We start from the raw sequence: 68,219 nt of genomic DNA on the forward strand, positions 1-68,219 counted from the left end.
TTTTATTGGTTACAAACTCAGTGGGAATAAAATTAATGTATTATTGAGCCTTTAACTGGCTGGCATGCTTTCCTGTCTATTCCCAGCGAAGTATAGTTTAGAACTATTTGTCCAAAATAACCTAATGCAGCAGAAATGTAGCACAGTTGTTAGTACTACTTTCGCTCAGAGCGCTCAATTGGAATTTAAGTCTTGAGTTCCCAAATACACTGTTACATCCTGTGTTCATTTCAACCTAAGTAATGTTGGTGTTAGATTGTTTGCAAGACTCGGTTGAGAAGAGTTTTAGATACTAAGATACATATATACAAACCAGTATATACTGCTCCGCACCAGCTAGGGTTTACGGTTTCATTCAATCCCTCACTATGTGCCCTGCTGTCACTCCTTTGGCAGTTGAATGTTGAATCCAAGATTTTTGTTTTAAGAAGTACTAAGCAAAAAAAAAAAAAAAGCAATAAAAGGGGATGGGGTGTGCTGGTGTTTGAATATGCTCTCTAATTCTGTACCTCTGTGCATTACTATCTGGATGCATGCAATACCAGCATGGAAATCGGTCTTCACAGATAATGCAGTTTTCCAGAAACACACACAAACCAATGAATGTAATACAACATTCCATGTGTTAATGGACATATGTGAATGAGCAGTGGAGAAAAATAAGGGTAATATTAGAAAATGGTTAAATTCTTGGTAACTTCAAGTATGCTTATATAAATGGACACTGTCAATGTTCATCAGCTTGGGTACCTGGTCAAAATAATGCTTGGGAAACACCTTATTAAAAATCAAGCTAAATCGTCTCAGGTTCTTTATTCATATAATAAAGGTTAAAAAAAAAGATATAGCCATTTTTTATTGGAAAGTCAGATTTACAGAGAGAAGGAGAGACAGAGAAAGATCTTCCATCTGCTGGTTCACACCCCAAGTGGCTGCAATGGCTGGAGCTGAGCTGGTGCAAAGCCAGCAGCCAGGAGCCTCTTCTGGGTCTCCCACATGGGTACTGGGTCCTAAGGCTTTGGGCTGTCCTCAACTGCCACAAGTAGAGAACCAGAAAGCAAGTAGAGCAGCCAGGATACAACTGGCGCCCATATGGCATCCCAGCACATGCAGGGCGAGGACTTTTGCCACTAGGGTACTGTGCTGGGCCATGGGCCAATTCCAATAACAGACTTGTGGTAGTGCGTTCAAAGCCATGGAAATGAGGAACCTCAGCTTTAGTGTCAAACCAGATGCAAACCTGGCCACTTAACTAGCTGTAGGCACCTGAGTGTGCTCTTGGCTTCCTTGGTATCCTTCTCTGGGAGGCAGAGAAGTGCTGTCTGTTCATGGCATTGGTACAAGGGTGAAATCAAGTAGCACATCGTGTGCCCAGTCCGGCGCTCAATGTGAACCAGGCTCTGAGGTGGGCGTTGTGGTGTGGCACATTAAGTCACCGCTCAGGACACCATGTCCCATCTCAGAGTGCTGGTTTGAGTTCTGGCTGCTCCCCTAACGATCCAGCTTCCTAATACTGTGTTGTGGGAGGCAGACAATCATGTTCAAAGTGCTTGGGCCTCTGCCACCCACAGAGGAGAACTGGATGAAGTTCCTGGCTGCTGGCTTCCGCCTGGTCCAGCCTTGGCTGTTGTATGTATATTTGGTGGTGGTGGAGGGGGAACCAGCAGGTCAATCTCTGTGTGTCTGTCTCTCCCTCCCTCTCTCTGCTCTACCTTTCAAGTAGATGGACACATAGACAAGCATTTGTTTAATGGTAGTTAATATTCCTGGGGTGAGAGGGCAGACACAGGTGGTGGGGGTCAGGCACAGGGGCCAGCAGGATAGGCTCAGGGACAAAATGAGCTTTCTTTTTGGGAGTTGCCTGCAGCTTCCTGTGCACTACTGAGCCCTGAGGATGCTGGGAAAGCTGAATCCCTGTTCCCGCAAGAGGCCTTGCTGGACCCTAACCCCTGGTGATGGTGTGGCCAGATGGGACTAACTGCCCAGGATGCTGAATGCGTCAGGTTGTTATAGATTGTCTGGGCCCTATACCTGTTCCCTAACTAAGGCTCCCCCTGAGCCACACAGGAAGACCTGCTATCAACTGGGGGTCCCAAGAGAGGACACAGATCGGATCTTCGTCCCAACACACACAGCCCCCTCTCAGGGCTTGTGGTCAGGCACTGAAACACCACGGGGTGCCAGCGGAGTTACTAAAGTTACATCTCATCATTCTCCAATTGAATGCTGTGTGCCTCAAGCACATTTGGGGTGCCCTTAGCTGCCAGGGTCTCCCTGGGGGTCTCTCTGGCATCTCCATCGTTCCTGGCTTCTACCTGGCCTCTGGCTTCCCCTGAGGGAGGACTCGGGGCCTCTCCTTCAGCCCTTGCCACAACCTTGGCCTCTGGCACTGGCTCCAATGGCTCCCTTTCGCCTTCTGCTTGGCCTGCGGCTACTTCTTGGGGACCCCCAGCTCCCTGTGTTTCTTGTCTCGAGGGGCCCTTAGCCAGCAGTGGTTCCTGGGGAGATGGAGCCAGGGGCTCTCTGGGCTCCGTGTGGCTGGGGGCCTCCCGTGGGAAGTTGATAAGCTCTGCGGGGGTCATGAGCCCATCTCCATCCAGGTCCTGGGTCTCAAGCACCTTGTCCACAACGAGGATCACCTGAAGAAGCACAGAATCATCATGGGGACATGCTCCCCAATGATCAGGGGCGTTCCCGGAGCTGCGAACCTCCCTGACCCCACTCCAGCATTGAGGCCCCCCCCCCCCCTCCGTCTCTCTCATGGGAAAGCTACTGAGAGTTGGGTAGCAAAAACTGAGGGGACTGGGTGTGTTTTACAGGGAGCAGGGAACAGTGGGGGAACCTCTATCCCACAGAGCTTACCGGGTTGGTGTTGGGTGAGTCAGCAGCCTGAGGGGCAAGAGCCGCTGTCAGCATGGACAAGAGCTCCAGGCCATCCAGCTGGCCACTCTGGTCATAGTCGTGAAGGGCAAAGAGGTAGAGGAGAACTGGGGAAGGGGAGGGCGGGTTAGAAGAGTCACTATCATGGCCTGGGATGGTCTGAGTGGCCCTGAAAGGCTCCTGAGCTGGCAGCTTGGTCCTTAGTGTGGCTGCTGATGAGTGGAGGCTCCCTACATCACTAGGGGGCACATCCTTGGGCAGCAGTGTGGACCCTCAATGTCCCCTTGGCTTCCTGTCTGGCTGGAAAGCTGCCCTCTCACTTCCACAGGGGCTCCTATGATGGCTGTTGGTAGGAGGGGATGCAGCCAGTGGCCCTCACCAGAGCCTGCAGCACACTGGACTTGCAGTGTCCCAACTGTGAGCTCCTTACCCCGTTAGCCTGCCATAAGGATTTTGCTGCCATATCAGACAAATTATTACATGGGCATTCATAGAGTGGAGAAGATGAGAGTCTAAATGGAATCCAGGGCCTGGCCTTGTGGTACAGTGTGTTAAACCACTGCCTATGGAGCCAGTATTCCATATGGGTACTGGTTCAAGTCCCAGCTGCTCCACTTTGGATCCAACTCCCTATAATAGCTTGTGAAATCAGTGGAGGATGGCACAAGTACTTGGGCCCATGGGGAGACTTGGAGGAAGATCCTGGCTCCTGGCAATGCACCAACCTGGGTCTGGCCATTGCAGCCATTTGGAGAGTGAACCAGTGGATGAAAATGCTCTCTCTCTCTGTAACTCTGCCCTCTGCCTTTCAGATAAAAATAAATGATTAAGGCCTTGAGCAGTAGCCTAGTGGCTGGAGTCCTCGCCTTACACGTGCCAGGATCCCATGTGGGTGCCAGTTTGTATCCCGGCTGCTCTACCTCTCTTCCAGCTCTTTGACTGTGGCCTGGGAAAGCAGTGGAACATGGCCTGAGGTCTTGCTACCCTGCACCCACATGGGAGACCAGAGGAGGTTCCTGGCTTACGGCTTCAGATCGGCTTAGCTCCGGCCATTGTGGCCACTTGGGGAGTAAGCCAGCAGACACAGGACCTTTCTTTCTGTCTTTCCTTCTCTCTGTAAATGTGCCTTTTCGATTAAAATAAGTAAATAAACTTATGTAAATAAACTCACATGAATAATAAACTTATATAAATAATGAAGAAATAAATGATGAATACTTCATGATGAGCAATAAATAACTAAGTAAACTTAACTAAATAAATAAGAGACAAAAAAGACATGGAGTGCAGGGGCCAGTCCCAGCTCGGGCTGCCTCCCACCCCAGCCGCCAGCCCAGCTGCTCACCCTGCTCCCGGCTCATGTGCCCCGGCTCCTCCTCCATCCTCTCCAGGCCCTTCAGGTAGCTCCTCAGCAGTCTGATGGGAAAGAGGGAAAATAAAAGTCAGCTTCAGCAGCCAGGCTGCATCCCTGAGCCCAACTCCTCACTGAGGCCCATCACGCATGCCCACGCAGCCTACTCACCGTAGCTGCTCCTGGCCGGGCTGGAAGGGGTTGGGCAAGGGCTGTACTTCTGGGTCTGGCCTGGAGGAGGAAGAGGAGCATGGGCTTTGCAGAGTCCCCCACAAAGTCCCACCCCCAAAGCCAGCCTCCCACCTCCTGGCACGATTGTCTCCCCAGACTCAAAGGGAGTTGCTCCCCTCACTGCATGATTTCAGGGACGGGGAAGCAGACCTTTTCTCTCAATGTCTCCAGGCAGCTGCGTAAACTAGACTGTAGCTCAGAAAACGGAAGCCTGAGAAAGCAAGCAGCCCACTTAGTAGCAGAGTCACGTGGGTCGCAGTATCCTTCCCCTGTGGCACTGGGAGACAGGTGCACAGCTAAGCACTCAAGTTTGCATAGACCCATGATCCATGAAATAAACCCAGCATTGTGGTGTAGCAGGTGGCTCAAGCTACTGCTGCAATGCCAGTATCCCAAATGGGGACCAGTTCAAGTCCTGGCTGCTCCACTTCCCATTTCTGCCAATGGCAAAGCAGCAGAGAATGGTCCAAGTGCTTGGGCCCCTGCTCCATGTGGGAGACCCGGATGGAGCTCCTGGCTTTTGGCTTTTCCCTGACTCAGCTCTGGCCATTTGAGGAGTGAACCAGCAATGGAAGAGCTTTAGTTTGTCTCTGTCTCTCCTGCCTTCTCTATAATTCTGCCTTTCAAATAAAAACCAAAAACTGACTCTTTATGTTTCAAGCACGGGGCATAGGACTTCTGAGTTTCCATCAGGCTCAGAAGCTCAGCTGTGTCCATGCTTTTGGACAAGGTTGCCTGTGTGTGCAGATCCATGCAGGTCCCGATGCTAGGGAGCTCCCAGCTGCTCTGGTCATTGCTGTTCCTGTCTAGTCTCCCTTCCTACCAGCAACTGCCTCACACGGCAGCAGTGATTGGGACCTCCAGGGAGGTATTTGATGCCATTCAGGAGGCCCCCTGGTACCATCTTGAAAGGAACCTGCAACCCTTTCCAGTTCATGGCCTCTGCATTGGAACTCAGCGCTCTGTTCCAAGAGGGTTCAGCAGGCAATGAATGCCACTTAGTGAACTCTAACAGGCACAACGTAGATTACAGGGGGTAGGGGGATAAAGATCACGGGTCTCCCAATCTCCCCCTGCCATGTCTCCTGCCTCCTAGAGGGGCCCACCACACTCTCAGATTCTCCAGAGTCTCCCTGCTCTCCACCCATGACCCTGGCCTCCTTGTCCCCTTACCTGGTGGCTCCATCCTTGGGAGCAGCGTGACCCAGTGGCAGCAGCAGCAACAGCCATAGGAACACCCCCATTGGCAGTGGGGCCATCTCTCCAGGAGCTGAAAGAGGAGAGCAGGGGGAAGGGGTGAGCACCGTAATGGAGCATTTTGGCTGTCCCTGGGGACTCTTGATGCGGGCTACATGAAGTGAGGAGGGGGAGGGGACTAGCAAAGAGACACCTGTGTGTGTGGAACTTGGCTGAGCATGGCTCTAGCTCAGGTCTTCCGCCCCATGAAGCTGTCCTGGTCCCTGCCAGGCCCCTACTTGGGCTGTACCTGCTCACTCACCTCACAGAGGCACAGGTGCCTCCCAGAGAGCTGGATGGAAACGCCAGGTCAGATGTACACAGAGAGATCAAGATGGGGAGGGCTGGACGGTTCGCACAGATTGAACCCACACTGAGGAACAAATGGAAGGGGGCTCAGACTCCCCCAAAATCCAGGGCTGAGGGACAGACAGAAAACACAGCAAGTCCTGAGTGCAGTTAAGAAACTCAAGTCTAAGCACAAAGGGAAAACACGAACCTTCCCCTCACAATTACCTTGCAGTGTCCCACGGGCACCAGCCATCACCAGACTGGCATCCCATATGGGTGCTGGTTCAAGTCCACACTGCGTCACTTCCACTGTAGCTTCCTGCTAATGCATGCGGAAAAGCAACAGAGGGAGGTCCAAGTGTATGGGTCCCCACACTCACATGAGAGACCTAGAAGAAGCTCCTGGCTTCAGACTGGCCCAGCTTTGGCTGTTGTGGCCATTTGGAGATTGAATCAGCGGATAAAGACTTCTCTCTTCGTCTCTCCTTCTTTCTGTAACTCTGTCTTTCAAATAAAAGTAAACAAAATAAATCTTAAAAACACCAACCAACCAACCAACAAAAATAATTCTTGGAGACTACTGAAAGCTGTGAGCTTTCCCTTAAGAAAACACAGCAGCAGCCAGGGTAGGAGCAGCAGCATCCAAGTGTCCTGAGGCTTGACTTGGGACACAGGATATTGGATGAGTTTGCTATTCGAGATGGGTTTGGGGCTTCGCTGGACTTCTGCCTCCACAGCAGCTCCCATTAGCGGTGGTGCAGCCGCTGAGAGGTCCCTTGGTGCGCCTGCATCCCAGAAGGGAGTGCCCCGGTTTGGGTCCCAGCTCTGCTCTCAGCTCCAGCTTCCTGTTGTGCACGCTTCAGTGGAGCAGGGAGAAGTGCACTGACTTCTCGGCTTTCACCAGTCTCAGCCCCAGCGACTATGGCAACCGGGTGCAGCGAGCAAATGAGTGCAAGATCTATCTCACTGCTTCCAAATAAGAAAAACAAAGAAACAAATAAGAAAACTTGTAACCCCTCACATAATATGATCAGAAACTTGATGCTCCTTGTTTGGGTTGATCGAACCTACTTATAATTTTTTTTTCAAATTTATTTTTATTGGAAAGGCAGATTTATAAAAAGGAGAGACACCCTCAAACATGACCGCAATGGCCAGAGCTGAGCTGATCCGAAGCCAGGGACTTCTTCTGGATCTCCCATGCATTTGCAGGGGCCCAAGACTTTGGACCATCCCCTACTGCTTTCCCAGGCACAAGCAGGGAGCTGCGTAGGAAGTGGAGCAGCTGGGATGTGAACTGATGCTCCCATAGGGATGCCATTGCCACAGGTGAAGGCTTAGCCTTCAACATTACAGCGTCAGTTCTCTGAGAATTCTAGAAGACTAATCAGGCCCAGAACCACCACCAGGGCAGATATCCATTTCCTAAGAGACAAGAGCTAGGCTGGGAAGACGGACAGTCCGCCTTTCCAAGCTGCCTTGAGGAAGTAGCTGGAAACTGTGGGTGTTCAGGAAAGGGTGGGAGAGACCGAGATGCAGAGACCTCCTCTCTCTCTCTCTCTCTCTCTCTCTCATGCCCTACTGGCCCCCATAGGTTCATGAGTCCACATTGTCTGTCGTGTCTACAAACCTCATGACTAAACCCACAGAGCTTCCCATGTGGAGCCCCCAGAGGGACATAGCCCAGTGTGGCCCAGGACACATCCTGATCCCATGTCTCATGGGCTGCTGGTAGATGTCCCAGTGAGAGCTGTTCCAAGGTTGGTCAGCACAGGAAAGTGCAAGAGCATTGAGCTTAGAGTACGTAACGACTATGCAAACAGTAATCTGGGCAAAAGATGAACTTGACATTGACTTTCGCTGTGGGAGTAGCTGCCAGGCCACCCTCAGGTAAACTTGAGCTAGCAAAGTATTGCGTGGAATAGAGGGTGCCATAGGGAAGACCCAGGTCCCCCCAGTGGGAAGAGGGGGACCAATAAGCAGTCCACACAAGAGGGTGAACAAAAATGTGGCCACAGAGAAAGACGGCAAAGAATCTTGCCTTATCTTGACTTTGCTACTGGATCGGAGGGAGACAAAAAACTTCCCCAGAATTGTAACAAGCTTGCTCTGCTGTGAGGGGTTGGGGGGCAGAGGAGTGAGGCCTGAGTTTGGGTCACCCTGTGGTTTACAGAAATAACAGCAGACAATTTATATAAAGGGATACTTAGTTGGTGGTGACCCCGGGTGACAGGGACAAACCTAACACATCTTCTCTAGAAGAACCCAACTCCAATCCACAGAAGTCCCGCTGGCGAAGTGTGAACACCCAGCTGAGGAGTCCCAGGTGCACACGGAAGCAAGCAGAAATACCATAGCAGCCGGCAAAACCAGACTTGCAAAAGCTAAAGTACCAGAATTAGCACACACAAGATAGAAAACACATATGTTTAATATGGTTTGTAAAGTTACAGGTAAGCTTGAAACTCTGAGAAAGAAATAACTTCCAAAATGTCCAAGTGTAGGGCCCGGCACAGTAGCCTAGCATCTGAAGCCCTTGGTTTGAATGTGCCGGGATCCCATATGGGCACCAGTTCTAATCCCGGCAGCCCGCTTCCCATCCAGCTCCCTACTTGTTGCCTGGGAAAGCAGTCGAGAATAGCCCAAAGCCTTGGTATCCTGCACCCAGATGGAAGACCCGGAAGAAGCTCTTTCCTGGCTTCAGACTGGCTCAGCTCCAGCCATTGCAGTTGGAAGATCTTCCTTCTCTGTTTCTCCTCCTGTCTGTATATCTAACTTTTCAATAAAAATAAATCTTTAAAAATATGTCCAAGTGAAGCTGAAGACCCAGATATACTTTATAGAAAGAGAAAATTGGTTTTAAAAGTGCAAGGGCTGGAAACAGCACCATGATGTAGCACGCTAAACCTCGGCCTGCAGCATCAGCATTCCCTTTGGTGCCAGTTTGAGTTGCAGCCGCTCTACTTCCAATCCAGTTCTCTGCTGATGGCCTGGAAAAGCACTGGAGTGCGGCCCAAGTCCCTGGGTCTCTATGCCCACTTGGAGACCCAAAACAGGCTACTAGCTCCTGGCTTCTGACCAGCCCAGCTCTGCCTGTTATGGTCATTTGGGATTGAACTAGCAGATGGAAAATCTCTCTGTATCTCTACTCCCTTTAACTCTGCTTTTCAAATAAAAATACATTTTTATTTTATTAATTTATTTTTTTAAAGATTTATTTTCATTATTTTTTTATTGGAAAGGCGCATATACAGAGAGGAGAGACAGAGAGGAAGATCTTCCGTCCCATGATTCACTCCCCAAGTGAGCGCAATGGCCAGTGCTGTGCGATCCGAAGCCAGGAGACTCTTCCGGGTCTCCCACACGGGTGCAGGGTCCCAAGGCTTTGGGCCGTCCTTGACTGCTTTCCCAGGCCACAGGCAGGGAGCTGGAAGGGAAGTGGAGCTGCCGGGATAGAACTGGCACCCATATGGGATCCGGGGCATGCAAGGCAAGGACCTTAACCACTTGCGCCACCGCGCTGGGCCCAAAATACATTTTTAAAAAAGGGATAGTTCAGGCCTGGTGCCGTGGCGCAGTGGTTAAGGTCCTCGCCTTGCACACCTGGGATCCCATATGGGCGCCGGTTCTAATCCCAGCAGCCCTGCTTCCCTTCTAGCTCCCTTCTTCTTTTCTTTTCTTTCTAAGATGTATTTATTTTTATCAGAAAGGCAGATTTACAGAGAGGAGAGACAGAGAGAAAAGCACTTCTGTCCACAGGTTCACTCCCCAAGTGGCGCATTGAGCCAAGATGATCCGAAGCCAGGAGCCAGGAGCCTCTTCCAGGTCTCCCACCCACGTGGGTGCAGGGTCCCAAGGCTTTGGGCCGTTCTTGACTGCTTTCTCAGGCCACAAGCAGGGAGCTGGATGGGAAGTGGGGCTGCCAGAACATGAACTAGTGCCCAAATGGGATCCTGGTACACACAGGGTAAGAATTTAACCATTAGGCTATCAGGCCAGGCTCTGGATAAACCTTTCTTAAGATTATATTAGGCACTCACTTTGGCAGCGCGTATACTAAGACATTTACATTAGAAAATGTCTAGGAGTTAAGGAGGTACACTTCCAGCTCAACAAACTAGTAAAACAGAGATTTGAGAAATGGATTAAAAATCGAAGAAATTATACAATCACCATTGAGTTTATTATTTTATAAAGACCAGTAACACAGACAAATCTGACCCTTTTGCTTCTAGTTTTCTACCTACGCACACCCTGGAAGCAGTTGGTGGTTCAGTTATTTAGGCCCCTGCGCCCACATGGGAGACCCGAATGGAGTTCCAGTCTCCTGACTTCGGTCTGGCTGTTGCAGGCATCTGGGGATAAAGATATCTCTTCTTCACTTGCTTTTGCTCTCCAGCTACCTATTTCCCCTGTCTCTCTGCTTTTCAAAAAAAAGAAACAGCAGAGATCTGAAAACTTAGAAGAGATGGCCAATTTTTAGAAAAACATAAAGGCAAAACAAATGCAAGAAGAACTCGCAAACTTGGGCCGTGCTGTAACCCCTGCAGACATCAAGTCAGCGTTAACCTCTCTTGCCTGCAGAACAATGAGCCTGCACTGATCTGCAGATGTGCATCCATTGCTGTAAAACTGACCCAACAATGTCAGCTTGGGAATTGGCCCAAGGACACAAACGGAAATGAAATTATACAGATACGTACAGCTGTGCTATGAATATTAGTCAAAGAAACACAGCTCCGGATCTAATCTTTGCTATCTGCAGAGTTCCTAAAAATAATAAATATTCCAAACTCCCATATTTTAAAGAAGAAAGCGGGTGGGTTTGAGTAGGTCAAAAATTCAGATGCCTGTATCAGGAGACCTCCTAAATCAAGTTCAAGGAGACAAATGAGAGGACAGAGAGGAATGCAACAGCTGTGTGGCTCTGCAGCTGGGGGTAGGGGGCGGGGTGGCGAGCTCATCCCCACCTGGGCCTCTCTGAGGCCGTGAAGGAAGAAATCCCATTAGAAGCCCCATGGGCACCAGATGGAAAGTTGAGACTTGCAAAGACTCCCATGGCTCCTCTCCAGGACGGTTCGAGAGTAGGGGGTGGGGTGGGGAGGGCCCAGTCAGCGGGGAGCCTGGCCAGGAAGCCAGGGATTGCCCCAGGGCAGGCTCAACCTATTTGTCTTGCAGAGTTTACTGGTACAAAAAAGAAGGAAAAAAAATATTTGAGTGGAGTTGGGAGAGTGGCCAGCTGAGATTTCAGTCTCTAAGGTGAAAGAAGGAGTGCAGAATGGCTGAGGCCCAGCTGGCTACGAGACTCAATTGAGAATTCCAGAAGGTTGTAGACCCTGGGCTGGACACCCTGATACAAAATGGCACACATGCATGTGAAAAGCAAGTGTAAATTAAGTCCATATTGTAAGGAGTTATTCCAATATCCCACCCTGGACCTGGCGCCATTTCTTCTTCCTCACGGCTCACGAAATTCCTGCCCGTCTAGCCATCCACCAATCAGATGTAATCTGGCACTCCACCTGAGAATCCCACCCCCAATCTTCCAGCCCCTTCCCCAACCCCACCCATCACCAATCATCCTTAAGCATTCACCTGCAGGCACCAATCCCCTGGGGCCTGCCCTCAATCCCTCCCAGCCCCCACCCCCCACACCTGGCAGACAAAAAGGCCCCCAGGTGTGGCTCTCTTTCTCTTCTTTGCTCTTCCCCTCTCTCCTCCTTCTGGCCTCCGTTCCCCTCTTCCCCTTCCCCTTTCTCTGCCCCGCTGGAATACACCTCCTAAGATACCTCATTGCGGCTGGTGGGTAAAGAACCAGGTTGTGGGAATTAGCTGTGTGTAAAATATCGTAATATCCTATGAACTAGAACTCTAAACCGTTTTAAATAACTAACACACATTCTACTCATTGTTGAAATATTCACTGAGCACCACTCTGTACAAGGCACAGCCTTACCTGTAAGTAGTGAGATTAAGTTGGAATTACATGCTGTCTTTCCCCCATAAAGCCTGCAGACATTTAAGTAGGGGAAAGATGCTCATGTTGAGATGATTAAGAGCAGGACAGAGTTGCTAAGAAATAGCTGAGGGCGCCTTACATTTCAGGGCGGGGCCCTGACCTCAGGCCCACCCTCGAACCCTCCTGGTGACTTTTCTGTTTCTGGGTCATCCCCTGAGCCAGGGAAGTGTGGGGGAGGCATGAGAGACTGGGGGAGGGCATGCCTGTGAGACACAAGCAGGCACTTTCCCTTCTGCAACTTCATCGGCTGCTCCGCAGCAGCTTTGCGCTCATCCACCTGCTGGCCTGCCCACCTGGCTCTGCTCAACCTGCTTTCTCCTCCATCTGTTTCCTACCAAGATCTAGGCCTGCAGGAGCCACTGGAGTAGCTGCAATCCCTCAGAGCTGTCATAGTATATTACCCAGGCTTAGGGGCTTATCACCCACCCGCAGGTGGATGAAGAAACAGATGTCTTTTACAACAGGACGCCTGTGAACTCCGGAGAAGGCATCCCTGGTGGCGGCAGCTCCGGCGTGAAGGGGAGGCACACCCAGGCTCCTGCTCACTCACTGGCCAACTGTAGCTCTATGCGACCATTGACATTTCTTCCCACAAAGCCTGGAGTCTAATCAGCTTTCCCTAGTGCATGATGTGGACTTCGTGATGTGTCTCTTGTGACACTGCTGGAATGATGCAATGTGACTCCCAGGTACAGGTCAAAAATGACAGAGCTGCACTTGCTCTGTCTCTTGCTCCATGTCCCTCTCCCCAGCTTCCTCTCTGGGCATGCACACGTGTGTGTTTGGAATCCTGAACCACCAAAGAAGAAGACTGGAGCAGAAATACGCTTGCGTGTATAACCCTTGCCAGAAGACACTCACGAGCTAAGTCAAGGTTAATCTCAGCAAGCCACTATGTGGTTGAGGTGGTTTGGTAGGTTGCCCAAGCAACTGAACACAGACCCCTGGAAGGGCTGGGCTCTCTGTGAGTGTGTGAGCAGCGCAGGCACACAGGGACCCTTCTCTCTTTGTCCAGTGCTCTGCAGGCACTGACTTGAAGCTCGAAGTCACTGAAGTCAAGGCTGTATCAGGCTCTGTGTACTCTGCCCAGCCTGCCCTGTCCTCTGTCCACGTGCCTTACCCCACATCTCCTCCTGCTGTGCCCAGGATCCCTCCTCCGGGTGACTTGGCATAGAGGACTTGGAACAGAGCTTTGGAACCAGCCCGACCGACTTTCAAACCCCAGCTCCACCATGGACTGTCCCTGTGACCTTGGCTAAGTTAATTATCCCTGCCTTATCTGCACAGTAAGATAATAATAATAGTCATCTCACAGAATAACTGTGAAAACTGCTTGGCTAATGAAATAGTTTTTGTGCAAACTAACATCGTAGCCTTTTTCTTAAAAAAAAAAAATCAATTTATGTATTTGAGTGACAATGGGAGAGAAAGAAAAAGATCCTCCATCTTCTGGCTCATTCCCCGATTGGCTGCAACAGCCAGGGTTGGGCCAGGTTCAAACCAGGAGACAGGAACTCCATTAAGTCACGTGGGTGGCAGGAACCCAAGGACTTGGTCATTCTTACTTGTTTTCCCCAGTGCACCAGTAGGAAGCTGGGTTGGAAGCAGAGGAGCAAGAACTCAAAGCAGCACTCTGAGATGGGATGCTGGCACCACAAGCTGAGGCTTAACTTGCTGTGCCAAAATGGTGCCCCCCGTAGCAGCATCTCCACACCCACATCAGAGAAACCTTTCTTCATCAGAACATCACTACTTCAAAACCATCCACAGCTCCCTTATTGTCACAGTCCAGTGTCCTCACGTGGGCCCTCCTCCCTTATTTCACTGCACTGACTCACTGCATCAAACACAGATGCTGCTGGAGTCCCCTACAATACTTGTCACTTGGTCCATCACCAACCTGGAGTATCATGGGTCTCCTGGCTACCGTGGCATTCAGTTGTAGTTGATTTCACAACTTTACATTGGGGCAGGCATTTAGTATAGCGGTTGGGACACTGTGTGGTATGCCCACATCCCATTTCAACTCCCAACACACATACGTGTGCACGGGCACACACATATACTTGTGATGCCCCTTCAGCCTCTGATTTCTCCCAGCTCCACAGCAGCACACTGGGAGTGGGGCACTCGGACACTGCCGCGTGACCTAGGAAGGTGACTTAACCTCCCTGAACACGGGTATGAGCCCTGGGTCCGTTTCCAATCCCAGCTTGCTGCTCACGCACAGGTGGTTGGGTTCCTGACACCCACAGAGAGGCCCAGGTTGAGTTCCTGGCTCCCAGCTTTGGTGTGGACTAGCCTTGGCTAGCAGGGCCATTTGGAGCATGAACCAGAGAATGGGAGATTGTTCTCTCAAAAAAAAAAACCCATTTTTTAAATTTAAATAATGGCATGCATCATGTTTACTTAAGGAATGTTTCCAACTGCAACACTTACCCACCTCCCCTGCCTAAAGCACCTCATACAAGATGGGATCAGGTTGGCTCAGGGTGGCTTGTTCACACATCTTTCTAGGCCTTTACAAAAGCTGTTGCTGCATCAAATAAATAAATAAATAAAGCAATCATTGAACCCATGCTTGGCTGTCAAATAAACATGTCCAAATGATTTCCTATAATTAAATGTGCGTAGACATAATGACCCTAATAAACACACGAAAACCACTGTAACGGTAACTGTTGTGACTCATCCAACTGAGTTATTCATTACGCACACTCAGGCCTTTGCCACGTCCCTTCAGCCGATTCCTCTAAGCCCTACGGTAGCACCTGGGAGATCAACCAGCCTCAGGATGAGCCCTCTGAGGAAATCCTGCCTCCAACAGCGCTGGGTGAGCTGGGTGAAGTGTTTCAACCTCTCTGAGCTCTGGGACCTTCCTTTTCAAAATAAGAATCTCAGAAGCTATCTATCTGAAAGGGGCTGGGGAGCAAGTGCAGTGAGGTGACAGGCAGCTGATGGCTTACAGACTCCTGGAGTGATTCAGACACCAGGGATATGGCAGGTACCCGTTTGAATTTGAATTTCTCCTGCACAGGAACCCCACATGGCACTCGGCATCTAGTCCCCTCCCCGAAGTCTGGCTGGTGGCAAGTCCCCAGGGACCGAATCCTCTGCTTTGATTTCCCCCTCTTGTGCCGCCCCCATCCCCGCAGCCCTCACATCCCCCCAGTGGAGACCCACGGCTCTCCAGGCCAGCGCTTCCAGGCCCTCCTCACCATCCTTACACTTTTCCACTTTTACCGACCGCCCCCCAGGGTCACTCCGAAAAGGGCATCTGCGCGCGGGGGGGGGGGTGCGGGGGGGTCCCATCATCCAATCCGGGAGCCCCAGAGCTCGCCTCCCAGCCCGACCTCCTACCTACCTGCAGGTATAAGGTAGTGCCCAGGGTGCCCAGAGGGCCTTCTCCAGCTGCAGGGATGCAGAGGGACTGCGCTCTGGATCCCCGCCAGAAACAACCAGGTCGGCCGTGATTGCTAGGGGCTCGGGGACCACCGCATCCGCTCCCTATCTTGAGCTGGGTCCCGGGGCGGGGTCCAACCCACCTGCTGAGGTGGCGCCTGTGCCTGTCTGGGGCTACAGCTTCGTGGCCGCTCTGGGGCTGCAGCGCCGCGGGCGCTGTGGCCGCCCGCCCTCCCCTCGGCGGCTCCACGTGGCCGCTCCACGTCGCCCGCCGCAGGAGCCGCCGCCCTGGCCCGGGCAGAGTCGGAGCCAGCGCCAGTCAGTTCGGGCAGGGCACCGCCCCGCCATCCCAGGTCGCCTGGAGGGAGGGATGTGTGTATCTGCGTGTAGCTGGGTAGCTCCATGGATGTGTGTGTGTGTGTGCGCGCGGGTGCGCTCCCTGTGTGTCTGTTGCTCAGGGTATCTGAGTGTGTGTCCCTGATTTTATTGTCATGCATGTCTGTAACCCTGTATGTCTCTGCTGTGTTTCTCTGGGTATTTGTGCCTTGTTTGCGTGTGTGTGCATGTCCGGTTATCTCTGTGCATATATATTCCTGATTCTTACTGTGTGTGTCTTACAGGGGTCTCTGGATTTCCATGCCTACGTGTGCCCCTGTCTGTCTCTGTGTTTTTTCTGGGTATCTGTGTGCATGTCTATTTATTTCCGTGTGTGTTTGTGTGTGTCCCTGATTGTGTGTGTGTATGTCTGGGTATCTCCATGTGTTCCCCTCTGTATCTGCGTGAGTGTGTCCTTGTATGTTTCTGTGTCTCTCTGTGTGTGTGGTCAGCTCCATGTATGTGGAGTGCCTGTCTGTCTCTGTGTTTTTCTGGATACCTGTGTGTATGTTTATTCCCATGTGTGTGTATGCATGTGAGTGTGTCCGTGTATATCCATGTATGTGCGTGTGCCCTTGTAGCCTCTTGTTCTTTTTCTGGGTATCTATGTGTGTCTGGATATTGTCGCTCTGTATATATGTGTGCATCTCTCCATATGTGTGTCTGTCTGGGTATCTGTGTATGTATATGTATGTGTATCCGGGCATCTCCATATATGTGCATATATGTGTCTTCATGTATGTATATATCTGAGTATTTCTGTATATGTATGTGTGTATCTCCATGTATGCATATACATGTGTGTCTGGGTATCTCCGTGGATATATATGTGCGTCTAGGCAGCTCTTTCTATGTGTGTGTGTTTTTCTCCATGTATATACGCATACATGTATCTCCATATATATGTGTGTGTCTGGATATCTCTATGTGTATGTGTGTCTGTCTGAGTATCTCTGTGTGTATATGTGTGTCTAGGTGTGTGTGTCTGGGTATCTCCCGACATGTATATGTGGGGGATATCTCCATGTATGTATGTGGCTGTGTGCTCTGCACATCTTTGTGTCTTTCTCTGGGTATCTATGTGTCTTAGGGGCAACGGGCAGATGGAGGGACTGAAGTGCATGGATGAGGAGCACGTTGAACTCTGCTGTGGGGGTCCAGATGTGGCTGCCAGACAGAATGGAGCTCACTGTTGGTCTGGGCCAGTGCAGTTGTGTGTGTGTGTGGAATTGTGGCATAGGTGGCACAGGGTGTTTTGTGTGGCAGAGTCCTGTGGGACAGTGTGGGCTTGTGAGGGCATGGCCCGTGTGTGGCAGCTGCCCTCACAAGCCCACCCCGGTTCTGTCAAGTCATCAGGGATGCCCAGTGACTGAGCTGTCACTGCTGGTTGCCAGGGAGAGATACATGGAGGGCCATGACTGAGCCCAGCACTACACACTGGCTCTGTGGGAGGGGATGGTGAGGCAGGATGGCTCAGGAGGAGCCATTGCCTCGAGGGCCTTGGTGCCAGCTCTCCATTGGCATTCTGTGTAGCACCTGTGTGGCTACAGCTTGGTAGCCCAAGCAGGGTGACACTTGCCTTTATCTCCATGGCCAGGCCTTCCACCAGGGGATACTCACTGCTCTTTGAATGCCTTCCCCACTACAGCTCTGCCCTCTGCCTCTCTGCTTGCACAGGCACCCAGCCCTGTGGCCACAAGCCCATCTCTACCCTATCCCCCTGAGGACAACATCGATGGCCTGGCATCCTCGGGACCCTCCCTCACTGCCCACTCAGGGTCCCACAGCTCCCACCACTATCAGTTGTGGGGTGACTTTTTTTTTCTTTTATAAGATTTATTTATTTTATTGGAAAGGCAAATATACAGAGAGGAGGAGAGACAGAGAGGAAGATCTTCCATCCGATGATTCATTCCCCAAGTGGCCACAGCAGCAGGTGCTGCGCCGATCCGAAGCCAGAAGCCAGGAACTTCTTTCTGGGTCTCCCACACGGGTGCAGGTTCCCAAAGCTTTGGGCCATCCTCGACTGCCCTCCCAGGCCACAGGCAGGGAGCTGGATGGGAAGTGGAGCTACCAGAATTAGAATCGGCGCCCATATGGGATCCTGGCGCATTCAAGGCGAGGATCTTAACCGTTATGCTATTGCGTCAGGTCCATGTGATCACTTTTGTCCTCCACAGATTCACATCTACAAGTCCTTTTTTTTTTTCCTTTTTAAGCTCCTGCAGCCCAACCCTCAGGCCACACCGGGCTGATTCTTGTCTCTTCTGTCTACATCCAGCACAATGGCATGTGCCAGCTCCTCCACTGTTGATGCAGGGGTGAGGGGCTGGCCTGGGGCCAGGCTGGGCAATAGATGCCTTCCAAGACCCTCCACACCCACATCTGCAAGTCCTAACCCCTGCACTGCACAGCAGAGTTTATTTGGCAAGAACAGGGGCTCTGAAGACACAATTAAGACGAAGTTGGGGTTAGTGCCATGAAGTGACATGGTAGGTTGGGCCTCCACCTGTGGCACCAGCATCCCACATGGGCACCGGTTCAAGTCCTAGCTGCTCCACTTCCAGTCTGGCTCCCTGTTAATGTGCCTTGGAAAGCAATGAAAAATGGCTTAAGTCGTCAGGTCCCTGCACCCAAGTGGGAGACCCAGGAGAAGAGCCAGGGAGACCCTGGCTTCAGATTGACTCAGTTCTGGCAACTGTGGCCATCTGGGGAGTGAACCAGGGGTGGAAGATCTCTATTTCTCTGTTCTTCTCTCTGTGTAACTCTGCCTTCTAAATAAAAAGAAGCATTTTTAAAATTTTATTTATTTTTATTGGAAAGACAAAGTTAGAGAGGAGAGACAAACAGGGAGTTCTTCCATTTGGTTGTTCACTCCCCAAGTGGCTACAACAGCCAGAGTTGAGCTGATATGAAGCTAGGAGCCAGGAGCCTTCTTCAGGTCTCTCATGTGGGGGCAGGGTCCCAAGACTCTGGGCCATCCTCAACTGCTTTCCCAGGCCACAAGTAGGGAGCCAGATGGGAAGTGGAGCAGCCGGGACATGAGCCGGTGCCTGTATGAGATCCTGACATGTGCAAGATGAAGATTTAGCCACTGGGTTACCATGCCATGCACCCCCCCCCAATAAATAAATAAATAAATATATATATATATTTAAAGAGAGAGATGAAGTGAAAATGGAGTCTAGTGGCTTCAACTCAGAGCGTGTCTGCCCCCTGGCCCTCTTTCCTCTCCATCTCTCCCTCCATGTGAGTATGTGAGTGCACCTGTATCCCAGACCTCCTGGTATCTGGGTCTGGGAATTCCCAGGCTCTACAACTGTGACTACAAAATCACACAGGGTGGGACATTTTGTGGCACTGGGTCCAAACACACCACGCTGGTAGCAGGCTGTTGGGCAGGACTGGCCTCAGCAGGAGTTTGAGGAAGATGGCAGCGGGGTCAGAGGTCCTGTTAGACTGACCCTGACTCCTTTCTTCGTGTCTCCTTGACTTTCTTTCTACAATTCTAAGACTCTCAGGCTGTACAGTTTAATCTCCAGACCTTATAAAGGAAACGACTAACTTATAAGACTAAGGAGCCTAACCATCTTTTCATGGCCATCACCTTATCTTACTGTAAAAAAACCTCTCAGAATGTACCTGTGACTACAAATTGCTAACTCAGTCCATTAAGGATTTAAAGATAAAATAAAACATCCCTTTGACTAACATCCCAAAGGCTGCTTCTGTGGTCTGCTTTACCAGCTGCCCAGAGGAAGAGGGGTGAACTAGGCAGCAGGAGACCCATTCATGTGGCTTTATGCAGTAACTTGCTCTCAAGGAGACCCAACAAGGCCAGTTCACCCTCAGGTAGCACCTGGTTGTAATGTGGGAAGCCGGAAGATGAGGCAAACATCTGCCCATGATAGAAGCAGCTTTCAAAGAACCCTGTCAGCTCTGCCAAGAGCCAGGTCACCAGAAATGGAACTGCTCTGGGGGTCAGAGGACTCCTAGGTTGGGACCATGGTAGGCCACAAGCTAGAGATCCCTTCACTCTGCCCAGCTTCCAAAGCAACCATAAAGGGGATGGCCTAGGGTCAACAATCTCACAGGTGAAGCTGTGTGTTTCCATCTAGAAACACCATCTGCTCTGTACTAGCCTCCTATTTAGGCCATCTCTTTTACGATGTCTCTTCTAGTACCTCCACATAAAGAGATAAAAGGTCCTGGGCCATACATACACCTGGCCAGGTCTTAACACCCATCTAATTATCACATCCCTCCTGTCAACTTCTGTTCACTTCTCCATAGAAACTTCTGGATTTCGGCAGCAGCAGAGCTTTCCTGGGTAGCCTATTGCCTCTGTCCTCTGGGACCTCGTGTATTTAAGCTGTGTTAGATAGGTCTCCTCCAGACCTAAAGCTCGAGTACCCATACATGTAAAACCTCAAAAGCAGTTTCTGCTAGCTGTCACTGTAGCCCTCAAGGCCACCTTCTACTGGAGCCCTGGCTTACTGCAGGCCCCTGCTTCGCCATAAGTGGAGGGAGGGATTGAGGGCGCACAGGACTAGAGGGAGGCCAGACTGTCTTCATCCCTTACTAGAATGTACACACAATATGAGCACGAGCATTTTTCTTGGCCATAACCACACGTACTATTTTGTTTCTTCTGCTTATATCCTGTTTCTCAAGGCCTCACTAGAAAATCTTTTCACCAACTCTTCCTGGGCCAATACAAACCTCTACTCATTAACGTTCTAGCCTAACCCTTCTCATGACAGTTCCCCTCTGACCAATACCATACAACAAAAGGCAGGAATGTTAGGCTGAAAAGATGATTCCTGAAGGAGCTCACTGCACCAAAGCACAAGGAAACTTATCACGAGCCAGGAACACCTGGTAACCCTGGACCACCAAGCAGCCCCCTGAATCCTGGTGCTGTCGCTCCTTCCTGCCTCCCTCTGGCCGCAAACAACAGAGGAGAGCTTCGCTAGCCTGCATGCCATCTTCGCTGAGGTCAAGCAGACACTCTCATGCAGAATTGTTTCCAAGGCTGAGTCAGTGCAGAAGATCAACACCCACCATGGTGACATGTCATTGCCACAAGCATGCGCAAACTGAGGAGCTGCTGCCTCCCTCATCCTCCACACCTAAATTGCATAAAAGCCACTGCTGTGTACCCTGGGCAGCCATTTCCCTCATATGGGTCACCCTGCCATGTGGAAGTGGTTCCAGGCTATCTCCCGTTAGGGAGCAGCCTGTCAGACTCTCTTCTCGTGCTTTCTGTCTCTCTCTGCTCTCCTCATCCTCTGCTGTGCTATGCTCTGCTCCTCTCTTTCTCTCCTCTTCTCTCTGCTCTCTTTCCTCTGCTCTTCTCTCTGTGTGTGTGTCTCTCTCTGCTCCAGCTTTCTCCCTGCCTCACAGCTACCTCCCCTGCCTAAATAAAGATCTCTTGTGTGGCTCACTTACTGTGACTGGTGTTTTGGGTTTGTGACAAAAAAGCTATCAGGCTCCTTGGCTTTTAATCACGGAGGGGAGGCAGTGGGCGAGGAGCAGCATGAATAGCTCTGCCAAGACATCCCGTCCCAGCAGGCCACTGCTTCTACAACCCCCAGGGCTACAGAGGCAGCAGAGGTGGGCAGTTCCCCAGGCCAGAAACTGCTGAAGTGCGCAGGCCTGTGGGCCTAGGGGTCAGGGTTCCCAGGTGACTGCAGCCTGCCCAGAGCCTGGCAGCTGGGATCTCCTTTCTGGACCTCCAGCACACTTGGATGGAGCCCAATCTGCCCTTGGCTCTGCCCGCTCCTTAGGCTAATACTGGTGCTCTGTGCTGCAGGTGGATGCAGGTGAAGGCTCTGCTAGGTTTGGGTGCAGGAAGCACCTTCCAAGCCCTGCTCCAGTGAGTTCCCTGCTCCAGGGGCACTTGGCTATTAGCACCTAATCGCCCACTCCCTTCACCGCCTCCCTACAGCCTCTACATCCTGCCTGCTTCCCCCAGGGCAGTTGGGCCTTGGGAGCTCTTGGTCTCTAAGTGACCTCCCTGACAGCCACACTGTCCACTTGGCATCCCTAGAGGAGCATGTTGCCCAGGGCCCATGTAAGAATAGGAGCTGCAGAAGAGACAGGAGTCAGGCATCGCCACCTACGGAAAGGTAAGTTCTAGGGCTCCGCTGGAGGTCTCCAGTCTCATATGGTATCCTCTTCTTTCATCCTTTTCCTGCTGTCAGCCCAGAAGAAGCGGGCAGAATAAGTGGAAAGTTGGGTCTCAGTGCCCATTAACCTGGGGGAGAATGCACTTGACAGCTACTCATGAAAACCATTATCCAATCCTGGGGCCAAAGGACCTGGACCCCATCCCCTGGAGATAACATCTTCTGGGTGGACAGCGGTTCACGTCAAGCCACGAAGGATGTGCAGGAACTTGACTCTGATCTCCACCATGGTCACCTGGGGGAGCTGTGAGGACTTGTCCAATGACTCCCCTGGCCTCTGGGTGAGCACCACTGCTGTGTTGGCCTGAGGCTCAGCTTCAAGGGCACACCACACTCCTGCATCACTGCTTCAGCCTTGCCCTGGCTTCTGCATGGCTGGAGCACGTGTCGCCAGCTGGTGTGCACTGTATGGGAAGACATGTGTGTGAGTGTCAGAGGACAGAGGCAGTTGGTGGGGCTGGGGTAAGGTGTATGTGTGTGTGAGAGAGAGAGAGAGAAGAAGGAGCAGGAGGAGGAGAGAGGCTGGAGGGTGCAGTAGGCAGAACCAGAGATCTCTCAGTTAAAGCAAGGCAGGGCAGGGAAAGTTTAGATCTGATTACTTGGACTGCTGGGTTAGACTTAGGTGTGCTGTCCCTGGTTGCCTGTACCTACCTGGCCCTAGGTGGATTGTCGGGGGCAGGTGTGTGTGTGTAGGGAGGGAAAGGAATGTGGGCTTGGCAAGTGAGAGTTCAGGGAATGGGCTCAGAGTCTCAGCTCTGGGTGGTGGGCAGAGGTAAACAGTTTTGGCCATTCATGTGGCCCTGTGCTAAGGAGGTGCCAAACATAACTGCAGGTGCTGGGAAAACCCAGAATCTCTCTGAAGGCGCCATTCTCGGATCTCCTCTCCCTGGGACATCTATGTAATCAGAAACCTGGAGTCCTCCATGCTCTTCCACACCCTCCCCCAACCTCCAACCAATAGTACCAAGTCCCCTGAGTTCTGCCTCCTGCCTTGGAGACCGTCACACCTTGTGGGGCTGTCCTCCAATTTAGGTGGTCATCTGCCCTGCCCGGGGTCTGCCAGCAGCTTCCTAGCCTACCACCCTGCTTCCATCTGCCACCCTCCCAAGCCCATTCTGTCCACAGCCGGAAGGATTCTCCTACACTACCTCACAGCCCCATTCCTGCAGCAGCCAACCCTTGGAGGCCTTCCTGTGCCCTAGGGACCAACTCAGTACCACCGGGCCCTGACCGTTCAGCATCCAGCTGCACCACATGTCCTCCGCCCCTCTTTTGGACCTGTGGGCTTCTGCTTATCGTGCCTTCCTGCCTGCTGCTGGCCTGGGAGATTCCCATCAGTGCTTCTGCCCTTTCTCTACCCGGATTTGTGCGAGGTTCCTCCAGCAGCTGCTTCATCCCTCGTCTACCGCCACATCCAGGGAAGGGTTCTGGCCAAGGTACCCTTGGATCCCTGACAGCCTTCTTCATTACATTGATATCACGGCTCTCAGCTAGACTCCCTAGAGGGAGGTGGGCCTGGGCACTGTGTGACAGCTCTCACACCACTGTTTCCATTTCCCAGGGAAGGCAGAGACAGGGTCCCTAGGGGTTGTCTCTATCAAGCACTGGGGCAAGTGGGTGCGTACTGAGGAAACTGCCTTAGATAACTCGGGGGCCGGGGGGACAGGGGTGGTGGTGGCGGGAGGTGGTGTTGCTGCCTACAAGGCAGCTGAATGCAGGGTGTGTGTGACAGCTTGAGGTACACCATTGGACAGTAAGGGTCCCAGTGAGTGGCCATTGCATAGACCAGAGTAGAAACTCAGCACAGTTGTGGCTGGGACCTGTGACGGCCTGAGTGACTAGAGGATTCTGACCAGGCTACTTGCCCAGGGCATGGCAGGTGGAGAGTTTGTGGAACGAGGCGCTGGGCAAGCTCCGCCCCGCGGTTTGGCAGCAGGGCCACCAGTTCAGGGCTGCAGCGCTGGTAACTGCCAAAGGGAAAGTGGGGTGGCGCGGGGAAGCGGTGGGAAGCCATTGCCGGTCATGGGGCTCACTTACGGGCCCAGATCTGACCACATCTCCGGGGGTCCTAGATCTCCCCGCGCCGCTTCCAGTCGCCCCAGCGGCAAGGCAAGGGCGGTGGGCGGGGCTCGCAACCGCCGGCGGCGGAGGCGGGACCTGCGGGAGACCCAATGGCGGTAACGGGAGGGGCCTCTGCGCACCTGCCGGCCCAGTAGTCAAAGTCATCTGGCTGGAGCTGCCGCACACCGGGCAGCCGGAACCCCAAGATGCTGAGCACCCTCCTGAGCCTAAACAGCGGCACCTGGATAGACACTTTCGTTCTACTCTTGGCTCTTGGCGTTGCCCTCTACTTGGGCTACTACTGGGCATGTGTGCAGCAGGTGGGTGCGAGTCCAGGTTTCTGGCCAGCGGGGTTGGCATACTCTGATGCAATGGGGCATCTTCCAGACCCCGGCTCGAGCCATTTGGGGCAGTTGGCATGAGTGAGTGTCCCGCCCCAGGGGTACTTGGCTATTTATTCCCCGATACCCACTCGTCTCATTGCCTCCCTACAACTTCTGCATGCTGCCTGCTCCCCAGGGCAGCAGGGTCTTGGTGGGGAGGGGCACAAGGGTGCAGCCCCCCTCCACAGTGTGGAAAGGCAGCGGGGGAGAGGCAGTTTGGAGGTGTCCCGAAGGTTGTGCACTTCACTCTCCTTTCCTGTGAGAAGCTAAGTTTCTCTGTCACTGCAGGGAATCGACCCTGTAGGGTCATGGCAAACCGCCACCACCACCCGCATCGCATCACTTAGTAGGCATTGGCTTCCCTGTGGGCCCCCAAGTTGTCAGGATTGCTGGGTAACCCCCCTTACTCACTGAACCAGGGTTCTAGGTGGCCCAGGCTTACTGTGACCAGGGGACCTGCAGAAGTTGTGATGAACTTGATTTTCCTTACAACTTGGATGCAATATCTCATTAAGATATTGAGGAAAAGGCAGGTTTTCTTGTGTTCATTCAACTCAGATCTGGGCAGCTCTGTTCAACAATAATCCTGATGGTGCTGGTCCTTGCATGGGGACTCTAGGAGGGCTTAGTGTTGTTTCCTCGCCCGGATTCCAGAGCTTTCTGCATGAGCCTGCATCATATGTCAAGAAAGTCTCGCTTAATGTGTTGTAAAGTGGAGACCTCACTGGACTCTGCCTCACCTTCCACATGAGTTTGGGCAAGTGGTCTCTGCAGCTTTGTCCGTCACTGGAGTTCTTCTGTGGTTGTGAATAGTCACAGTAGCAGTCAGGGCCCCAAGCCCTTCCACGGCATGCAAACACTGGTGAGGCCCTGAGTGTGGACCATCTCGTGTGGGAATGGACTCTTATCAACTACTCCAGGACAACTGGGACATGTACTTGTTAGCTCTCAGGTGTCAGTCTAGAAACATGATTTCTTTAAATTGAAGCACCCGAACAGCAGCCTTGTTCTCTGCTGAGCTGTTTGAAGGAGGCTGTGATAAGGTGACAGCAACTAAAATGTGAGAAGAAAGGTAGCAGTGAGTGAACTCATTGGCGCTAGAGGCAGACAGACCAAGTTTACACCTGCAGCTCTACACTAACTACCTGAGGCAAGTTCATGACCTCCAGCAAGCTACTCAGCACACAAACCTGTTTGCTCGGGGGAATGGGAAGTGGTGGTCACAGTATCTCAGAATATTAGGAACATCAGAAGGCAGTCATGGACAATGCCTGGCAGGAAGCCTAGGATGGAGGGAGCCCTTCACAAAGGCCAGCAAGTACTCCTGATGATGGACCTTTTTTTTTTTTTTTTTTTTTAATTTGAAAGAGTTATAAAGGGGGAGAAAAACCTTTCATCTGCTGGTTCACTTCCCAAATGACTGCAATGGCTCGAACTGTACCAGCCTGAAGCCAGAAGCTAGGAACTTCTCCCAGGTCTCCCACATGAGTGCAAAGGCCCAAGCACTTAGGCCATCTTCTATTGCTTTCCAAGGTGCATTAGCTGGGAGCTGGCTCAGAAGTAGAACAATCAGCACTCGAACCAGTGTCCAAATGGGACATGACACTGCAGAGGGTGGATAACTGCTGTGCCACAGTGCCAGCTATGTATTGTGAATTTTACTTTGCCTCTTGCTTGCTGTGTGACTTGCAGCATTCCACTCCACTGCCTCATGTCTTTATTTATATCCTACAAGGTAGCCTAAGCTCAGTTCCCACATGCAGCACAGTGACAACAGCAGTTATTTGCAGGCTTACAGTCCAGGCTCTTAGTGACAGTCCTCTGTAGTCATTTTCCAGGGCCCATTTGAGTGCCGGGCCTGCCAAAGAGAAGTCTTGTGTGGAACTTCCTTGGGGTTAGCTATAGAAAAGCAAGTTCTAGGACTCAGCCTGAAGTCCCTGACCCCATATGGCACCATCGTCCTTCACCGCCTTCTCTCGGGCTAGGCCCCCTCTTTCATCTGCTCTTTGTCTAGAGGAAGCGAGCAAAGTGTAAAGTCAGAGCTTGGTGCCCACTGATCTCATCTGTCTCTGTAATCCAGTCCATTACCTTTCCCTCAGTTGGCATTAACACCAGCAAAAAAAAAAAAAAAAAAAAAATTCCTCCATGTGTGCATGGACAGCAGCAGGTGCCTGCAATAAAAAGCCCTTGAGCTGCTAGCACATTAGGGAACAAGAGGGACACACAGACCCAGGGAGCTCAGTCAGGAGGAGCTGGAGTGGTCACAGCCAGTGTTGCGAAGAGCATGTGCCACCCAGCTGCAAGGCCGAGGCTGCAGTTTGAATGGTGCTGCATTCATTCAGTTCCATCTCCAACAGCTCCCACCCCTTGGACAGGAGCCCCACTAGACAATATGGTTCACTACCCACTTTCTCCCAAATGGCTATGTGGTACAGACAGCCAGCAGGGGCCTAGGAGGCAGCTTCCAGCTCGGGTCGGTTCTTGAGGGGTGACACTGCAGGGCTAAGGTTCATGGCTATGGCTGGTCTGCAATACCAGAGGTAAGTTGGCCTTTCCTGGCAGGGCCATACTAGGTCTCTTCCCCAACACACAACCACAAAGCAGAATCCTCCAGGATCCCACCAGTCACTGCACCCTCTGGGACCAGGGGCCTTGCTGGTTTGGTGAGCAGGCTGTCTTGTGTGGTTACAGCGGCCTCAGCTGGTGGCTGGGCCCCAGTTCCTGGCCTTCCTGGAGCAACACTGTCCAGTGATCCTGGAAACCTTCTTCCCCACCCTCTGGTGCTTTGAGGGACGGCTGCAATCCATCCTGCGGATCTTCCTGCAGACTTGGCCCCCGGTCCCTTACTGGAGGTAAGCACAGAACAAAGCAGGGTGCAGCTAGGACTTGGGGCCCACACACGGCTGGGAAAGCCTGTTTATGTGAGAGACAGTACCAGAACTGCCACCTGCTGCTCCACTCAGTCTAGGTCTTCCATGCCAATGGCAGAGACTGAACTACCTTGGTCTTCATGGTTGTCTCCCAAGGTCTGGCTTACCTGCCATCTGGAACCAGGAACTGGAGCAGGAATCAAATCCACAGATCCTGACACAGGATGGGGCAGGGGCCCACCTAATCCATGCTGTCAGCCCTAGGCCAGATGCCCACTCCTCTTCCATCTCATCCCTCCCCACTCAGCATGCTGATGGCACCACAGGAGTGGACATGTGAAGGGGCATGTCCTCGCCCACCCTGGAAAATATTCCATCCTCTCTGTCTCCAGCCCACCCTGGCCAACCTTACTGTGAGGTCGTGACAGTCCTAAGTGGGTAGAGTAGGGAGGAACCTTTGTAGTAGCTCATGGAAGCCCTGACAGTGTTTCTGTGTCCCGCTCCTCGCCATCCCAAACTCCAGTGAAGTCCTTCCAACTCCAGACGGTGGCCAGCTACTGCTGGACTGGGCTGAGCCCGACAGCAACCAGCACCCCAAGCCCAGCACACGGCCCATCGTGCTGTTGCTTCCTGGCATCACTGGCAGCAGCCAGGAGAACTACATCCTGCACCTGGTCAGCCAGGCTTTGGCAGATGGCTATAGGTATGGGGGAGGCACAGCCCAGAGGCAACGGGTGGTGTCTGGTCCCAGGGCATTCATCCTGACCCTGGCGGGGAGAGTGCTCTAGCCTTTGGCAGGGCTGTTGGGCCCTGGATCTCAAGCCAGGCCTGACCAAGCCACGCCCTTGTGTGCTTCAGGGCCGTTGTCTTCAATAACAGGGGCTGCCGTGGGGAAGAACTACTGGTGAGTGCCCACCTCCAACTCCCTTTAGAGATCTCGGCTCTGGGTGCCCCTGCCTCACTGCCCTCTAATCTACTTGCTCTCAGACCCCCAGGTCTTACTGTGCCAGCAACACTGAGGACCTGGAGACAGTTGTGAAGCACATCAAGCACTACCACCCCCAGGCCCCACTGCTGGCTGTGGGCATCTCTTTCGGAGGGTAAAGGTTGCCTGGGTCCACCCAGAGGCCTTGTCTTCCTTTGTTTCTCTCCTCCTGTCCCAGCTTCCTCTTGCATTCCCGCCCTTGGTGGCCTCGGGTCTAATCCTGTAGGGTACTGGTGTTGAACTACCTGGCACGGACTGGACTGGATGCTGGCTTGGTGGCAGGACTGACTCTGTCTGCATGCTGGGATTCCTTTGAGACCACTCGCTCCCTGGAGATGCCACTCAATTTACTGCTCTTCAATCAGCCGCTCACTGCTGGGCTCTGCCAATCTGTGGAAAGGTAGCAGTTTGGCAAGGGGCTAGGGCAGCCGTAAGGATTAGGAATGTAGTCATGGCAGTATCCCAGCCCTTGGGTCACATGTGATCTCATGGTCACACATGAGATGAGACAGAAGCTGGAGAGCCTTGGGTCAGTCAGAGCTTGAGCCAATGATTATGTACTCCTTTCCAGAAATAGAAGCGTGATGGAGAAGGAAGTGGATGTAGATTTTGTGCTAAAGGTATAAGCTTTCAAACACATACCTTGTCCCATGCCTGCAAAACTAGTCTCCCGCTGTCTTCCTAGTCTCCTGCTAGCCTAGCCTGTTTCCCCTCCGCTACTGCAGGCCCGCACAATCCGCCAGTTTGATGAACGCTACACATCCGTGGCCTTCGGCTACGAAGACTGTGTTGCCTACTACCAAGCAGCAAGTCCAAGAAACAAGGTAGATGCCATCCAGACCCCTGTGCTCTGCCTCAACGCAGCTGACGACCCCTTCTCCCCGGTCCAGGGTAAGACCCTAGAATCAGATCTACCTGGGGACAGTGGGTCAAGAGATGCATATCAGGAATGCGTGGACTCCTGTGAAAGGCCAGCCGACCTCCTTCTGTGGCCCCCAGCTCTCCCCATGCAGGCAGCCCGGCTCTCCCCGCACCTTGCACTGCTTGTCACGGCCCGGGGCGGTCACATCGGCTTCCTGGAAGGGCTGCTGCCCTGGAGGCACTGCTACATGAGGCGCTTGCTGCACCAGTACGCCAGGGCTGTCTTCCAGCACCCATCTGAGCTGCTGGACCTCGGGGTGCTCACACCTTCTGAGGGCACAGGGAGTTGACACAGGGTTCCATTTGGGGCTGGTTCAGCCTTCCCTTTTAATTAAACACCAACTTTCCGGCTCAGCGATCCAGGTTCATTTTCCCTTCCTTCAAGCCTAGGGTAGACCATGCAGGAACTTGTTGGCACATCTAGCCTGGCTGGCTGGCGCTGCCCACCTGAACCACAGAGCATTACCTAGACTTTGCTTTTACTCCTTCGTGCTCCAACAATAAGTACCAGGCTAGTCCCTGCCCCAGCAAAAGCCAGGGAGCTCTATGAGAACATCTGGCCCCAAGACCAACAGCAGAGGTGGAGAAACAGTTGTGGTGGGAAGGACGGCAGCGACTCCGGGTCTTGGGCATCTTCACGTGTTCCTGGAGCAAAGACAAGCTCAACTCTGGAGCTTCTGGCACGCTGACGAGGGCCAGGAGGCCCACAGTGTGGCCTAAGCCTCAAACATCACCATCCTGGGGTGGAGCCATAGGTGGCCAAGGCACTGCTTCCAGGATCTAGAGTGGCACAGCGTCACAGCCAAGCCTACTGGGACAGGTAGGCAATGCTCCAGTCTCATTAGAGGCACCTCAGCTGTCGACCCAATGGGGCAAGCAGCGGGCGCCCAGACCACCCACTCAGCTCAGGAAGGTGCCAGTGTCCAGACCCCTGATCCCTCGGGGGCAGGGAGGCTAAAGAAAACCCGGAAAGGCACTCTGGAGCAGCAGGATGGTCACAATGATGAGTCCGACACACAGCAGGAGCAGCAGCCACACAGGAACGCTCCCTGTGGGCAGCAAGGGGAGAGGTCAGGGGCAAAGGGGCCTGGGGGGCCTGAAGAAGCCTCCCCACCCTACCCAAGCAGAGCATACAGAGCTACAGCCATAGCATCTGTGGCCCCTGCCCCAGTGACTCACGCCGTGAGGGCAGCAGGTGCAGCTGGCAACGACTGTCCACAGCCACAGAGAACAGCGCAGTTTCATGAGACCCTAGGAGCTCTGGACCACGACCCTTCTCAGGCAGAAAGGCCACATCTGTCACCACAATGCCATGAGCCTCCCTCACGTAGTAGAGGCGCTGTGGGTGGGAAGACAAGGTGGTAAGGGAAGACCCCTTGAAAGGCTTCCTGCTGGAAAACAAGTTCCCTACCCACCCTGTTCCCCACCCCTAGAGTTCCCTCCACAGGCTGGGCCTGCCTCTCCTTGCATACTCAGGGAACAGGGAGGCCTCAGTCCTCCCATAGGCCTAGGCCCTCCTCTACCCATTACCTGGAGGGAGAAAGCTATGTAGATGGCCACAGAGCCAGTGACCGTGCCCAGGCCCAGGAAGGTGCCCGATTCACTGCAACACAGAAGAAAGTGCTCACTATCCTGGAGGCTGGGGAAGACCATGCCACCCTCATCACCCACACCAGCCCTCACCCAGGCAGGACTTGTCTCCCCAGCTCCCTCTCACACCCCCAACCTGGCCCGGTCCTGCTGTCTCACACCTGACACTGAGGCAGGAGACGACTTCCTGGCCACAGGACCTGGTGCGAAGGGGCAGGAAGGTGGAGCCATCCCAGGCTGTGAGGTAGCAGGGCGGAGGCTGGCGCAGGCGCTTGTGGGGAATCTGCACGGTGAAGAGCCGCAGCCCAGCAGGCTGGTCTGGGACCCGCCCAAACCTGGGGGCCGAGTGAGGGGCTATTCAGCTCCTTGGGCCCTGCCCAACCATCCCCCCTGCCAGGCCAGGCCACGTTCCTCCCCACTTGCATTCTCCCATCCCCTGCCAGTGCAGGTGGGCTGTGCCCCTTGCAGCCTTCCCCTGGGAGTGCACATACCTGCAGGCCTGATAGCGGTAAGGTGTGGTAGCCAAGGTGGGTCCATTCTCTTGCCAGTGCAGCTGGGCCACCAGCTTATTTTTCTGCCACACACAGCCCTTGAAGTCCCAGCCCACAGTCACCAGCTGGTCAGGAACGAAGGGGCCAGCACGGGTGGTTAGAGCATCTACTTAAGCAGCTTCAGCCTTACCACCACCTTTCTCCCTTCTACCCTACAGGCCCCACATACACTCTTTCTCACCTTGCCATCCGGCCCCAGAGTCAGGTCTTCGATCTCTCCCTCATGGGCTTTGAACTCCTCTGCTTTCTCCAAGCTGGGGACCTGCAGCCACCAGCAGGGTTAGCTCAGGTTCCCAGCCTAAGCACCCTGCCCCCCCTGCATGTCTCCTCATGGCTGCTCGGCCCACTTCCCTTCTAAGCTCCCAGGACGCCACAAGTAGCCCTTGATGGTGCTTTTCACTTGGCTATGAGTGACCCGCATCCTCCCTCACCACCACCCCCCACACCCACACCTTCCAGATCCGAACATAGCCATCCGTCCCTCCAGTGGCAAGCAGCGTATTATCATGGTTGAAGCACACGACTTTTTGCAGTGGATCAGGGCTGAAGTCTGTCTGGACCGCCTGCAAATTCTCTACCCGGAGTTCCACCCCCTCACGCTGGGTTTCACTTTTCGGTTTCTTCTCTGTCGGGGAAGCTCCCTTCCTTTGTCGAGTGCCCTGCTCCTTGGAACCTGCAAAACAGTTTACCAGGTTCCAAGCTCCTATTGCAAGTCGTGTTGGCCCCTGTTTCCAGGTCAGGGATACCCACAGCTTCCGGCAGGCAATCCAAGCCCCACTTCTTCCCAGCCCCTTGAGGACAGGGATCTTACTAATTTTCAGGACTTTTTTGCACAGGGAAGGCGGATGCCTCACCTGCCTTCTCCGCCTTGTTGTTGCTCTTCTGCTGATGGACCTGGAAGCGCAGGAGCTGGCAGCGGGCATCCTGCCCTGCTGCCAGGATGTTACCTGCCAGGGCCAAGTTCATGGTGGCTCTTGTCTCTGTGTCATGGGAGTGCAGCAGAGAGGCACTCAGCTGCCCGTTAATCCGTTCCAGCTGCAGAAAGTGCTGTGGGGGGAAGCAACCCCACGGAGGAGGGAGGAACAAGGTTCAGGGGTGTGCACGAGGGCATCCAGGTTGGTGAACAGCATATAACCCACAGCGTAAGGACTTCTCCTCCTGCCTACCGCACTTCCTGGTTCGAAGCGCTCGGCCTCAAGGCCCCTTTCTCCCCTTCATTGAATGCTCGCAAAGACCCTCCGGCTAATACAACAGACCCACGCACTCTCACAGGAGTGCAGGAACCTAGCACAAAAGGTCCAAAGCCGCGCTTGCACTACTGCTAAAAGAACGACACGTGGGCTATCTGGATTGCCAGACAAGGCCAGGGTCAGCCCGTCGAGTAGTTCCCATCTGGACCCAACCAAAGCTCCTCCTGCGTCGCGCAGTGCTGGGGGCAGCTTTCACTCTGCCAGAGCAGTCTTCTAACCGCCCTCCAAGAACGTTTAGCGGATGGATGCAGCGTCTGGGCGTTCATTACGCGGCGGCTCCCGCCCCGACTCCCCCGTGACCCCCGGACATCCCGCAGTTTCCCTAGCCCCAGGGGTCCTGCGCTCTCACCACGCCATTCTTAATGCCTGTCTTGGCAGCACCTCCTCCGCCGGCAGCGATGAGCAGCCCGGTGCTGGCGTCCACCTGAAGCGCATAAAGCGGGAACGGGGCCCGGTACAGTTCTGGGGCCCGGCGCCGGCCCATCCCGCCGGCAGTGCGGCACTCAGGGCATGCCGCGTCGGGCCTTGGGCCACTGTCCTGGTCGCTGTTGAAGTCACCACCGCCCGGACAGCCTAGACTCCGCTCTCACGCTCTCGGGGTTACCAGCTCCTACCCCGCCCTTAGGTACCGGTATCTCCGTTCGGCTCCGGCAAACTCGGTTCCGCAGACGCGCACTGCGCACGCGCACCTGTCCTGTAGCGCTCTCCGCGCAAGCGCAGCCCGGCGCTACGCGTCAGCACTAACGCGGCGCACGGCTCTGCTTCGCCGCGGCTGTTCTGCCAGCGCCTCCGCCATTTTTGTGCCTGGCAAGAGGGGCGGGTGGAGGAGTTGGGGTTTAGGGAGGACATCGCGGGTCCGCAGTTTCCCGAAGTGAGGGCCACTGTCACTTCAAGAGCGGCAGGCCAACTCCCGCAAGCCCACACTTTCCATTTGCCTGAGTGAGGAGGTGATGTGTGGAAGTGCGCATGCCAGAGACCACCGAACCTTTCTTCAGCACAGTCCTGGATTCACTCCCCAAGCCCACTGCTTGCTGGAATGAGGAAGCCACTGTTAGCCTTGACTGGGCGGAGGTGACAGTCACCGCCACTCCCAGAAGAGCAGGCCCTGGGCCCTTCTTTTGTCATGGCTCTCCTGGCAGGTGTTTTCCATCGCTGACCCCTCCTGCTCCCCCTCCCGTGGGGGCCTGCAGCCGTCTGGGCTTATGTGGGGACCTCCCTGCTTCCCCGGAAATGAGCTTATGGCATGCCAGAGGAAGTCCCGGGTCGGGGGGAGGACAATTCAGTGGCTTCATGGAAGGGCCACCACAGTGTTGAATGCAGTGTGTAAGTGGAGTTTGTGGGTTCCTTGTCTTCCTCTGATATGTGGTACCTGCTTGGCCCATTTTTTATTTTTTGATCTTGGGGTCCCAGAAGGCTTTGTTGAGACTGGCATCCCCTCCCCCAACAATAGCAGCCATACACATACACACACACACACACACACACACACACACACACACACACACACATGCTCGTGTGCGCTCCCCCCACACCCACTCCTATGAAGAAACAAGTGTTCCACGGGGGCAGGTTTTTATTGAATGCACTGAAGGCTGAGTGGGGTCACTTCAGCCAGGAGACAGCAAACTCCACAGGGGGCTTCCAGGATTCAGGACAGGACCACACACCTGACTTCCGGCCAGCCAGCCCTTCAGGGTATCTCTTGGACGGTGTGAGATCTGGGGCCTGGTGGGGAGGGTGGGATTTGGAGGAGCTGCTCCCAGGAGCCTCCGTGGCTCCAGAGCTAGACTGGCGACTTGGGGAGCCTGGACTCTGAAGAAACAGGCCTCCTTGGAATAGGAGGGTGCCTGGCCTTTGGGGAGGTAGCGGCCTGCTTTGGCGCCTGCAGGGGAGGCCCTGAACATTGAGTGGAGTTTGGTGAGTGAAGGCTTGCAGACTTGTGGCTCCTGGCCTGGGACGACGGTGTGCCCGGGGCCGGGTCTGCCCGGGCTGGAAATGCACGTGCTTGTTGCTGATGGGTCTGGCCGGCCTCGCCCTGGCCCCTTGTTTGCCCCGACCTTCTTTCTGGCAACAGATGTAAGGCCCTGGCCTGGCCCCGAGGCAGGCGGAGGCCGAAGCCAATGCCTATGCGAAGTGTCCCGGATTCCTGGCCTGGCCCACAGGGCAGGAGTTGGGGGAAGGCCAGTAGCCGGGGGCCAGACTTGTATCTGGGGACGGGGCATGAGGGGCTGCGGGGCCGGAGGCACACCAGGCATATGGGGTACTCCACAACTGGGGCCCTGCCAGTTCTGCCTAGCCACAGGCGCTGCAAAAGCAGTAGCCGCAGGTCGTGTGCGATGCGGCGGTGCCCCAGGTGGACCACCAGGGCCTGGGCAAGCGCCCCTGGGTCCCTGAACTCTGCAGGGTCCCTCTCGCTTGCCACGCATCCCCCTGCCTCCCCAGGAGACCTGTTGTCCCTGTGCTGAGGATGCCAGTGCCATGTTTTCCTGTTACAGTTGGCAGCAGGAGAAGGAAGGCTGGGGCTTGGGGAAGGGAGCGTGGAGCTCAGCTGGTCTTCAGGCCTTGAGGGAGTCTGGCCACGTGAACGTGAGCAGGGAGAGGAGTTCTGGGGCTGACAGAATGCAGAGGAGGGGGTAAGGGGAGGAGAGGGGTAGAGCAAGAGGCTGGAGGGAGAGGAGGAGCGTTGGAGGGAGACTGAGAGAGAATTCTGGTGAAAGAAAGTGGGGGAGCTGGGGAGGGAGGGGGAGGAGGGAGGTGGAGCTAGATCTGAATTGGAGTCAGAAGAAGAGAATTGGGGGGCAGGGGGATGGGCTCGTGCAGGAGGAGAGAAAGTGGCAGGTGGTTTGGGGTGGGCCTGTGACTGGATGGGGGAGACAGGCTGGAGGCTGCAGTTAGGGGAGTCCACAAGCTGTGAGAGGTCCTGGGGGTGGTGCCTGGGAGGCACGATGGCGTTCTGTAGCAGCACCTGCTCCTTCCTTGGAGGCAGCATCGCCTTGACTGCACCAGGGACCAGGGACGTAAGGGTGAGGCTTTCCCAAGGGCAGCTGTGACAGAGAACTCCAGGCACCCCCTGTGCACTGAGTGTGGCCCCAGCTTGGGATCGCTGGTGGGCCAGACAGGCGCGCAGCCCTCTGGGGGCTCAGGCGGCAGCTTCGGGCTGAGAACGGCCTCTCCCTTTTTTGTAGTCAGCCATTGACGAGGTATGTGTGGGGATGGAGAAGCAAATCTATCTCTTGGGAGCCAAGGGGCAGTCGTCGGAGGGGGTTACAGCCAGTGGGACCTGAAGAGAAAGACACAGACAGTGATTTGGGATGCTGGTGGAGATGATTCAGCCTCGTGTAGCTCTGCCTCGTGTGCCCAGTGCCAGGCGGATCTCACTGAGACCATAAATCCATGCCCGCTTCCCATCAGAACAGCTGGCAAAATGCTCCAGGGAAGGGGAGGGGTGGGGAGGGGAGAAGCAGGAAGGGCAGGATGAAGGCATGGAGTTGGGGGCTCATCTGGGGTGTTCTGGGACTGTGAATGCTTACCTCTGAGGACTCCCTGCACTGTGTGTTGTATACCACTTCAGTGCTGAAGGCACCTGAGTGAAACAACAGCACGGTCAGCCTACTGGGGCGATGCCACTCCTTGCCCCAGCATCGTTGGTCACCCTAGACTTACCGCCACTTGGGTTTGTCTCAGCTTGTCCTCGATCCTCTTTAAGCCAGGCGGAGCTCTTCTGTGGTGCACAGGCTTTTGTGCTCCTGATCTTGACTTAAAGATTCAGCATCCAGCGGTCCTGCTGTTCTGATTCCCCTAACCTTGTGTCCTCCCTAATGCTGATGTCCCCTGGCTTGGTCTGACACTGGCTCAACAGCAGCAGCAGCAGCAACAGGGCCAGCTGGAAAAAGCCTCTGGGAGACTTGGTCTAAGGGGCGGCATTGCCGCCCCCCAGTGGAAGCTGGGGTCCAGTTCCCTAGAGGCAGTTCTCAGCACCAGGAGCCTGTGTCACAAAGGTCAGATGCTGACATCATAGATTCTCGGCCACTCTCAGGGTTCCAAGACTTGATTCCAGAGCCCATCCAAAGGCTGGCTCTCGATAGTCTGGGAGGCTGCAAGCTTATCCCAGCTCCATGTTGCCTGCAGGCTCGAGCCCTGCTTGTGCCCTCTGCCCATGTACTTGACAGCTCCCACCACTTCATCCATCTTAATCCTACAGTGCCTGATTGCCTGGTCTTCTGAGCACTGCTCATGTTCTGTATATTTTCTCCTTTGAGGTGAACTTGTTATGTGTATTCACAACTATTTTCTCAGCATCTTGAGATAGAATTCATGAATCGTGCAATCTACCTATGTAATATTTTTGTTTTAAATTTTCTTTATTTTAAGCACAGGAACAAAGCATCCATCTGCCTGTTCACTCCCCAAATGCTTATAATAGTTGGATGGGGCCTGGTCAAAGCCTGGAGAAGTCAGAAACTCAATTCAGCACTGCTGTGTGGGTGGCAGGAACCAGGAACTTGATCCATCACCCCTGCTTCCCAGGGCCACTGCAGCCAATGACCTGGGAAAGCAGTGGAGGATGGCTCAAGTCCTTAGGCCCCTGCACCTGCATGGGAGACCCAGAAGAAGATCCTGGCTTCTGGCTTTGGATCGACTCAGCTCTGGCCTTTGTGGTTATTTGGGGAGCGAACCAGTGGGTGAAGGATGCTTCTATCCTTTCTTTGTAAATATGCCTTTCATATAAAAAGAAAGAAATCTTTTTAAAAAATCCACAAACATTTTATCTGACAGTGCTGTAGATCCGAAGCCCAACTTGGGCCTCAGATGTTAGCTGGGGCCAGCATTCTGATACAGTAGTACAGGATGCTGGTGTTGCAAACAGCAGCTTAACCTCTATGCTACAATGTTTTTTCCCTTTTCACTGATTTTTTTTTTTTAATCTGTCCTCAGTTCCTCAATGTCTCAATGGATTCTGAAATAACAGGCCTGATCTGAGGGCCTCTGTGTTGAGCTGGGCTCCATCTTCTGTGCGGTGCCTCTTAGCCCATAAGACTGTAACCTGGCTGAGAAAACTACATCCTACTTGGCAAGAATGCTTGAATCCCTGGCTAGGCTGTTCAGGCATGACTGGGAAGAAAATGAGTTTCACCTGGTGCAGCAACCAAGACTTCAAAAGTTACTCATTGTTTGATCCTTAAGGTGGTTCCGCATTAACTCAGTCCCCCAAACCCTTCCCGCTTTGTGGTTTTTGCTTTTATAAACCCCACTACTCTGAGTTCAGGGTCAAGAGGTCTTTGAGCCAGGAGCTGCCTCTCCACTGCTGGCAATAAAGGACTTCCCAGTCTTAGTGGGTTGTGCTCTTCTGTGATGACTCACTTAGGTACAACACATTGTTGTTTTATATTAACTCTTCTGGAGTCCTTACATTTCCAGGTGAATTTTAAGAACAACAAGTTAATTTCTACAGGAAAATTAGCTAGGATTATGATAGGGCTTATGCTCAATCTGTACCTGTATTGGGAAAGTATTCTTATCAGACTGATATTAAGTTTTCTAATTTGTGAATATGAGATTGTTTTCCATTTATTTAAATATTTAATCTTTTAAACAATGCTTTATTGTTTTAAGTGTATAAATCTTGGACTTCCTTTGTTGAATTTCCTTATACATATTTGCTTTTTCATGCTGTTATGAGTTGAATTATTTTCTTAATTTCATTTTTGGATTGTTTATTGCCAGTGTACTTAATCTTTATATATTGATCTTCTAGTTTGCAAATTTGCTGAACTCGTTTATCCTTTTTTTTAAAAGATTTTTTTTTTTAATTACAAAGTCAGATATACAGAGAGGAAGAGAGAGAGAGAAGATCTTCCATCTGATGATTCACTCCCCAAGTGACCGCAACGGCCAGTGCTGAGCCAATCCGAAGCCGGGAACCAGGAACCTCTTCCAGGTCTCCCATGCAGGTGCAGGGTTCCAAGGCTTTGGGCCATCCTCGACTGCTTTTCCAGGCTACAAGCAGGGAGCTGGATGAGAAGTGGAGCTGCCAGAATTAGAACTGGTGCCCATATGGGATCCCAGCATGTGCAAGGCAAGGACTTTAGCCACTAGGCCACAGCGCTGGGCCCTATTCTTTTTTTTTTTTTTCAAAGATTCAGTTTATTTATATTGAAAAGGCAAATATAGAGAGGGGAGGAGAGACAGAGAGGAAGATCTTCCGTCCAATGATTCACTCCCCAAGTGACTGCAATGGCCAGAGCTAAGCCAGTCCGAAGCTAGGAGCCAGGAACTTCTTCCAGGTCTTCCACACGCAGGTGCAAGGTTCCAAGGCTTTGCGCTGTCCTCAACTGCTTTCCCAGGCCACAGGCAGGGAGCTGGATGGGAAGTAGAGCTGCTGGTATTAGAACCGGTGCCCATATGGGATCCCAGCGCACTCAAGGTGAGGACTTTAGCTGCTAGGCCACTGTGCTGGGCCCAAACTTGTTTATTCTTATATTCTTTAGTTGATAAGGGTTTTCTATATATAAGATCATATCATCTGTGAACAGAGATAATTTTGCTCCTTCCTTTCCAGCTGAATAATAGCTTATTTTTCTCGGTTATTTGCCTTGGGAGAATGCTCAGTGCAATATTGAGAGGCATGCTTGCCTTGCTCCTGATTTGTGGAGCCAGGAACTCCCTCCAGGTCTCCCACATGGGTGCAGGGTCCCAAGGCTTTGGGCCGTCCTCGACTGCTTTCCCAGGCCACAAGCAGGAAGCTGGAATGGGAAGTGGAACAGTCTGGACACAAACTGATGTCCATATGGGAACCCAGTGGTTACAATGTGAGGAGTTGAGTCTTCACAACGACCCAAAATAAATAAATCTTTTAAACTATAGTCTCACAAGCTGGGACAATTGATTACCCTAGAACTTGAGTTGCCTGAAAAACATTCACATTTTCTGAGCCGATTAGAGATCCCAAGGCATAAGTTGGAGTCAGAGACCCAACCATGGGATTAGAGGTTTGAAACTCAGTTATGGGCCTGATTGCAGGGAGGAGAGACATGCTGGAGACTGAGTCAAGGAGCAACTGATTTAAAATTGAAGTCTCCACAAAATCCCCACACAGTGGGGGGTGAGTGTGCTGGTGAACACACTTAGATGCTGGGAGAAGGATTGACCAGAGATGAACAGCAGCTCTCTGTCCCCTCTTCCTTCCCTGACTGTTCCTGAGCAGCTTCTGCTATGATGAACTGGCAGACAGCAAAGTGTTTTCTTGGGTCCTATGGTTTGTTCAGCAATTCATCAAACCTGAAGAGGGTAACAAGGGAACAAGGTGTACAGCCAGTTTTTAAGAAGTGCAGGTAAACCTGGCACCGTGGCCTAGCAGCTAAAGTCCTCACCTTGAATGTGCCGGGATCCCGTATGGGCACTGGTTCTAATCCCGGCAGCCCCACTTCTCATCCAGTTTCCTGCCTGTGGCCTGGGAAAGCAGTCGAGGATGGCCCAAAGCCTTGGGACCCTGCACCCATGTTGGGGACCTGGAGGGAGTTCCTGGCTCCTGGGTTCGAATCAGCTCAGCACTGGCTGTTGCAGTCACTTGGGGAGTGAATCATCGGACGGAAGATCTTCCTCTCTGTCTCTGCTCTTTGTATATCTGACTTTGCAATAAAAATAAATAAATCTTAAAAAATAAAAAAAGAAGTACAGGTGAAGGCTTTCTCATGGGACTGAGACCCAAGATGTTTGTGGGATACAAGGCTCACTTCCGTAAATGGTGCTAGAGCTGAACTGCTGGGCACTCATTTAGTGCCTGGAAAATTAGAGGAGAACTTTCAGAAATATCCTGTTTTGTCTCAGGAGGGAAAATGCCTGGCAGTTTTAAACTCCAGTTCACATGGATCACTTCGACCCTGAATTGTATTAACTATCATATGTTAAGTGAAATGTTGTTGATCAGTGAACAGCAGTTCTCTAAGCCTTTGGCAAGCGGGATGCTAATGTGTTATCAGAATGGAAGTGTTTGGGTTTGCTGTTGTAGATGTGGCCCACCACACACAACTTCCTGCTGTCCAGTCTCCCAGCTGTGGGCCTCCGAACGCTGTGCTGGGATTCTTCCAAGAGCTGTCTAGTGTATGATCTACCTAGAAATCTGCACATGCCTGCGAGTGGATTGGGGAAACTAATTGTTATCCAAGAGAATTTGACCTTTGCCATTTTCCTTTTTCTGTTCTGTTTGAGTTGCACATTATAGTATGAAAGGGATGGGTAGAGCTGCTCACAGAACAACTCTTAGTGTTCTTAAAAGAATCCTGACAGTTTGATAAATATTCAAAAACAGAGAAGAGATAGATTCTAGAATCCCAAATCAATAAAATTCCTGTCTGCCAACATTTTTGATAGGATAATTGAATAGTGCATATGAACGCTTTAAAGGAAATGAGTGATCACAATGGTTGGAGTGGATTCAAGTCAAATGACTTGTGAAGAACACACAGCCATCTGAGCAGCGTGGCCACCGTGTCATCAGGGAAGGCGGCTGTGTTGGTCTGCTTTAGGTTGGTGTAACAAAATGCCCGAGGTTGGGTAACTCACAGAGAGCAGATCTGCTTCTCACTGGCCTGGAGGCTGGGAGAGCTGTGCTCAAGGGATTCTCATCTAGTGAGGATCTTCTCGCTGTACCACCAAGTGGTAGGAGAGAGAGGTGGGAAACAGAGAGAACTGAATTTGTTTTGTAACAAACCCACTGAGCCCTCATGACCTAATCACCTCTTACAGGCCCCAGCCCTCAATACTGCTGCATTAGGAATTGAGTTTTCAGCCCGTGACCTTGTGGGCCTGAACTTTCACTTTCCAATGTGGTCTTGACTGTGCCAATGTAAACAACACAGCCTAAGCTTGGCACCAGAATGCCGATTGATGCATTCACTCTTGTGAAAGTGGCTCGTCCAGACAGGAGCTGATCAGCATATTTTTCTCTGTAGTCTAGCTATTTGGAAAGTTAACATATGATCAGTATTCACATGTTTTATGTCCCATGTGAAGTCAGGGTTACTGTGACTGACTCAGCTGCTTTCAACAACATTAATATTCTCCAATTCTGTGGGCAGCCCCGTCTGGGAATCAAAGATCCTCGATGTGTGGTCTCAGCACAGGGAAATTGTGTGAAGTCATAGACTGACCACCGAATCCATTACACAACTTTAACATCAAGCTGAAAGAGCATCTCATTCGAACCACTCAAAACTCATTGGATAAAACACTCAGAACAATGCCAATGTGTAATGGGTACACAGTTTCACTTTTGCAGGATGAAAAACTGGATGGCACGGGTGGTTACATGATGCTGCTTATATTGTTGAGCTGTACACTTTAAAATGGCAACAGTGGCAGACTTCATGTTATGTGTAATTTATTAGAATGTTATAAATGGTATTTCAAAAATCAGAATTTAGAATAACTATAGGGCCCAGCGCTGTGGCCTAGTGCCTAAAGTCCTCACCTTGAGTGCACTGGGATCCCATATGGGCACTGGTTCTAACACCGGCAGCCCCACTTCCCATCCAGCTCCCTGCTTGTGGTCTGGGAAAGCAGTTGAGGATGGTCCAAAGCCTTGGAACCCTGCACCCGTGTGGGAGACCTGGAGGGAGTTCCTGGCTCCTGGCTTTGGACTGGCTCAGCACCAGCCGTTGTGGTCACTTGGGAAGTGAATCATTGGACGGAAGATCTTCCTCTCTGTCTCTCCTCTCTGTATATCTGACTTTGCAATAAAAATAAATAAATCTCTTTTTTTAAAAAAAAAGAATAACTATAAAACCAAGGATTGATAAACTTGGTTGATTGGTATACTTCTAATAGGCCAAGAACAGTGGAAATTTTAAAATAAAGAGAGGACCTCCACTTGGATATGATGAAACTCCCCAAGCACTTTGTCAGCACTTGAGGAGCATGTAAGAGAAGTGTGAGTGCATGTTCTAGCAGCAGGGAGAAAGCACCCTATCTCATTCCTTATCACCACACAGATGAATCCTGAGCTTGCCAAGTCCTTAATGGTACTCCAGCTTAAACAGGGTCCAAGGGTTCATGGTTCCAAGGGCAGATGACAGCTCCTGGGAGGTTGGGCCCAAGTCCTGGCATGAACATGATCCTATTTGGCATTCCTTTGCCTCCAGTCCTCTGTGAACAGCCAGTCCTGCCCAGAGGTGCCTCTGCCTGAGCCTGTCATAGTGGAGGGTGATGGTTTGGTGCTGAAGCAGCGTGAGGAGGAGAACCTGCCAACATCAGTACCAGAGGGCACAATGGAAGGCAGAAGGCCCAACTTCCATGAGTTGGACCCATGGGTATGTCATATCAGCGTGAACTGTATGCGTGAGGGGCAGCAGAAAGCAATGCATGGTAGGGAAGCTGTACTTTCTCTTCCATGTGCCACCTGTGTTCCCTGTGAAGTCCGCCTGGGACTAATGTGTTGCAAGACCTACCCTGCCATATCCATGGCCTCACAGGGGCTGAAGATGAAGACCAAGGCTGAGACAAAGTTCTCACAGAGAAATGCTGCCAAGAGTATGCCACACAGTTAGTCACATACATTCCTCCACATGGCATCAGACATAGCCAGGCACAGCCTGAACCTGAACTATTTGTGTGAGAAAGATTCCCAGCACACAGAGACCTTCAATATGCTCACTGAGTCCCAGTCTGCCCTTCCAGGGCACTAGAGCAAGATCATGGAACCCCAGAAATGGCCCCTGCTGTCCTTGCCGTGGGACATACCACCCTGTGTTCCTGTCATGACCTACCTCAGGCTAGGTGGACACAGCTTTTCTCTCTGAGATTTTCTTTCTGCTCTGGTGTACCTGCCACAGACACAACCCTGATGTGTCAAGCCCAGAAGTCTCAGGTTCCCCTAGGTATGAGTGTGAAGTCATTCCAAGGACCAAGCCTTCAAGGGGAAGAAGCTTCCTGAAGGTACCCCCAGGCCACATTACTCTAAAAAAGTACACATATAGCCGTTTGGAGGGTGATCCAGTAGATGGAAGGTTTCTCAATATTCCCCCAGCCCCACTAACTCTTCTTCCAAATAAATCTTTATGGGGTTAGCACCATGGCATAGTAGATTTAGCCTTCACTTACAGTGCTGGCATCCTATGTGAGTACAGGTACAAATCCCAGTAGTTCTACTTCTGTCCAGTTCCCTGCCAATGTACCTGGGAGAGCAGCAGAAGATGGCCCAAGTGCTTGGGCCCCTGTACCCACATAGGACTAATGCCTGGGACTAATATGTCCTGGAAAAAGCTCCAGGTTCCTGGCTTCAAACTGGCACCACCCTGGCTGTTATAGCCATTTGAGGAATAATTCAGTAGATGAAAGCTCTCTCTCTCTTCTCTCTCTCACTCATGCTCTCTCTCGACCTGTAACTCTGCATTTCAAATAAACTAAATAAATCTATTTTAAATTTTATCTATGAAGGTTATACATTGATCTGGGTAGCTCTGACTCATTCTCCATTTTCTGAGGCAACATTTTTTTTTTCAGGATATATGAAGGAGTCTTTATTACCAAGCTTGGTGATGCCAACGTCCACTATATTCTAGGAGCTACTGCCACTTTTGGAGTCACACCTTCCAATATTAGCTAATTTTTAAGTTCCTCAGTAAACATTCTGGGAAAGTCTATGTGGGAAAAAAAAAGGCATGGGAATGTGTAAATCAACCTTAAAAAAATAAAGGATAAAAAAAAAAAAAGAATCTTGCCCTATTAAACACAAAAACATGCTACAAACCCATCATGATCAAAGCAGCATGATATTAGCTCAAGCAGTCAAGGGGAGCAAAAGACCAGACTGCAGAGTACAAAAACTGACCTATGTATCCATAAGGAAACTACAACTAGTAGATAAGGTCAGGGTAATTATCTCCAGATAAAGTAAAATTGGCTCACGGATGAGGGGGGAAAAAGCAAGCACTCTGAACCCAACACCACACCCAAAGGATCTTCAGATTCATCAGGAATCAGGGAAGGTCAAACAAAGCCACATAAGTTGTTGCTTGGCAGAGATTTGTCTACAGAACCGGGAAGCTGACCAACACTGGGTGCTGCAGGGGCCTTTGGCTCAGGGGGACAATGCATTGAATATACAAGCTCCACAGCCATTCTGGATGGGTATCCCAGCAGACACAATGCTATTTATGGTGGCATTGTCTGGGTGTATGGAGGAACTGCAAACCACACAGAGGCCCACCCTTGGGCCTCTGAGTGGCCAGCATGTGTGGGCATGCACCGTGGAGTACTCTGTCACAACTGGAAAAAGCAAGGAATGGAAGTAATAAACATAAACACACTAACACCTGTTCCCTGGGGCACAGGCTTCGATGACACATTATCACTCTCAGTGTTGCTGCTCACCCAATCATGTCTAGACTTATACAACAGTAGACATTTCCTGTCTCATGTGGCTTCTGAGGTCAGGCACTATATAGGTGCCAGCAGCTCAGCTCTGTGACTGGCTTAGGGTTTCCTGTGAGTTCTGCTCAGGCCGTTAACCAGGGCTGCAGTCATCTGAAGGCGCAGATGGGGCGGGAGGACACATTTCTGGGCTGGCTTACTCACACGGCCAGTAAGTTCATGTTGGCTACCACACACCTTGATCCATCACCATATGGGCCTCTGTGGGGCTCACATAGCAGCAGACTTCCTCCAGGGAGAGTGACCACTACACAGAGAGTGTATCCTGATTTCCCATGTGGCTCAGCAACACTTCTGTAACCTCCTGTCTGTAAATTCACCAACTGTAGCCACGTTCCAGGGGAGCCCACTTTTGAAGGCAGAAGTTGTCAAAGGATGTGTGTATGCATTTTAAAACCACCACACCTATTGACCAAAAGGATACACATTGAACATTTTGGAATGGTTGCCTCTGACCACGGAGAATAATGGGAGTGGGATGAAAGGGAACAGATGGACAGGAGGGAGGAAAGGGCAAAGGCAGACTGCCCAGAGGCCCAGCTTGACCAAATATGCTAACGTGCCATGAGTTGAGGTACAGGTTTCATTCTGTTTGCCTGTAACTGAAGAGTGCTGACTATGCACCAGTCTCCTGTTTATACACTTACATAAGCACAAACACTTTCCTGCCTGTATCTTTTGTCGGTGGAGAGAGTGTACATTTTTCATTTATTATTTATTTTCATTTTATTTGAAAGGCAGAGACACAGCTTTTCTACAATGCCCATACGATCCGAAGCTAGACCAGCCCAAAGTTAGAAGCCAGGAACTCTGTCAAGGTCTCCCATGCATGAGTCAAGTGCTTGAGCCATCCTCTGCTGCCTCCCACGTTGTGCCTTAGCAGGAAGCTGGATTGAGAGCAGAGCCAGGACTCAAGCCAGGCACTCTGCTAAGGGATGCAGGTCCCAAATGGTGTGTTAACACCACTGCCACAAATACCCACCCCAATTCTTTGGATTTTGCTTTGTTTTGTTTTTACTAGGCAGGGATCTTATCATTATACATGTTGATCTAGGGCTAGGCTTTGTTCACTTAGCTGTACTTCTCAGAGAGTTTTTCATGTTTCTGTACAGAGGTCTGTGTCATTCTTTTCATTACTACTCTTCATTCCATGATGTGGATATCCATGGTATGAATATAACAACATGCATTTAATTCCTGCTCTGCTATTATAGTCAGGGTGGTTGGTTGCTTGTTTGGTCAGGGTTTTGGGGCTTTATTACAAAGGAGCTGGTGAGGGCCTGGCGGCATGGCCTAGCAGCTAAAGTCCTCACCTTGAATGCACCAGGATCCCATATGGGCGCCAGTTCTAATCCCGGCAGCTCCACTTCCCATCCAGCTCCCTGCTTGTGGCCTGGGAAGCCAGTTGAGTGGAGTGAATCACTTGGGGAGTGAATCATCAGATGGAAGATCTTCCTCTCTGTCTCTCCTCCTCTCTGTATATCTGACTTTGTAATAAATAAATTAATCTTTAAAAAAAAAAAAAAAAAAAAACAAAGGAGCTGGTGAGCCAGGAGCTGGAGCTACAGAGACCATGGTGGAAATCTAACATAAGAACCTAGACCTGGAACTTGCTGGAGGGAGTGGCACAAGTGGCTGCAAACAAAGAGCTGTGTACCAACTGCAATAAGTAAAATTGAACTGTAGATTGTGTGTGACACAGCTTAGAAAGCTGCCTCAAGGAGAAGAATCTGATAACCAGAAGTACAATGACCAAGAACAAAAGAAGAGAAAGGCACAATGAATGTTACTGAAGACTCCCCTGCAAAGGAGCAAAAGCCTTTACTGGTCTCAGAATCAACTGAGAAAAACATCAAGAAAATGGGGCGTACAGAATTCAAAACACTTGTTATAAAGCTTCTTATCAACAACGAGAAGCATGTAAAGCAGGCATTCAAGGAATTTAAGGAATATGTCACACAGGAAATGAATCAAATAAAAGCTGATAGAAATAAGGAAAACTTTCCCTAATCTAGAGAAAGAATTGGGAAACAACATCCAGGAGGGGCACAGAACTCCCAACTGGGTTAATCAAAAGCAAGCTTCACCATGACACATGATCATCAGGCTCTCTTCAATTGAACATAAGGAAAAGATCCTTAGATGTGCATGTGAAAAAAATTAATTGACATATAAAGGAATGCCAATTAAACTCACAGGAGACCTCTCACAGGAAACTCTACAGATTAGAAGAGAATGGAGTGACATATTCCAGATTCTAAAAGAAAAAAAATTGTCAGCCCATGATAATGTACCCAGAAAAGCTTTCCTATGTCTTTGAAAATGAAATAAAATTCTTTCACAGTCAAGAAAAGCTAAAAGAATTTGCCTCTTCCAAAGCTGCCCTACAAATGATACTAAAAATGTTCTCTTGACAGAGAAGAGGAATAGCACCCACAAAACCAAAGGTAAATGTGAAATAACAACAGAAGACTAAATCAATAAACAACCCATTGCCAAAATTATAGGACCAAATTACCACCCATACCTGAATGTGAACGGCTTAAACTCATCAATTGAATGTCGTAGATTTGTAGACTGGATTAAAAAACAAAACCCATCTATTTGTTGCCTACAGAAGACTTATCTCACTAACAAAGACCAGCAGAAACTATATCTCATGGATTTTGAATTTTTTATTGTTAGTCTCATCTCTTCAAAGACTTTCTTCTGATTAAATTCTTCAGTGACTCGTAGATCATATATTAGCATAATTTTCTTCAAGAAAGTTCTTGATTTTCTTTTTAATTTCTTCAGCGATACATTAATTATTCAGTAGCATATCATTTAACTTCATGGTGTTGTTAATTTCTTTCTTCTTCCTGTTGGTGATTTTGTTTTCTGGCTTTTCATTTAAGGGGATGTGTAGTAACTGTGTAATGGAGACTATCGTATCTAGTAGCATGTTATTTAACTTCATGGCATTGTACATTTTTATTTTTCTTCATGTTGTTTTGTATTGCGGCTTTTCATTTAAGGGAATGTATAGTAACTGTGTAATGGAGACTATTATATCCAGTGTGAGGATACAATGCAGTATGCATTTCTACTTCCAGATCAAAGATAGACTCCCAATGAAACTGTTTACTGTATCTTGACAATAAGATGCTGGACTCTGCCATTACCCAAGTCTGCAATGATGGATATATGACTGTTTATGAAAGATTATACTATAGTAATAAAACAGGGAAACTCAGTGACGGGGGAAGGAAATTGGGAGGGAATAAGAGAAATCCCAGGATTTATGGAACTGTATCATAAAATAATAATAATTTTAAAAACAACAACAAAAAAGGAGCTGGCTGCTAGAGACACCTCTCCGATGTTCCTTCTGTCCGGTTGTGTCCTCCCAAAACGCAGGCCAAGAGGACTCTGCAGGCCACGAAGGAAGAGGAGTCTGGGAGAGCAGCACCTTCTCCCCTTCTCTGGAGGCCTTGGAAACAAAACCCGTGGCTCTATGTGAAGCTGTGACTGCAGTGGCCCTGCAGTCACGTCTACATCGCAGGAGGCTCCTCCATGTCTACATCACAGAGGGCTCTCATCTTCTCCCACCTGCACTGCAGCTCCCTAGTCCTGGCTGGCTCCCGGAGGGCTTCCACTTCCCTGGCTGCCTTCTGTTTCTGAGCCAGCAGCATCTGTTGGAGCTTCCTCAACACAGAGATGCTGACAGGTGCACTACATACCTGCTTCCTGGGATGGTGGACCTTCATAACAGCCCCGCCAGCTGAGGCTGGTTGACCCTGCCCAACCAGGGACTTCAGAGGCTAGGCCAGGTCATAGTTCTTCATCTTTCTGTTCCCCTTTCACTTTGGTTGGCTGTGGGGGAGGGGGTCTCTCCCACTGTGTGAACACCTGTATTGGTATTCTCTCTCTCATTCTTTGGTCTGTCCTAGAGATCAAGATTGGGATCACAAGGGTCATGTCGGATTCTGCTGTAAGCAAAGTTTATAATTGGAGGATAGGAAGAAGGCTATTGTGGCCAAATGGCTATTTCTTTTGCCTATCTCCTGGCTAGCTGTTGCAGTTCAGCAATGTCACAGTCCTTGCCTTTTAAGACCTCGTGGCCAGTTGAGGACAGACACATGTCTGGCCCACAGAAGGCAGACTCCTAGGGTACAGGGCAGCCTTCCTGTCCGATTGCCTGCCTGGCTTCTCATCACACTCCGTTATTTACTAGGAGTTTGGCACTAGGCAAGTTGTCTCATCTCCTGATACATGTTCCCATTTCTAACACGAGTCTTTTAGAAGGTTGCCTTGAAGTGTTAATACAGTGCCTGGCACACAGCGATCCAGGAACTTGGGGCTAGTCAGAAACTAGCTAGTGTGGTGCCACCAATCCAACAATGACATGGGGCGGAGGAAGGGGGTGTGCTTTGGGCTCTGTGAGGCTTGCCAAAGGCCTCACAAAATCAGGGCAAAACCTCCCAGCTGAACCCTGGCTAGGGGCTAGGGGCAGGTGCACCCAGGGCAAGGCAAGGTGATGTACTATGCCAGCACTGGGTTGGAAATGGGAGGTGTGTTTGGAGAGCAGAAAGCAGCGGCCTGTGTCATGTAAGGTCATATGCATTGGCAAAGGGAGGAAAGGGCGTTTTGGGAGTGTATGCATTGACTGTTGGCACAGAGGAGAGATTCAGGGTCCCTCCGCAGACCTGAACCCCAAAAGTCCCGAACCTCTAGGGGCCACTATTGGAAGCACAGCCTGGAAGAACACCTCCTCCCACCCACCCTTCCTCAGCATGGGCCTCGTCCCAGGGCTGGCCACTCCCAGCATGCAGCGCCCCCACCACTCCTCTGGGTTGGGAGGTGGGCGGAGGCTTTTTTTGCGGGGGCTGTGTCGGGGGTGGGCAGTCTTCCCAGAGCAAGGACCAAGCAGGACTGAGTTGGCGCCGGCTTCCTCAGATGTAGACATAGCTAGCAGGATGGCCGGCTGCTGCCCCAGCTAGTTGGAGCCCCCAAGGGTTCCCTACAAGAGCACTGTATTCCTGCTGTGTGGGTTGCAGCCTGCGTGGCCTGAGAGAGGAAGTGACATGTCCCAGAGGGAGGCCCAAGGGGCACCAGCCACACCAGGAGTGGGCCATGGCCGCACCAAGGCCAGAGCGCGGGTACTGCCAGGCACTGGCAAGAAGAGGAGCAGCGTCGGCAAGACAAGGCAAGACCCGTGGGAAGGCGCAAGGTGGAGCGACCAAAGCTGGGGCCGGGCTGTCCCGAGCCCCCGTGGGGCCAGGGCAGGGAGCCGGGCTCCAGGCAGGGTAAGCAAATCGGTGCCCCCAGAGGGAGCTGGGGGAGAGGCTGAGGCTGGGGGGTGAGCAGAGGGACAATGCAGGCTGCCTGGAGGGATGATGGATAGAGCCACACTCAGTCTCACAGCAGTGGGGACCCCTCCCCGCTGCGTGGGGATATTGGGCCAAGCCACAGCTGCCCTCAAGCCCATGGCTCCCTGGTTCAGCTCACTGCTCTTGAAGGACCCCAAAGCCAGGAGGAAGGATGTGATCATCCCCCCCACCCAGTCCCCAGCAGCAGTTGGGGGCGGCGTGGGACTTGAGCCTCACCTGGGTCCTCTCCTCTGCACCTTGCTGCAGCCTCCTTATCTTGTGTTCCAGTTGGGTCAAAAGTCAGCCCCATGATTGTGATCACGGGCTCCCCACGAAGAGACCTTGCTCTTTTAGAGGTCTGGTAGGGGTTATGTGTGGTGTTGGTGGGAGGTGGTCTGTGTCTGAGCCACTCACGGGGTAGAAATTGGGGTCCCCTGTGCAGAGTGAAACCAGTCCCGAGAACGCGGCGCGGGAGCGGAGCCGGGTCAGGACCCTGCGCCAGGCCTTCCTGGCCCTGCAGGCCGCACTGCCCGCCGTGCCTCCCGACACCAAGCTCTCCAAGCTGGATGTACTCGTGCTGGCCACCAGCTACATCGCCCACCTCACACGCACGCTCGGGCATGAGTTGCCCGGCCCCGCCTGGCCACCCTTCCTGCGTGGACTTCGCTACTTGCACCCTCTCAAGGTAGGTCGTGGGGACAGCGGTGCAGGTGGGATGCTGGTTGGGGTGGGAGAAACATGGAACAGTAGACTTGGTCCCCAGCCCTGGGCAGAGCTGACTGGGGGCCAGCTTCTTGCCACTGTCTTTGGGAGAGAGTTTAAGGATGGCTCACTGGGTGGGGCTGACCCTATAGAGCAGTGCCTTGAAATGGGTTCCCAAGAATCGGTTCCCCCAGGAGGAAGAAAACATTCTAGAGAGTTTTAGTGGCAAGGGGAAAAACAAACAAACAAGCAAAAAAAAAAAAAAAGAAAAAAAAAAGAAAAAAACCAGATTGCAGGATTGCAGGGCTGGGGCCTGGGAAAGGAAAGGAAATGGGAGGAAGTGGCAACCAGTGCAGCCCCAGGTCCATGTGCATTCTGGGAGAATGGTGGCTCGAGAAAGTCAAACTTCTAGAAGCCACCAAGCTGTTTGGTAGTGGTGAGGGGATGGGGCAGGGCAGAGGTTTCTCACACCCCCCTTTGTCAGAGAGAAGCCCAGGTTTATAGAACCTCAGCTGTGTTAGAAGCAGAATGGGAGCTCATATGGGCCTCCTTCCCCTTACAGAGCTGCCCCTGGTGATGGAGAAGTGTCACCAACAATAATCACCACCACACCCCCCAGCAGAGTAACAGCCCCCCTCCTCCAGGAGCTGGACTGAGTGCTGTAGTGCACTTTGACCTCAGTGAGCGAGCCAGACGGTGACAGCTCTATGGGGAAGGATGTGGGACTTGATGGCAGTCACTGTGCAGACTGCTTGGATGGCACGGGAAGGAGCTGGTACACTTGTGTTGTCTTTTTCCTGTGAGTGTGACAGAGTCATGGAGTCAAATTTATGTCCTCAAAGGATGCTTCTGTCCTAAATGTCACAGTTCTCAAATGCCTTCAAACCTGCTCTGGCTTTTATATACATATTTTTCCTTTCTTTCATGCAAGCAGGGTTAAAACGCAAAACTTTGACATCCATATGAGGCCAGTGGGAAACCCCAATAGCAGCACATGCATGCCACATTATAGGGTGACATAGTTGTGTCCTTAGCTGTAATGCCCTGGCATGTAGTGGGTGATGGATAAGAACGTGGAAGCAACTGAGGGCCTGCGTGGGTCTGGCAAGTCAGTGAGCTGGGACGTAAAGCCTGTGGCCCCTGGGTGGAGGGGCTGCTGGGGACCAGGGAAGACTTCAGGACAGGGTCGCCCTGGGGGCTCTTGGGACTCCCCACACTCCTGCCAGAGAATCGGCAATCTTTGAGGTCTCCAGGGTAGAGAGAAATTGGCACAGCTCCACAGCTTTGCCAGGAGCCCCTGGCTGTTGCCAGCTCTGCCCAGGGCACTTGCCCTCCTGCCCATGTTTCTCCTGGTTTAGGGGCACTCCTCTCCAGGACCTGGCTGTATAGGGCCAGGACACGAGGGGAGGCCACAGATGCTGGACCAGGAAGGGAGGGCTGCCTGGCCATGTGCCTTTTCTACCTGTGTCTTGCAGAAGTGGCCCATGCGATCACGTCTCTACGCTGGAGGCCTGGCATATTCAAGCCTTGACTCCACCTCCACCATCACTTCCAGCCACAGAACGAAGGACACAGAGGTGGCATCCCAAGACTCTGAAGAGGCAGACACCAGCCTTTCCACCAAGCCGCTGTCGCCAGCTCTTGGTGACAAATGAGCAGGCACACTTGCCTTGTTCTCCCCGAATGCAACTCTCATGGAAGGTCTCAGACTTTGTCCCAGGTGTTTTTGGCCTTCACCAGGACCTGGGCTGTGGGCAGTGACGCGGGTTCAGCTCCTGAGTCCTGGCCAGCAGAGGGACAAGAGAAGAGCAGCAGGTGCTGCCCCAGTGGAAGGTTCCCCAAGAGGGGACGATGCCCACTCTTGGCAGCTGGGAGGGGCTCCCTAATGGCTCCTCTGGGGCAGCCTGAGGACAGTGAGGGGGCACGGGGTCTGACTGAGTTCACAGCTGAGTACGGGAGGCACTCCTCACCCTCCTTGCCTGAGACATCTACAAAGCACTTGCCTAGAGAAAGAAGACAAATGTTGCTGCTCAGGTACAAAGCAAGGATCCAGCGAGGTGCTGATGGGAAAGCCAGCAGGTCTGAGAGACTCTTGGCAACTCTGGGCTGGGCTCCCACAGCTGGGGAGAATATGCCTTTTGGTGCCACCTTCAAGGTGCTTGCCCAGCACACAAGAGGCTGCGGGAGTCAGGGGTCCTACGTCCGGCTGTGTGGCTCACAGCTGCCCCTCACTGCTTCATTTCCCTACTCTCTGGATCCTGCACCCTTCCACTCCTCTCGACTTGAACTCACCCACAGGTCGGGCCATAAAGCTTGTGTTAGTACCTCCCAGTCTGCAGGTAACCCCAGCTGCCAGCCCAGAGGCAGCTCAGCCTTGGCTGCAGCAGGCAACTGAAGCCCTGGTCTGCGTGGGCTCTCGAGAGCTGTGGTCACCTCCTGGAAGGACCCTCAAAGAGAAATGCTTGTCTTTTTCCCAGGGGTCCTCATGGTGTTGAGGACCCAAGCTCCAGGGAAGATAAGCCCGGGCTCAGAAGGCTGCTTGGGCCCTTGCTGGCTGTGGGGTCACTGGCTGTGGGGTCACTTTGACCACCCAGGAACGGAGAGGATGCCATGCCAGTTCCTCCTGTGGTCATGACCTCCCCGCTGCCCTGCCAGGCTCACTTTAGCTCCAGTCATGGGTGCCAGAATGGGATAGAGCTTTAATGGTGCTCATTTCTGGCACTGAAGCAATCATACAAGAAGAAACCAGTCTACACACACAGTGGGGTTAAGCTTTCCAGATGCTGTGTGGCTTTAAACCTGGGGCCCAAGTCCAGGAGTGGAAGCCACCACCACTCTGTGCCAACTCAGTGCCTCAGCACTGACGGACCAGGCAGATTAGGGTCCTCTATGGATTATCCTTAGACTCAGACCTCGTCTGGAGGTAGCAGGAGAACAAGGGGGCTGAAGGAGTGACTCAGCAACAGGCTGGGGTGGGGGGAAGGTAAAAGATGAGACGCAGATGTCCCAGCCGCGCGCTGCACGGGGCTGTGGGAGAGCAGCTGGACCGCGGCTGGGAGCCATGCGGAGCGGGCCTCCCTCAGCCAAGGCCGAACTCGTAAATCTGCCCAGGAGCTGGAGCCAGTCGGAGGAGGGCCGCTGGCCAGCTCCAGCAGAGCTACTCGGGGCGGCTACGTGGGGCCAGGCGGGGGCAGGAGACCAGGTGCGGGAGGGCGCAGGCAAGCACTCTTCACAAGACCATAAAAGTCCAGCGTGAGGGTTCTATTTTTAAAGTCAGGGAGTGCAGCATCCTCCCGCCCGGGGTTCTGGGGTGGCAGGACGAGGGAGCAGAGCAGGTTTCTCCCGAGGTGGGGAGCAAAGCGCTGGCTCTGGCCTGGTGTGCTGCAAGTCCTTCAGGAGCCCGGGGCTGCTCTGCTGCCCACACCGGGACTCAAGCCTTAGCACATCAGAGTCTCGGGGGAGGGGCAGGGGTGGCCACGTGACCTTGGTGAGGGGTTAAAGGAAGCAGATCCCAGCATGCCGCAGCCTCAGGCTGCTCTGGGCTCTTTGCAGGCAGAATATTTTTTCTTAGTACCTAAAGCCAGTCCTGAGACTGTCTCCTGCTGCTAGACAGCACCCAGCAGAGTCAGGCCAGGGTGAACCAGAGCAGCTGGCAGGGGGCAGGGACCCCGGGGACAAGTGGGGACAACCAGAAAGAAGAGACTGGGCTTTTCCCTCTCTCATAAGCACATCCTGACCTTGGGGTTGGAATCTTGGATCTGTGAACCATCCCAAACTAGGAGTAGCCAGCCTCCTTTAAGTATGCAACAGAAGGAGAAAACATTTGCTCACCAGGGACCCTTATTCCCCCAGGGGCTGAGAGGCATGGGGTGGCCCAGAGCCTTCAGAAGCAGCAGAGGGCCCAGTGCAATGGCTCAGCGGCTAAATCCTCATCCTGCAAGTGCTGGGATCCCATATGGACACTGGTTTGTGTCCTGGCTGCTCCACTTCGCTTCCAGCTCCCTGCTTGTGGCTGGAGAAAGCAATAAAGAATGGCCCAAAACCTTGGAACCCTGCACCCATATGGATGGGAGGCCCAGAAGAAGCTCCTGGCTTCTGTCTTAGGATTGGCTCAGCTCTAACCTATGTGGGCATTCGAGGAATGAGTCAGCAGATGGAAGACCTCTCTCTGTCTCTCCTTCTCTCTGTAAATCTGATCTGCCTTTCCAACAAAAATAAATAAGTATTTACAAAGAAGGAGAAGAAGCAGAGCAAGCAGAAGTTCAAGTTCAGTTCTACTTTTATTTGCCAGGCACAGGGGCATGGGGGCAAGAAGCTCCACAAGGAATAGGTGCAGGGAGTCACATGGCAGGAAGGCAGCCTGGCTTAGCAGGTGGAGCTGAGCTGTCCCACACTAGCCCGGGCTGCTTGGTTATCCTCCCACTCACCCCATGTCCCATGTCCACGTGCCCAGCACACAGCGTGAGGCCATGGTGCAGGTGCTGAGAAAAACTGCCCTGTGGCCTCCTCCAGCATTGAAAGAACCTGTGCTTACTTCCTTCGTCTTCTTTAAAATGTGTTTATTTACTTACAAGCCAGAGTTCCAGAGGGAAAGAGGGAGACAAACACACAGAGAGAAATCTTGCATCTGCTAGTTCAATCCCCAGATGGCCACAATAGCCAGCTGGGCCAGGTCCAAGCCAGGTCTCCCACATGGGTGAGCCGTCTGCTGCTTTCCCAGACTTTTAGCAGGGAGCTAGATGGGAACTGGAACAGCCAGGACTCCAGCTGGCACTCCCACATGGAATGCTAGCTTTAAGGTAGCAGCCTAACCCGCTGCCCTTTGCAAATATATTCTAATTCTAGATTTGCATAGACAAACCACGGCCTGTGGGCCAAGGCCAGCTCCACCCACCTAATTTTGTAAGCCAAGTTTTCTTGCAGTGCAACCACACCCCTCATGGAGTATCACCTGTGGGTGCCTCCCAGAGCTGAACGATTTCCAGGAGGGAAGCTGTGAAGAGCTGACTGCATCCTAGGGGCCCTTGCTGACCTCGGCTCCAGGTCAGCAGCCTTCAGAGTGGGCCTTGAACTCAGGGCGTCCCCAAGACAATTCCAGTGGCCAAGGGGCCAGCATGAGTTCCACGAAGAGATGCACTCTTGTCCGTTGCTGACTGCACGGGGTCTTGGAAGACACACAACGTGGCTTGTGACCACAGGTGATTAGAGTCAATGGGCCGATGGTATCCCCCACCTCACTGACGCTTTCCCATATGGAAAACAGTTCTTTCTCATACAAATGTCACATGTGTCCATTATTGGTTTATACTGTTCATACAGTGGGTTCATTATTGGTACCGTTAAATAAACCTTTTAATAATTCTCTACTGATCTCTAACATGCAACTATCAACAGCTGTCAACTGCATAAGCCACTGGTCTCCCAAGTCCTGCTTTAAGAATGTAAAGGGGGTCTAGGAGCAAATCTTGCTAGAAGCTGAGCTCTAGCCTTTTCTTCGCTCCCCGCTCCTCACAATGGCCTTTGCCCCTGCAGCCCCCGTGCCCTGCCTAGATCTGGGTCCTATCCTTACAGACAGAGAAATCGGGTGTAGGGGACACCCAACAGTGAAAGCTATGGCTAGGTCCTGATCCTAGCTGGGGTTATCCTGAGGACATGGAATGGTCCCCTGATGGGCTGGACTGGCCTGAGCCAGGACCTCTGTGTCTCTGCCGGCCTTCAGTGACCATTCCTCATCTTATCAGGAAACATGGCAGGGCCCAGCGGCATGGTGGCCTAGCAGCTAAAGTACTCACTTTGAACACGCCGGGATCCCATATGGGCACCGATTCTAATCCTGGCAGCTCCCCTTCCCATCCAGCTCCCTGTTTGTGGCCTGGGAAAGCAGTCGAGGTCGACCCAGACCTGGAGGAAGTTTCTGGCTCCTGGCTTCAGATCGGCACAGTACCAACTGTTGCACACACTTGTGGAGTGAATCATCAGATGGAAGATCTCCCTCTCTGTCTCTTCTCCTCTCTGTATATCTGACTTTGCAATAAAAATAAATAAATCTAAAAAAAAGAAAAAGGGAACAGAGCAGTGTCCACCTGGAGGTCCTGGGGAGCACAGAGCAGAGGAGGCAGAGCCAGTGAACAAGATGGCTGGGAACGATTCTCTGACACCTGTTAGAGGAGAGCCCAGCAAAGTGGGAGTGGAGGGTGGGGGTGAAGGATCATGGGGTCGGGGAGGAGCACAGGGATCAAGCTGCAGAGGGGAGGAGAGCAACTTGGGGTCCTTCTATCCCCTAAACCATCAGGGCTCTGTGGGCAGAGAGGCAGGGACAAGTCCCAGACCTCAGTGAAAAGACAAGAGGGGGAAGGGAAGGCATGGGAAGGGACTGGCCAGCAGGTGGCAGTGCGGGCAAGAGAAGGCAGGAGCTCTGGGGGTGGGCAGCTCCTACCTGGCTGTGGCTTTGGCAGTGGAGCCATTTCTGACAGGACATGGGCAGGAGGGCCAGCAGTTTGGGCAACACTGGGTAAATGGTCCGAGGGTTTGGGGTCCGGCCCCGCATTCCCCCTACAGGAAAAGGCACTTCTGAGTCTCCCTTGAAACCATCCTGAGCGGTGGCCTTCTGCTCGCCCTACCCTCCGGCCCTGGGGCCCCTGCCGAACGCACCCTCCCTTCCCCAGCCAGGATCCCGGCGGGCAAACCCTTAGCCACCCCCGACCCCGAGGGGCAGGCTCCTCCCACCCAGGGCTGGGAGTCGACCTCAGATGCTGCTCTGAGCTGTCTGACCGGGAGACATTGGTGGGCACAGGCGCTGCCATCCACTGATCCAGCTCTGGTCATTGCAGCCATAAAATGCAAGATCTCTTTCGTTCTTTCCATCTCTCTCCCTCCCTCTTTGTATCTCTGTCTTTCAAGTAAACAAATAAACATTTTTTAAAAATCTGATCCAGGAATCAAAATCGAAACAGTTCTTCCGGTTGAGGAGGGTAGAGGAAAGAAGCAGGCCGTATCACGTCCACCCCATATACGATGCCAGCGTTGCAGGCTGAGACTTAAGCTGCTACACCACAACACCAGTCCCCAATAAACCTGTCTTAAGCTGAAAATATCACAAATCAAAAGTCCATCTAGTTGGGGCATACTTAAATAACAGACTGATGAGATTATAACTCCTCGCGAAGGACTGTGCTATTGTGATGATATGGGGAAAATCAGTTGGGGGAGGTGAGAATTGGGGGAGGGGGAACTCCCAGACTCTACAGAATTGTACTATAAAATTCAAAATTTAAAATAAAAATAAAAAAGTCCATCCAGGGGTCTTGGTAGTGGCTCAGTATGTTAAGCAACTACTTACAATGCAACTGTACCATGTCCTAGTGCTGGTTCAAGACCTGGCTGCTCCACTTCCTATCTAGCTTCTTGCTAACACACCTGGGAAACCAAAGGAAGATGGCCCAAGTGCTTGGGACCCTACCACCCACATGGGAGACCTGGATGGGGCTCCAGGCTTCTGCCTTGCCCTCTAGCCCTGGCTGTTGTGGCCATTAAAAAATAAATAAATAAAAATAAAATGGGCCCAGTTCAGTGGCCTAGTGGCTAAAGTCCTCACCTTGAATGCACTGCGATCCCATATAGGCACCGCTTCTAATCCCGGCAGCCTCACTTCCCATCCAGTTCTCTGTTTATGGCCTGGAAAGCAGTCAAGAACGGCCCAAAGCTTTAGGATCCTGCACCCGTGTGGGATACCCAGAAGAGTTCCTGTCTCCTGGCTTCAGATTGGCACAACTCTGGTCATTGCAGTCACTTGGGAAGTGAATCATCAGATGGAAGATCTTCCTCTCTGTCTCTCCTCCTCTCTGTATATCTGACTTTGCAATAAAAATAAATATTTAAATAAATATTTATTTATTTATTATTGGAAAGGCAGATTTACAGAGAGAAGGAGAGACAAAGATCTTCCACCCACTGGTTTCCTCTTTTTTTTTTTTAAGATTTATTTATTTTACTACAGAAATACAGAGAGGAGGAGAGACAGAGAGGAAGATCTTCCATCTGATGCTTCACTCCCCAAGTGAGCACAATGGCTGATGCTATGCCGATCCAAAGCCAGGATCCAGGAACCTCTTCCGGGCATCCCACATGGGTGCAGGGTTCCAAAGCTTTGGGCCGTCCTCAACTGCTTTTCCAGGCCACAAGCAGGGAGCTGGATGGGAAGTGGAGCTGCTAGGATTAGAACCAGCGCCCATATGGGATCTCGGCGCATTCAAAGTGAGGACTTTAGCTGCTAGACCACCATGCTGCCGGGCCCCTGGTTCACTCTTCAAATGGCTGCAACAGCCAGAGCTAAGCTGGTCTGAAGCCAGGAGCCAGGAGCTTCTTCTGGGTCTCCCACACAGGCACAGGGTCCCAAGGCTTTGGGCCGTCCTCTACTCCACTTCCCAGGCCACAAGCAGAGAACTGGATGGGAAGTGGAGCAGCTGGGATACAAACTGGTGCCCGTATGGGATCCTGCAGCATGCAAGGTGAGGAGTTAGGCATTGAGCCATCACGCCAGGTAGCCATTTTGGAGTGAAGCAAGTGATAAATGATCTCCCTCCCTCTCTTTCTCTTTCCTCTTCTCTTTCTTTCTTCTCTCCATGACTCTGTTTTTCAAATAAACATACTAATCTTTTTTTTTTTTTAATGCACCAAATGCCCCTATCCATTGAGGGTCTTGCTCAGCAGTGCAGTACCATGTAGAGTTGACTGTAGGGATTCCTTCCTTGCCTGGCTGACCGGCAGCTGTGGTCACTGCTGTTGCCCAGCTTCCTGAGAAAGACTCAGGTTTCAAATTACTAGCTTGGGCAAAATGAAAACTCAAATTTCCAATTAGAGGGGCCAGAGTAGTGGTGTAGTAGTCTAATCCTCCACCTACATGCCAGGAAATACTGTTATTACAGGTGCCAGTTCGTGTCCCAGCTGCTCCGCTTCTGATCCAGCTCTCTGCTTGTGGCTTGGGAAAGCAGCAGCAGATGGCCCAAGTTCTTGGGCCACTGTACCCATATGAAAGACCCAGAAGAAGCTCCTGGTTTTTGGTTAGAGACTGACCCAGCACTGGCTATTGTGGCCATTTAGGGGGTGCTATCTCTTTTCTTCTGTTGCTACCAGTTTCCCTGGCACTTCCATTTTCCCTTTGCAGTCCTTAGGACAAACTCCCTCAGTGACAGCAGCTGGCGTGGGCTTTATCTGTTAACTGGCGGAGGAGCCGCATGTCCAACCAGGAATGCACTGAATTAACTTCCCTTGAGCGCTGCAGTAGCATTTGCAGATCTGCACAGCAGCTGTCCCAGGTGTCTTGGAGTGGTTGCAGAAACTAACAGAGGTCAAGTGGGGGCTGTGACAGCTGCAGTCATTCATGCCCTCCAGTCTGGGCCCAGACATCCTGCACACAACAAGCCTGTCGCTGACACCACAGTGGTGGACGTAGGAGTTTATTTTTGCTGAACTCCCAGACTTACTAAAGGACTTCAGATGGTGAATCTTAGCTGGTTCAAGTTAGGGTTGGACAGCACACGGTTGCCTTATGTGCAGGTCTCCTGTCCCTCCTCTGTGCTCACAGCATTTTTAGATGGGTCAGCCATGGGAGATTCTTCTAGAGCTGTGATAGCAAAGGGGCCTGCCAGAGCTCAAGGGTAGGCTGATGGCGGCCTTTTTTTTTTTTTAATTGAAAAGGCACATTTATAGAGAAGGAGAAACAGAAAGGTTTTCCATCCATAGGTCTACTCTTCAAAATGGCCACAATGGCCAGAGCTGAGCCAATCTGAAGCTAGGAACCAGGAGCTCCTTCTGGGTCTTCCATATGGACTCATAGGCTTAAGGACTTGAGCCATTCTCCACTGCTTTCCTAGGCCACAAGCAGAGAACTGGATGGGGGCAAGTGGAGCATCCAGGACACGAACCGGTGTCCATATGAGATACTGACACAGGTAGCAGATTAACCAGCCCCCCGATGAGATGACTGCTTGGGTCAGGACTCAAAGCTCCTGACAGACCCCTCAGACTAGAGGCTGGCATGGAGATGTCAACAAGAGAGGCGACCGTTGAGCTTTGCCATCACTGCCCTGCTGGCCAGCCTGAACTTGGGAGCCCTCCTCAGCTGAGTGAGCTCATCCTTAAGAAGTTGTCTCGGGACCCAGAATGATGGCCCAATGCCTAACTCCTCATCTTGCAAGAGTAGGCATTCCATATGGGCACCAGTTTGTGTCCCAGCTGTTCCAATTCCCACCCAGCTCCCTGCTTGTGACCTGGAAAAGCATTCGAGGACAGCCCAAAGCCTTAGGACCCTGTGCTCATATGGGAGACCCAAAGGAAGCTCCTGGCTCCTGGTTTCAGTTCTACTCAGCTCCAGCCATTGTGGCCATTTGGGGAGTAAACCAATGGATGGAAGATCTTTCTCTATGCCTCTCCTTCTGTCTGTAAATCTGGTTTGCCTTTCCAATTAAAATAAAATAAATCTTAAAAAAAGAGAATTGACTCATAAGCATGACAGTTAAAGCAGAGAAACTGAAAAGCGAGGCAGAGAGGTGGGCCCGATGAAGTCTCCACCAGAGGTGTTGGGATGGGGGCTTAAGTTCACCACCAAGGACAATTAGGGCCATCCCCGTCTTATGAGCACTTTCTGGATGGACCATGTTTTCTTGCCTGGGAGTATATGGGAAACATGTGGGAAACATGATGTCTCCCTAGAGTCTTGTACGTCCTAAGTTGCTGTGATAACAGATGTGTCAACATCCCACCGTGAGGCATCTTACTGTTGCTATGGTCACTGTCGTGTATGCGTGTGTTGAATGACCTCACTGCAAAGGCTGATTCTTTAACCAGCTGGTCAACACAAGTGCAGAGCGTGCCATTGGAAACTCATCAGGAAGTTGTGCAATCTGCAAGCAAAACCATGTGAATCAACGCCTAGCTGGCCTGTGATGTTTCCTGCCAGCAGGCTGGCTCCAGACAGTATGAATGGTCATAAACCCATACTGCTCCTCAAAACAAACAAACAAACAAACAAGAAACATTCCTTTGTGCTGACATTGGGAGCTGCTTGAGACACTTGTATTCCATTTCTAGCTTCCTACACTCCTTGGCTGGCTGGCAGCAGGTGAAGGCACAAATAGTGGGTCCCTGCCACCCACTTGGAAGACTTCAAATTAATTCCCAGCTCCTGCTTTTGTGGGCCTTTGGGGAATGAATCAGCAGAAGGGAGATCTCTCTTTCTTAAAAAGAAAAGTCCCCATGTCATGTAATTTTCCCTGTTCTCGTTAAGCACACACCTCCATAGTTACCGCCACTTACATCTGTTTCTAAATACAGCACAAGATCTGGCTCAATACTTACAGGCAGAATAGTTGCTTCAGATTGTGGATTGTGCCAATCTTGTTTTGTCCAGAGGCACTAGATAAGGTGGAACTAGAGAGAAATATTCTGTGTCTCCTTTTGGATGGTATGTTTCATCACCCAGTTATTTCTGTGAACCAATTTTCTGATATTTTTTAAAAAGAAGAAGAAGAAAAGAAAGACAAGTAGGGTCCATATAGCTCGGCGGAGGCCTCAGAAATACCACTGAGGCTGAAGCCTGTGCTGGGGCCAAGAGGGTCCTGGAAGCTAGAGCCGCTCCCTGTTGTGGGCCTGGGCTTAGGTTTTCATCAGGCACTCGTCACCTGCAGCAGTGATGCACCTGTTACATCCGTCTCTGGAGCAAGTGTCTCCTGCGTGCTGATGGTGGGACCTGCTCAGGACCAGCTGCTGCGCTCAGACCCATTCCCTGCTTTTCTGTAAGGATCGAGAAGGCTTCCAAAACTGCTGGCATTCCAAAAGAGGCTTCCATCTCCATGCATGCTGGGGTTTGGTTGAGGGTCCTGATCACTGGACACCGTGTTCAACTCACCCCTGAGATGGTCTCAGCAGGCAGCTAGCTAGGCCTGCTGAGCTAGAAGTCACAAGTTCCCATATGCAATTCTATCCTCCTGGTTGTCAGTTAAAACACCCCCTTTCCTGAGATGTATCTGCTTCTTCCATAACCCAAGAGAAGACGCCATGAGAATATGGATCTTGAGGGACCAGCATGGTGGTATATCAGGCAAATCCTCTGCCTGTGGTGCTGGCATTCCATAAGGACACTTCAAGTCCCAGCTGCTCCACTTCCTGGAGCTCCACGTGGAATTTTCGGGGTGCCATGTAACTCCTAAGCATCCTCACCCCTGGAGGCACCGTGCCTCAACAGAGGGGAGGGGCTCTCCCGGTCTCCTCCAGCACAGGTCACAGCTGGAGGGGCTGCCAGCCACCCCCTCTGCCTCCCTTCCCCCATCCCCTTTCCTTCGGTGCAGGCTCTGGCCCACAGCCCACTCTTACATGGGTTTCTCTGTGTGCAGCAATCCCTACTCGTGCAGGTATGTGTGTTTGCTTTCTAGCCTTTTAAACGCATTTTGATCAATTTGCTTCCTCTACACATGTCAGCACTTAGCATGTTGTCTTTGTGCATGACCTGAGCATGGCGTAAAACATTAGTACCTCCGTGGCCACAACACATCGACCCCATTAAAGAACAGTCAAGACCTGGTGTGATGGTTCAACTAGTTAATCCTCTATCATCAAGTGCTGGCATCCCATATGGGCACTGGTTCATGTCCCGGCTGCTCCACTTCTGATCCAGCTCCCTGCATATGGGCTGGATAAAGCAGTAGAGTATGGTCCAAACTCCTTGGAACCCTACATCTATGTGAGAGACCCTGAAGAAACTCCTGGCTCCTGGCTTTGGATCAGCTCAGCTCTGACCATTGCAGCCATTTGTGGAGCAAACCAGAAGACGGAAGATTTTTCTCTCTGTCTCTCCTTCTCTCTATAAATCTGCCTTTCCAGTAAAAATAAATTTAAAAAAAGACCAGTCAGACATGCAAGGATGGAAAGACACAGGCCCGAGTGCCCTTGTGCACCTCCACCTTTCCCTGTGTTCTCACAGGTGCAGGGCACAACCAGCAGTGCTGGAAGCCAACCTGTGAATTCACAGGGGACTTGGGGGATACCACGTGGGACATTTTTATGGCCTGGGGCAGGGACACGAGGAGCATGGTGGAAACAAGTGTTCCTCTCCTGTACAGGACAGATTGGAGCTTGAGGTTTTCCGTGGCAGCCTGTCTGGCAGACTCCTGAGGTTCTCTACTAGGTATTGGGAGGGTTGTCCCATGCTGCCAGGTTGATGAGGGGAGGGGCTTCTCTGACAGGTGCAGTTGTACTACACACATGTGGTCAGAACAGTTGCCTTGCCTGTCCTCTTCCAACAATGGAGGGTCAAGTTTGGGCAGCTTTTTCACTGTCACTTGAAAAGACAAACTGGTTGTCTCCAAAGCTTGGTGCTTCACCCTGAGCCAACATACTCTGGCAACCTGTCTGGAACAGGAATTGCCCACCCACCAGCATGTTAAATCTACAGGGGCTGGCACTATGGCCTATGTTGGGTAAGCTTCTGTTGCAGTGCCAACATTCCATAGGAGTACCCCTTCAAACTCTGGCTGCTCTGCTACCGATCCAGTTCCCTGATGATGTACTTGGGAAAGCAGCAGAATTTGGCCTAAGTGCTTAGGTACCTACACCTACATGGGAAAACTGGAAGAAGCTCCTGACTCTTGACTTTAGTCTAATTCTGGCTGTTGTGGCTTTTTTTGGGATATGAGCCAGCACTTGGGAGATCTCTTTCTTCTGTTTCTCCTTCTCTTTCTGTAAGTCTGTCTTTCAAATAAAAGTAAATAGATCTTTTTTTTTTAATTAATTTTTTATTGCAAAGTCAGATACAAGGAGAGGAGGAGAAACAGAGAGAAAGATCCTTTGCCTGATGATTCACTGCCCAAGTGACCACAACAGCCAGTGCTGTGCCAATCTGAAACCAGCAGCCAGGAACTTTCTCCAAGGTCACAAGGCCTTGAGCCATCCTCAGCTGCTTTCCCAGGCCACAAGCAGAGAGTTGGATAGATAGTGGGTCAGCGGAATTAGAACCGGCGCCCATATGGGATCCCGGTGCATTCAAGGTAAGGACGTTTAGCTGTTAGACCATCGTGCCAGGCCCAAGTAAATAGATCTTAAAGAAGAAAAGGAACACTATGATCTGAGTTGGTCATTTGGCACAATGGGGAAGGAACCATTTTGGGTACCTTTATCCCCCAGTGCTGACTGCTCCACTTCCAATCCGGCCTCCTGCTGATGCGCATGCTTAGAGGCACCAGGATGACTCGAGTACTCGCATCAGGTCCTGAACGTGGTTCCCAGGTTCCTGCCTTTGACCCAGCATGTCCCTTGCTGTTGTGGGCACTTGTGGAGTGAACCAGCAGATGGGAGCTCTCTCTGTCTGTTTCAGTATAAATCAAAATAAACACTGATTTTTAACAAGGAAGAGTGCAGTGGCATGTGAGTGGTGTGGGAGCTTTGGCATGGAGTCATGCAGGGCAAGCATTGAGGAAGCTTCTTCAACTCTTTGAACATTGATTGAGAGGACTGCCATGGAAACTATAACCCAAGAAGGGGTGGTGCTCCTGGGAAGATCTCCTTAAAAGGATTGTAAGCAGCAGTTGAGGCTGCTAGATCAGGCCCTAAAGGAAAGGGTGAAGAGGTTTTTAGGGTACAAGCTGGAGATAACATCTTCCAGAATACAGAGGCGCCAAAGTAATTCTGGGTGACAAGGATGATGATGATTTTAATTTGGAAATGGTAATATTCTTGGAAAATTTATAGACTGAGATCTCTACATCGCATGAAGCTGCCCATTCCACTGAAGTTCCTCAATGTTTCATCACATAAAGATATCCATGTCACCTGTATCCCACATTGACACACCTGGCTTCAAGTCCACTTCTAATTTCAGCTTCCTGCCTCAAGCACGTCTTGGGAAGCAGCAGGTGATGGATCAGGAACAAGGGATTTTTCTGTCTTTTTTTCCCTTTATGTAATAATAATTCATTTTATTTTTGATGATGTTTACGTAGTTGAGAGGGATGTATGCCCATATGAACCATCAGTTAAGGTGGGGAGGGTCGAGGAATGGGGGAAAGTGAATGAGACGACTGTCTCCAATCTCCTTTCATCTTATTGTATCTGGGGAAAATAGGGATAGGAAGGGAGATGGCCACTCTCAACAGCCCAACCACATCAGTACCCAGGAAGAGGGACGGCCACCCAATGTCATCCCAGGATCTCCGATGTGGAGCATGTTCTGAGGATACTGCTTAAGTGGCTTTGATAGTTCTGAAATACTGTTTTTGTTGCTCTAAGGTTGAGGAAATCCTTTCAAGGTCTACTTGCCAACATAGTCCACCTTAGATTATCAATTTGCCCAGATATCCACTGTCAAAGTTTAAGCAAGAGAACCCTCCAATTTGTTCTGCCCTTCATGGCATTACATGCCTTCTGCAGGCCTCAGTGAACTTGTTGTCATGTCCTTCATGAACCTCTGGGCATGCCATTCACTGCACAGGCCTCAGCAGCCGTGGAGAACAAGTTCTGACACATGCACTCTATAATCCTGTGATTTTCACCGTTGTTGGAGTTCTCAGTCAAGTGATCCAGTTGGGAAGGTTCCCAAAGGTGATCCCAACCTGACCCTTGTGTGTGCAAGCCAATACAGTCCATCACCCACATCAGCCTACACACAGTGATAGCTATAGTTACCTGGTCAGTTCTGTCCCCAGTCCCATCTCACATGCAAACCAATGGATGCTGCAGCCCAGCCCAACCCTGCCCTCCACACACTCGGCCATCATGCACAATAGCAGGAACTGTGGCCTAGCCGAGTAACCCCCAGTAATCCCTACTAGGCCCACTCCCAGCCCTGGTTCCTGTGCTTGCTGGTATGTGTAGCAGACTGGTCCAGTCTGTCCCAAATTCCAATCAGGTCCTGTACACATCAATGGGTGCTGGACCCTAGCTCAGCAAAACTGACCCCATTATCCAATTCACATTCATACTGGCAGGTGCTACCATCTGTCTAGCCAGGCCCACTCCTAGCCCTGGTTCTCATCCTCACCACCAAGAGCTGCAGGGGTGCCCACAATGTCTCTGCTAGGCCCACTCCCAGTCCTGGATCTTGCACTTTCTAGGTGGTTCTATAGCCTAGCCTGACAAGGCTTGCCCCCAGGCCCAGCACACTCTACCCTGAAACTCACTGGCTGGTACTGTGGTCAAGCTTGGCCAGGCAGACTCCCAGCCATGGCTTTCATGTGTACTGATACCAAATAGCCCAGCTCAGGTCTCCCACGTGGGCAGGTACATGGTTTGGCCTCAAAAGATCCTCTAGTTTCCCTCCTCTAAACCACCTGATCTCAGCCCCTGCTTTTCCAGCAAGTGAAGGAGCCTGGTTGGTGAAGTCCCCCAGAAGCCACATTCTCCCTCATGAGTCTTCCCTCCCACATATCTCCAGACTCACTTCCCTGAGCAATCCACAAACTCCCATGCCTGTGAGTGCCCAGATTCCCAAACTTGGTCCTCTGGCAGTATGCCATGCCAGCCTAGGGCCCTGCCTGCCTACCCAGGGCCCATGCATGTTCATGTGCGGCTCCCCAGACCCTGTCTGTTGGCATGCCCCCTACATATCTAAAGCCAGGAGCCAGGACATTCTCCAGGTCTCTCATATGGGAAGTGGAGCAGCTGGGATACGAACCAGCACCCATATGGGATGCCTGCACTTGGAGGTGAAGGATTAGCCAGTTGAGTCAATGTGATGGTCACACAAATGACTTTTCATGTTAATTTTATTACACCTTGGGGAGCAAATCTTCATATATAGGCATGTGCTGTGGTCCAGGGGCTAGGACTTCAATGCATGGATTGATGGAGGAGCCAGAGACGAGATGGCTCATAGCAGAACCCTCCTTCAGTGCAGATAAGTGAAAAAGAAGGGCAGTAACCCTAGAAAGCTGCTTAGACGTTTCTTAGAGTCTTACACATGCATAGACTGTGGGACCCAGGACTCCTTGTTTACTCAAATGCAATAAAGATATGTGTTGGCGGAGAAAGAAAAATAAAAACAGAAAAGTATACAGCATTTTTGCCCCTGATGGCCAAAACCTGGAAACAATTTAACAATGGAACATAAGCCAACAACTATAGGAAAAACTACTGCAATAAAACGCATGACGTGCACAGGCATT

At 51.7% G+C, this 68,219-nt stretch overlaps 5 protein-coding genes across 8 annotated transcripts; 2 read left to right on the top strand and 3 right to left on the bottom strand.

The window, feature by feature from the left end:
- Positions 1–2,198: 2,198 nt before the first annotated feature.
- On the bottom strand, positions 2,199–5,721 carry CGREF1 (cell growth regulator with EF-hand domain 1). The gene is made up of 5 exons (XM_040993957.1): positions 5,636–5,721; positions 4,403–4,462; positions 4,226–4,296; positions 2,863–2,987; positions 2,199–2,639 (listed from the first exon to the last, which is right to left on the bottom strand). Exons 1-5 carry the CDS (start codon positions 5,719–5,721, stop codon positions 2,199–2,201), a joined length of 783 nt encoding a protein of 260 aa, XP_040849891.1.
- An 18,522-nt stretch (positions 5,722–24,243) lies between these two features.
- Positions 24,244–29,486, top strand: ABHD1 (abhydrolase domain containing 1). The gene is made up of 9 exons (XM_040992742.1): positions 24,244–24,357; positions 27,112–27,272; positions 27,814–27,993; positions 28,149–28,194; positions 28,278–28,390; positions 28,502–28,675; positions 28,847–28,895; positions 29,001–29,166; positions 29,275–29,486. The coding sequence occupies exons 1-9, from the start codon at positions 24,244–24,246 to the stop codon at positions 29,484–29,486; spliced, it is 1,215 nt and encodes a 404-aa protein (XP_040848676.1).
- A 7-nt stretch (positions 29,487–29,493) lies between these two features.
- PREB (prolactin regulatory element binding) lies at positions 29,494–33,260 on the bottom strand. Of its 4 annotated transcripts, XM_040992958.1 has the most exons (9): positions 32,937–33,259; positions 32,192–32,384; positions 31,790–32,010; positions 31,519–31,599; positions 31,278–31,402; positions 30,948–31,121; positions 30,727–30,799; positions 30,376–30,535; positions 29,494–30,245 (listed from the first exon to the last, which is right to left on the bottom strand). In XM_040992958.1, the coding sequence occupies exons 1-9, from the start codon at positions 33,069–33,071 to the stop codon at positions 30,151–30,153; spliced, it is 1,257 nt and encodes a 418-aa protein (XP_040848892.1). In that variant the 5' UTR covers positions 33,072–33,259; the 3' UTR covers positions 29,494–30,150. The 4 variants fall into 4 exon arrangements, with proteins under 4 accessions (XP_040848892.1, XP_040848894.1, XP_040848893.1 ...); XM_040992960.1 differs by lacking the exon at positions 30,376–30,535 and having other exon boundaries at positions 32,937–33,260; XM_040992959.1 differs by lacking the exon at positions 30,948–31,121.
- Positions 33,261–34,370: 1,110 nt separating this feature from the next.
- Positions 34,371–35,576, bottom strand: PRR30 (proline rich 30). The gene has a single exon (XM_040992844.1). It carries the CDS (start codon positions 35,574–35,576, stop codon positions 34,371–34,373), a length of 1,206 nt encoding a protein of 401 aa, XP_040848778.1.
- A 14,506-nt stretch (positions 35,577–50,082) lies between these two features.
- TCF23 (transcription factor 23) lies at positions 50,083–52,724 on the top strand. Its single transcript, XM_040993989.1, has 3 exons — positions 50,083–50,304; positions 50,810–51,052; positions 52,545–52,724. Exons 1-3 carry the CDS (start codon positions 50,083–50,085, stop codon positions 52,722–52,724), a joined length of 645 nt encoding a protein of 214 aa, XP_040849923.1.
- Positions 52,725–68,219: the final 15,495 nt, after the last annotated feature.

This window comes from Ochotona curzoniae, unplaced genomic scaffold (genome assembly GCF_017591425.1).
Source record: "Ochotona curzoniae isolate NIBS_2020 unplaced genomic scaffold, NIBS_Ocur_1.0 contig_883, whole genome shotgun sequence".
In the NCBI taxonomy this organism is placed as follows: Eukaryota; Metazoa; Chordata; class Mammalia; order Lagomorpha; family Ochotonidae; genus Ochotona; species Ochotona curzoniae.

What these genes read in the sequence shown, in the direction of transcription:
- CGREF1 (XM_040993957.1), bottom strand. Translation starts at nt 5,721, where the DNA reads ATGGCCCCACTGCCAATGGGGGTGTTCCTATGGCTGTTGCTGCTGCTG. An exon ending in CCCAAGGATGGAGCCACCAG is followed by an intron (nt 4,463 to 5,635) that starts GTAAGGGGACAA and finishes TTCCTCCTCCAG; the next exon opens with GCCAGACCCAGAAGTACAGC. An exon ending in ACTCACCCAACACCAACCCG is followed by an intron (nt 2,640 to 2,862) that starts GTAAGCTCTGTG and finishes GTGCTTCTTCAG; the next exon opens with GTGATCCTCGTTGTGGACAA.
- ABHD1 (XM_040992742.1), top strand. Translation starts at nt 24,244, where the DNA reads ATGCTGAGCACCCTCCTGAGCCTAAACAGCGGCACCTGGATAGACACT. An exon ending in CTCTGCCAATCTGTGGAAAG is followed by an intron (nt 28,676 to 28,846) that starts GTAGCAGTTTGG and finishes ACTCCTTTCCAG; the next exon opens with AAATAGAAGCGTGATGGAGA. An exon ending in CCCCTTCTCCCCGGTCCAGG is followed by an intron (nt 29,167 to 29,274) that starts GTAAGACCCTAG and finishes TGTGGCCCCCAG; the next exon opens with CTCTCCCCATGCAGGCAGCC.
- PREB (XM_040992958.1), bottom strand. Translation starts at nt 33,071, where the DNA reads ATGGGCCGGCGCCGGGCCCCAGAACTGTACCGGGCCCCGTTCCCGCTT. An exon ending in CTCTGGGGCCGGATGGCAAG is followed by an intron (nt 31,403 to 31,518) that starts GTGAGAAAGAGT and finishes GTTCCTGACCAG; the next exon opens with CTGGTGACTGTGGGCTGGGA. An exon ending in ACATAGCTTTCTCCCTCCAG is followed by an intron (nt 30,536 to 30,726) that starts GTAATGGGTAGA and finishes TCCCACCCACAG; the next exon opens with CGCCTCTACTACGTGAGGGA.
- PRR30 (XM_040992844.1), bottom strand. Translation starts at nt 35,576, where the DNA reads ATGCTGCCTCCAAGGAAGGAGCAGGTGCTGCTACAGAACGCCATCGTG.
- TCF23 (XM_040993989.1), top strand. Translation starts at nt 50,083, where the DNA reads ATGTCCCAGAGGGAGGCCCAAGGGGCACCAGCCACACCAGGAGTGGGC. An exon ending in GGAGCCGGGCTCCAGGCAGG is followed by an intron (nt 50,305 to 50,809) that starts GTAAGCAAATCG and finishes TCCCCTGTGCAG; the next exon opens with AGTGAAACCAGTCCCGAGAA. An exon ending in GCTACTTGCACCCTCTCAAG is followed by an intron (nt 51,053 to 52,544) that starts GTAGGTCGTGGG and finishes TGTGTCTTGCAG; the next exon opens with AAGTGGCCCATGCGATCACG.